At 39.2% G+C, this 51256-nt stretch overlaps 1 pseudogene; it reads right to left on the reverse strand.

The window, feature by feature from the left end:
* Window positions 1-5481: 5481 nt before the first annotated feature.
* Window positions 5482-25797, reverse strand: LOC110288318 (annotated as a pseudogene).
* Between the last annotated feature and the right edge of the window lie 25459 nt (window positions 25798-51256).

A 51256-nucleotide genomic window follows, 5' to 3' on the forward strand; every position in this document is an offset into this window, starting at 1 on the left:
CCAAGGTATTTTATATTATTTGTGACTACTGTGAAAGGTGTAGTTTGCCTAATTTCTTTGTCAGGCTGTTTATTCTTTGTGTAGAGAAAGGCCATTGACTTGTTTGAGTTAATTTTATATCCAGCTACTTCACTGAAGCTGTTTATCAGGTTTAGGTGTTCTTAAAATGTTTCATAAAATGAATATTCTCCATAAATATTGAGAACAACATAGAGATAGTACATAAAAAACAATGGTACTTGTAATATTGGTTTTTTTTTAAATCTAGATCAGTTGGAGGCAGTGGCATATTCACTTGTACAACCCAATTAAATTATTCTTTACATATTGCTAATTTTTCCATATGACACTTTCTGTGTAGTTCAATGAGGAGAGAGAGAGAGAAAGAGAGGGAGACAGACAGAGACAGAGACAAAGATAAACACACAGAGAGAAACATACAGAGAGACAGAGAGCATTTCTTAGGGACAGAGACACAGTTACATCCAAAGATAGACCCAGAGACAGATAAAGACACATTCTCAAGTGTGTATTCATGCTGTACAGACCCAGATTCATGCAACAAAGTGACAGAAACAATACAAGATATGGAGGGAGAGAAATAAAGAATTCAAATCTGGGATCACTGTCAGTTAAATTACACCAAGGAAAAAAACATTTACATTTATTTTCCATAATGTGTTACTGATGGGTTTTTATGCTCTGAGGTAATTATTACATTCAAACAATTGCATTTTGTTGTCCTATATGGGGATATTTTTGTCTTTTGTCTATTTTGTCTTTTGCTGTATTACCCAATGTTGTAAGAAGGTAGAACTGTTGAGCATTCCCAGGTTAAGCTATTTGAAAGCCAGATGTCAGTGCTTGATTTTTGAGAAGTAGGCCTTGAAAAAGCACACCTTTATCACTGGGATGTAAAGAATAATAATGTGATCCTGTGAATCAATAACGATAATATGGCAATTTTGAGTGACTGTGGCAGGAGATATGCCTCCAGGCTAAAAGAGTATCAAAGTAATGGGGATGCACATTGATAGAGGGGAGGAAATGTAAACTATTTACCAGACTCTCAGGAATACAGCATATAGGAATATTCAAGACGCCGATGTGTGGCTCTATATGATCTTTCTTAAGTTGTTCTTGGCTTAGCTGATGAGGAACTTTAAGTCTGTCCCCTTAATTGGTCACTAATGTGCTAGTGTTCTATTCAAGAGCATTGGCTAGGTGTTTTTTCCTTGAGAAGGAATATTCCAGGACAGAGATTCCATAACTCCATTGAGATAGGAATTTCTACCCCAAAGAGCGAAAGGTAAGGGTGAAATATAGGGTTGAAAATGGCAACTGTGCTTTCAAATCTTGGATACAAATTTTCTGTTCTTTGCCATGAACCCCTTGACTGTCTAAAGTTGGATATGGTATGCAAATTAGAAACAGTATCTACTATGTCTATAATGTCCTTTTTTGAGAATATGTTTGATGGAAACTCTAATTTAAGGTTTATAAAGAAAAGTCAACTGAGCCCATTATCTGTGGAATCAGGATTTTTATTTTGGCACTTAAATCAAGGATATGTGTGAAGGAGTCACCATATTTGTTGGGAGCCTCTATCCTTTCAATTATGTGTAGTTTTATAACTGGGGTTACAGATAAGACAGATCATGAACTTCGTTTAGTAGTAGTTATCAAATTTCTTACAATTTTAGGGCAAGGGATGAAGTTGGGTTCCATTGCGCTTATTATACAGGTTGCAAATTCTGTTCCTTTAGCAACATGCCCTTCTGCTGAGTCAACCCTAGGGGCATAGAACTGGGAAATAAGAGACATTTTCAGAATAATGCATTGTTGCAGACTAACCCCTTTTTTGTGTCTCCTATCTGTGAGGAACAGGTGTCTGGTTGCAGGTGGGCAAAGGAGTCAGTGAATGAATGACAAACAGTAAACAAGAGAGCATGTTGAATCTGAGTGTGTTTGTCAAATTGAGCATCAAACTTTTTATACAGAAGAATAACAAGAAACCAGGTGAGACACATCCACCGAGTTACAGTGACACAAAACAAAAGGAATGTATACATCAAAAGATAGTGGGGACCAGGCTGCTGTTTACCACTAAGAAGGGAGCCAGGTGTAATGCTAGTCTATTGTTAAGCCCACCACCAGGGGTTCTTAGTAAATGCCTGATTATGCTGTTCCTTTGGGCCTAGTGAAGAAACCTGTCTCAGGGGGATTCCTTAACTCTTTCATGGTAAACCCACCTATTTGATAGGCCATTGTGTATTCCCTTGCTTGGGTGAGACTTGGCTACTGTCCTAAGTCCTAAGTAATCACTCTGCAGACTAGCCCTAAGGTATTCTATCTCTGTTCTTTGTAATGCCTAATTAGTTTCTCTGTCTCTGCTAGAAGTAAATTTGAATGTCACTGAATAAGTAACCTTCTCACTGAATTCCTACTGAATTCCAAGCTCATTGGCTTCAATGATTTTCTCGGATGTTGGAACACTGGTGGAGGCTCACCTATGTTAAAATTCAGTCTTTAAAGGTACTTATAATAAAACAATACTGAAAGAGAGCATATACCATATTAAGACAGGGATAGGGTTTGAGTATATGGGCTATGGGAATGCCAAGGTTCCAGGAGGCTGAGTTTCCTTGAAACTCTTTGCCTCGTGAGTGCTTCCAGGGCTCTCGGCCTGTCAAGCAGACTTCACTGGAGTGGGTGTAACAATGTATTACCACACACTACATGATTCTTCTACTGAACAAAACACCCAAACATTTTACCTTCCAGACTCAATGTTTGCTATTCCAGTATCCTGACCACATCTGGCTAGATATGAGCCTCTGAGAATGAATCAGTTTTGGAAACAAAGATCCCTTTGGGTCTCCATTTCCACTGTACTTTTTACTTGTGGAAAATAATTTTTGCTCAGAGGACAGAAACCATATTATATAATGGGGGATAGGGTAGTGGGGGAAGAAGTTGTAAGGGTGGGACTGGGAGGAGAGGAGGGAGGAGGCCTGTAATTTGCATGTAAAGTGAATAAATGAAAAAGTAAGCTTTGAATTGGGTGGTGCTGCCATACATCTTTAATCCCATATGGAACCATATCCCTTTCTGGAAGAGAGATCAGAACCCTCAGATTCAAAAACATGAACACTGTACCAAGTGGTAAATCAGGTCCTCTTACTATGCAGTGGAAATACTACCACTTGGGCATTGGTGCAGTATTCTCAGCTGTCAACTTGATTCCTCAAATGCAGGGTGATGCCCAAGGTGGCCAGACCTTTCCAGGATGCGCTAACACTCTGGATCCATACCATACCCTAATGGCTAGAGGTGATAGAGCATAAAAAGGTGGGCTGCTGCCATGTGGGACACAAGTACCTATGTCAACTGGTTACTAAGCTCCCAAATAGATTCAAACCTAGATAAGAGATGACTTATTTCATATTTCCTGGGAAAGGAAAAATGGTGTGGTTACATTACAACCTCAACAAAGGAAAGAATAATAGTATTTGCTAAACAATCTGTGTGCTCTTCCTTACAGCAGATATTGCTTCTACTCTCATCATTCCATAATTCCCTGTAGTTTTTTTGTGTATGGCTGAGGCCTCATGGAGTGTCTCTGTCTGCTTTGCCGTGTATCCTGCCTTTGTTCATCACAAGTTTAAACATTTATAATGGTGAGAACTGATTAGTGTAGAAAGAGAAAGGAGGGATATATGGGCCTGAAGAGAGAAAAGAGAAGGGAGAAACAATATAATTATATCATAATCTCAAAAATTGAAGGAAATCCCCTTCCTCTGGTTTGACTGCTTTGTTGGGCCTCAATGGGAGAGGATGTGCTTAGTCTTGCTGGGACTAGCTGTTCCAGGTCAGGGGGAGACCCAAAGTAGCCTGCCCTACTCTGAAGAGTAGGGGATAGGATAGTGGGGGAAGAAGTTGTAAGGGTGGGACTGGGAGGAGAGGAGAGGAGGGAGGAGGCCTGTAATTTGCATGTAAAGTGAATAAATGAAAAGGTAAGCTTTGAATTGGGTGGTGGTGGCATACATCTTTAATCTCAACACCCAGGTGGCCAAGACAGTAGGATCTCTGAGTTGTAGGCCAGCCTTGGATACAGAGCAAATTCCAGGACAGCCAAGGCTATACAGTCCAATGCTGTCTCAAAAACAAAAAGAAAGGAAGAAAGAAAGAAAGAAAGAAAAAAAGAAAGAAAGAAAGAAAGAAAGAAAGAAAGAGAGGGAGGGAGGGAGAGAGAGAGAGAGAGAGAGAGAGAGAGAGAGAGAGAGAGAGAGAGAGAGAAACAAATAAAAATTTCAGGGAGCAGAGGATCTCCCTATAGCTACAGCCTGACTGTTGTATGAAGTCCTCAACATGGTTGCCTTGTCTGGCTTCAGTGTTAAAGTATCTGAATTTCCTAGATGGCTTCAGATAGACTGGTTATGCTGAACATATAAAGGGGCTTATCTTACCTCAAGCAAGGTCTGAAGCTGAGATGTAACAAGGTGGAGTGGGACCCCTGATTTTTTAATTACAGCAGAGAGGAAGGACTTTACATTGTTAACAGCATAGTAACTGTCATTGAATAAGTTAAGGGGGGATTGGTACCAACAAGCAGCATCAGTATGGCCAAGAGTTAACCCAGGTGGAAGTATCTCAGCAAGGTAGAAACTTTGGTGCTTCCAGGGCACTCAAGACCTTGGTGACATAGCCATATTTAGCATATAGAATTATATATGCTAAAATATATAGTAATTTATATAAAATTATATACCCTAATTCATAGGAGGGCCAATATATTCTAAATATAGTCAAAGAGGCAGTAAATGCTGATGCACCCTGGATAAAGGGCTCAGATATAAGGTGCCTGTAATGGCAGTTAGCCATCACTGCCTAGGATAGAGTTTTGCTTATATGGGAGTGCACAAGCCAAGAAGACAGCAAGCTCAGAGATAGCAAACAAACGTCTCTATAAGGTAACACTGTAAATCATGTAACAGAATTGAGTCAAAGCATGGAAGACAGGTAACATTAGCAGAAGTTATAATTCCCTTTGTACAAAAACTATACATATTCTTTGGATTTTAAAAACCTAAATTAATTGGTTTCTTTTATGTTTTGAACAAAAAGAAAATCTAAGCAAAGTGCACATGTTGTCTCAGCCACATAGGTATGAAATATCCAATGCAACAGATGGAGGTCACTAGACTACAAAAGAAAAAAGCAGAGGTAAAGTAAATAGAGAGAGATGGAGTGAGAAAGTGACATCTGCTTCAATCAGGGGATGCAAAGGCTTAAACATTGGAATACCTATTAGGTGCAATGGTATCTGCCATATGAGCTGACATTATTTTCTTTAAATCATGCAATTAAAGCATTCATTTAAATTTAAGACACACAAAATTCTTAAAGTTAAAAAAAAGAAAAAATATTGGACACAATCTTCTGATTTGCAATGTAGTTTGTTTTTTCTTTTATTTCAAATTGAACTTTATCATGAAATGCAGGCCACTGTGGAGAGCTATGGCTCCATCCTGCTTGATACACTCCTCTTAGGACATCATATTCTTACACTCCACAGAACAGAAAACCATCCCTTCTACAGGAATGAACTTCTGCCTCATAAGACACTTGCTGCAGCAGGAGCATAAAAAGCACTCTGTAGACTCATGCCAGCTGAAGTTATTGTAGATCACTCTCTGTTCTTCTGGGTCGATGGCATTGTGGCATCCTTGACACACCACAGCATGGTTCTTCATGTAGCAGGGCTTGCACACAGACTTGTCACTGACAATAACATATATTTTTCCTGCTAAGATGTTGTTGCACTCAAAGCAGCAGAAGTGATTCAGATGCCAATTTTGGTTTTCTGCTTGGGTGTATTCATCACTGAATATCAGCTCATCACAGTCAGCACAGCGGGGCTTCTCACTTTCACAGTAATGTCTGCCACAGTATAGCTTCTCATTCTTCCAGAAATAAATCATGTGGACCAGGATTTCACCACAGGTGCTGCAGATAAAACAAGCTGGGTGCCAGAGTTTATCATAGCCAGCCCTTTCAGCAAAGATGGTTGCATCTCCTTCCTTCATGGATTGTTTGCAGCAGTAACAGGAATATTGGGTCTTCTTGAACTCCATAGACTTGTCATTAGAACACACTGCTTTTGGGGTGTTACTGTCTCCATCAGTGTTTTGCACCTTGTCACCTTGAGCATTCATCTCAGAGAGAAGCTTCACATCACCCACCCCCAGAGCCTCACTCTTATATTTCTTCACAAACTTCTCCATCTCCTTCACCTCTTTGGGAGACAATGCATGGCACTTAGAAGGATCCTGATCATGTTCAGGGAGCTGCTTCACCAGCTGCTTCTTCAGGTACTTTGCCCCCTCTGAACCTGACACTGGCTGCTTTTCCTTAGGCAGCATCTCCATGTACTTCCTGATCAATTCCTGGCTCTGGACAGGAGGAGCCCACTCAAAGGTAATAGTATCGATAGAGGGGTTCTTCTTGGCATCAGTTGGATTGCTCATTATAATAACATTGTGTTTGTCTGAGAAAGCTGCACCTAATTTCAGCTTGGCAATCAGGTTGATGTACTTGGTGTCTTCAAGTAGTCTTCCCACTTTCCGTTCCTCCTCATTTCTTAGAATTATGTCATGCTCTTCTTGCCCACATTTGCAGTTACAACATATTTTCTTCCAATAGTGTAGTTCAAACCCTGAACATTTTTCTTTGCATTTTAGACATGGGGCTCCAAGTCCTTGTTTGTGACCTAAATCCATCTCTTAAGAGGGGAAGGAAACAAAAGGAAATCTGTTATGAATTTCTAGCATGTTTAAAACTTCGATAGATCACACTTCTAATTCCACTTAATGCTCTTGTTGATGTAACTCTCAAATAAATCTCTTATTAGTTTCTAATTGTTTAGCCTATTATGACACCAAGTATATAAATGGAAGCTGCAAGTATGTATATAGCACACTTTATATTCTCATTGCTTTTATCATGAAAGGAAAAGAAGCAAAATACAACTTTATAGAAGACTACAAATATTGAAAGTCCCAAAGCTCATGAAAATATGACTTTAGTAGGAAATAGCCTTGAATGCATTGGCATGGGACACAGTAAACAGAATACCTATGCCACAGACACTAAGATTGACGATTAACAAATAGGACCTCACGAAGCTTAAAAGCTTCTGTAAGGCAAACGGCATTGTCAATAGAACAAAAATGGCAGCCTACAGAATGGGAAAAGATTTTCTTCAAGTCTACATTCAATAGAGGGCTAATATTCCAAAGATATGAGAACTCAAGAAATTAGAAACAATCTAATTAAAAATGGGGTATTGACATAAACAGAGAATTCTCATTAGAACAATCTCAGATGTCTGAGAAACAAAGAAATGTGCAACATCCTTAGTCATCAGGTAAACACAAATCAAGACTACTTTAAGTTTCCATCTTATATATGTCATACTGACTAAGGTCAATCAAACAAATGACAGTTTATGCTGGTAAGAATGTAGAGCAAGGAGAACACTCCACTATTGCTGATGGAATTGCAAAATCATAAAGCCTCTATGGAAATTCATATGGAGGCTCCTCATAACTCTGTAATTCTGTCTATCAAAATCCAGCTATATAACTCTTGCGTATATTTCCAAAGGAAGCCCTATCCTACCACAAGGACACTTGCTCAGTTTTGTTCATAGCAGCTTTACTAATCATGGGTAATAACTGGGATCAATCTAGACAGAAAATATGGTATATCTACACAATGGAGTATTCCTCAGCTTTTATTAAAATTGACACCATAAAATTGCATACAAATATATGGGACTATAAGAAAATAATTGGTAATGAGGCAACCTAGACCCAAAAATAATATATGTTCACTTATAAGTGGATATTAGTTGTTAAGTAAAGGATAATCACACTACAAATCAAAATCCCAGTGAAGTTGAATGAAGAGGAGAGGTCTATGGTGGACCCATGTACCTCTCTGAGAAGAGAAAATAGAATACATTTTATGGTGGACTATAACCAGTCATAGATGGGAACAGGAAGGATTAGGTTGGGGAGTGAATGTGGGAGAGAAAGAATTTGGGGAGAGACAGTGGCATAAATGGGTATTTAGGGAACTGTTTGAACATCTAGAGTAGTGGAATCTTTCTGAAACATATGATGGTAATGCTAGCTTAGACTCCAAATAATGGAGGATATGGATCCTGAACCAGGTATCTTCTCTAGGCTGCCAATGGTGGGATTGGTATACCAACCCACAAAATCTATGACTCACATAGTGTGCTGCCTTCAAATTATTTGGGGACAATGGTAGCATAGAAAGTGTGGGAGTGGTCACCCAATGACTAGTCTAAATTCAAGCCCAAGATACAAGAGTGAGCCCATGTCCAACACTGCCTAGATGGGCAAGATCAGGATGCATAATGTGTCAGAGAAAATATTCACCCTCCACACCAGCTGTACTCCATCTACTTCACAGGCCTTAGGGCACTTGCAATTTTACATGCCTTCTAAATAGTATCTGTATTTGCCTTTAGCAAGGACTCTTGAAATGTCACCATTGGCACAAGGGACCAAAAAACATTTAGTATCAGCTCAAGGGAAAGGGACAAAATCTCAATTAGAATAAGACAGTCTGGAATAGTCTACATCATAACAGGGCATTGTAGTACCATCAACATGACATACAGAGTCTCTACGACCATCTTCATATGCTCAAAGGAATTCAGGAATATTGCCATCTAACAAAGGGGCTGAGAAATATTGTCTGTCTCTGGGGGGGGGGGTATGGAGACTGCCCATTGATGAAACTAGGACTCTGGATATCTTACCAAGTGAACAAGGACCCATGAAATGTTTCAGTTCTTTTCAGAAGGCCTCTAGACATTATCTATTCAAGATACTCTGAAACGTTTAGCATCTCCTAAAGAGGCTATGAGATCTTCTTCATCTACTCATGGGATTAAAAAAAAAAACAACAACATTGTTATCACTTGGGATGAATTGTAGTATCTCAGGATACTTCTCCATCTGTCCAAGGAAGTACAGCCCTTTTCCATTTCCCTTGGGGCTACAGATATTCACTATATGAAAGAGGATCTCTGGAATCTTCATTGTTAGTCTCAAGCCTCTAGAGTATTTGCAATCTACAAAACTTTGCATATCTGCTCAGGGAACTCAGGGCCCTTCAGCATATTCTCAACAACCTATACAACATGCATCATCTTCCCAAAATATTCTAGGTCCATCCAAGTATGCCCAGGGCATAGACTGTTATTTGTTTTCTGTCTCAGATTTAGATATGTCTTCCTGTGTGACAAGGACTACAGGAATGCTGCCACATGCCCCAAAGCATCTTGGACTTTCCTTACCAGCACAGCAAATTCAGTCCCTTTCACATCTTTGTGAAAATCTGTGGAAACTTGCCTGTATTAATAAGCATTTCTGGAAATGAACACATAGGAACAAGATCCTCTATTATACTCACATCTACTAGGGTGTCTGGATAATGTTACCTTTATTCAGAAGAGACTTTGGTACAGCCCATAACTTCACAGGAAACTGAAGAACATTTGACTTCTAACTCAGGGACTCTAAATTACAAGAAAATGACCAGTAGGATCTAGGAATTTTTCCATCTGTCCAAGTTCCTCTTGAAATTTCCTTGTTGCACAAGGAATTTTAGGATTTTTGTCAACTGAACAAGGGCTTCTGGTAACTTTCCTATCTCCTAAAAGCTCTCTGAAACTGTCTACATCCAAACAAATAACTGTATGAACTACACCATCTGCTCAAGTCTTTGAAATACCTAATTCCTCAGTAAGCTCTGAAATTTTCTCAGTCTGTTCAACTTACTGTATAACATTAATCATCCTCCCCAAGGACTACTGGATATTTTTTATCTAGGCATGATACTAAGGGATCTTTTTGGTCTTCACCAGGGTGTGCAAAACATTACCCAACTGCACTAGGTGCTCAAGTATTTCCTCTATCTACTCCAGCAGTTTTATCACTTGCCTTCTCAAGGGCCCAAGAAATGTTTCCAAATCTACAAAGGGAACATTGTCTGTGCAAAGGTCTTTGTCAACCACCCAACTTTATCAAGAACGTTCAGTATATAACACAGGGGTGTTAAGAAAAAAACCACCCAGAGTGCCTTGGGGAACTTTCCATGTGAATGGTGAGATGTTAAAACTTCTCAAATTCCTTCAGGAGTTAAAGAATCTTTAATATTAACACCTCTAGGTGAATATCTGGGTCTTTCTGCATCTCAACATCTCATTCTGATGAAAGGGCCGTTGGACATTGCCTATCAGAAAAAGGGACTCTGAAAGTGTCAAAATCTATACAAGGGAATTTAGGATCTTTCTCATATGCTCATGGCATTGGGGGGACGAGCTTTTCTTATCAGTAAAAGTCATACTTGGACAGTCCATGTGTCCATGTATGCGAAATGGACAGTAAGACATTTGCTATAAACACAAAAAATACCCAGATTCTCCCATGATTTTGACATCTGACCAAAGGTCTATCAGAATTTCCTTCCCTACAAGGAACTTGAGGATCTTAATCATCAGAAGGGGCTTTGGGATATTAACAACCTGCACAAGGATCTCTAAAATTGTCTGTATTGTAACAATGTACTGTAGAAATGGTTTCATCTGATCAAATGACTTTGAAACATCTGGCTTTTTGCCAAGCAGCTCTGAGATTTTATCCATCTGCCCAATGTACTATATGACCTTCACTACCTTTATCAAAAGATAATGGACCATTCCTATCTATGCAGGAAACTCAAGGGTCATTGAGGTTTATTGCAGGGTATGCAGAATATGCTGCAGCTACAGAAAGTGCCCAATGACATCCTTTTTATACTTCAGGAGATCCATGACTTCTGATATTCTTCCAAGTGCCTAAAGAACTTGCCAGATCTTATATTGAACACTGTCTGTTTAAAATTCTTTCTTATCTAAGCAAAGGACTTTAGAAGCGTCATCATATTCTACTGTATTTAAGGAACAATACAAATATACCTAGAGTACCTTGAGGCATTTTCAATCTCTGAGGAATATTGTGGAATGTTCTCAATCTCATCCTGGGACTACAAAAGTTCTGCCATCAACATCTCCAGAATATGGGAGACATTTTTCTTCTCCCCAACGTGGTGCAGCAACTTTCCCATCTGTCCAAGTTTACCTAGTACCTTTGCAATCTTCCCAAGAGGCCTCTGAAACATTCTATCTCAGCCCAGGCAGTGATGCATACACCAGAATCTGCTGAGGGGTCTCTGCTTCATACAGCACATTCCCCAGAAGTTTCAGAATCAGGAAAATTCTCCATCTGCCTGAGGGAATTCAGGCCATTCTCAATTTCCTGCAGGGCATTTGGGTATTTCTGTTTAACAGTTGACTCCATCATCTTCTCCCTCTGATCAATAAGTTCTGGGACCTTCCCTATCAGAAGAAGGAACCATAAAAATGCCTATATCTGAACAAGAGACTCTAGGATCTTCCCTATATGCTCAGAGCCATGGAGGGTTGCATTTCATTTCTAAACAAGCCGTGTTGTTACACACTATGTCTGATTAACAAACTGTAGGAAGTTTGCCTCCAATGCAGGACATCAAGATCTTCCCCAAATAATCAAATACTTTTAGCAATTTTCCCATATGACCAGGAGCCTCTGGGATTTTCCTTATCAACACAGGCACTCCAGGATCATGGTCATAATCCCAAGGAGATTTGGGACATTCTCAATCTGCCCACGAGTCTCTAAAACTGCCCAGCTCTGAACAAGAGACTGGAGAAACTGAATCATCTGGTCAGCAGACTTAAAAATATCAAACTTATTCCCAGGCAGCTATGAGATGTTTATCATTTGATCAACATGCTGTACAATGTTCAGTCTTCCCAAAGAGCTACTAGATCTTTCTTACCTAGTCAGAAATATCAAGAATCCTTTTAGTCTTCAACAGGAGATTGAGGACATTACACATCTGCACTAGGTGCTCAGTAGCATGCTCTACTAATGCTCATGCCTCCATTTAAGGGTTCTAGGACCTTCATAATACTCTAAAAAGCCCAAGGAACTTTCCTGAGTTGCAGAGAAAACTTTGCCTGTGCATACTTCTTCATCCTCCAACCAAACAGTTCAACAGCTTTCAGCATATTCCATATGGATTTGGGGCAACACAAGAATTCCCAGAGTATCATGGGGCATTTGGGATATGTGAAGGATGATGTGGAATCTTCTCAATATGCTTCATCCATAATGGAAGCTATACCAATATCACATTCTGAATCTGGAAGAAACTCATCCTTAATCCAAGGAGGTGAAGCAATTTTCCTATCTGGCCAAAGGTATCTAGCACCTTTGCCATCAGCACAAGGGTCTCTGAAATTTTCTATCAAAGCCCATTGGATGATGTATTAACCATAAACTTCTGAAGGTGTTCCTGGTCCTATGAGGCTGTTCTCCTCAGAAGGTATTTGTACTGGCTAGTTTTGTGTCAACTTGACACAGCTGGATTTATCACAGAGAAAGGAGGTTCAGTTGAAGAAATACCTCCATGAGATCCAACTCTAAGGCATTTTCTCAATTAGTGATCAAGGGGGAAAGGCCCCTTGGGGGTGGGAACATCTCTGGGCTGGTAGTCTTGGTGTTATAAGAGAGCAGGCTGAGCAAGCCAGGGGAAGCAAGCCAGTAAAGAACATACTTCCATGGCCTCTGCATCAGCTCCTGCTTTTTGACCTGCTTGAGTTCCAGTCCTGACTTTCTTTAGTGATGAACAGCAATTTGGAAATGTAAACTGAATAAACCCTTTCCTCCCTAACTTGTTTCTTGGGCATGATGTTTGTGCAGGAATAGAAACCCCGACTAAGACAGTATTCAAACACCTCATTCTGCTCAAGGAGATATGGGTACCTGCCTACCTACATAAGGGAACATATGTCTTCCCACATCTATACAAAGATCTCTAGGAGATTCTCCATCTCCCTAAGGGTTTTCTACTCCTTAACTACATGCACAAGGTAGAAGAACACAGTCCACTTCTACACAGTGCACAGTAGCATATTCACCATCTACCCCAGTGTTTCAAGGACATGTATATCTTGCTCAAAAACTGGCAGGAAATTTGAAATATGCCCATGGGTCTCTGAGAAGTTAAATAACTGCATCAGGCTCGGTAGACCCCTTGCCACCTCCTCATGGGGCTCCAGGATATTTAGCATCTGCAACAGGTGCCCCCAAAAACATAAACAGGTTCAACAGGATATGTGGTGTCCACTCATGCCATATTAGAAATTTCAGTATTTGCCAAGTTGCTCTCTTACTTTCTTCCTAAACCCTTTTTATTCCTCCCTTTCAATAGAAAGGATTTTTGATCTACCTACAATTACAAAAGATACATCAGGACCTTCTGCTTCCTACAAAGGAACACTTGAAACTCTGAAGTCTGTCCAAAGGGTCCAACAAAAAGATCCATGCTCTTCAGTCTTTTCAGCATCTATGCCTTCTTCCAAAATTCACATGGTATTTTCTTTATCTGGACAATGGACTCTAGGATCTGTATGATATAACCTGAGGCCATTTGCAATTCCATTGTCTGATCAAGTGAGGACTGGGCCTTTGTTTGCTTTTCTTTTTTTTTTTTTTCTTTTAAAAATATTTTTTATTCAGTATTTTCCTCATTTACATTTCCAATGCTATCCCAAAAGTACCCCATACCCTCCCCCCCCCATTCCCCTACCCACCTACTCCCACTTTTTGGCCCTGGCATTCCCCTGTACTGGGGCATATAAAGTTTGCATGACCAATGGGTCTCCCTTTCCAGTGATGGCCCTTTGTTTTCTTTCTAAGACTCTGGAGTATATTGCCTGCCTTTACTCGACAATCTGGAAGACTTCACCTATGCACATGACAAGATAGGGAATTCTAATGCTTCAACTGCAGATTTACATACTTTACCATCTACAACAGTGAGGCTCAGATCTTCTCCATATGTCTAAATTAATTTAGGAGTGTTTCAACCTGTCTCATTGCTTCTGAGACCTGCTCTGTCTGCCCAAAATGTTCTAGGAACATCTATATCTGCCCAAGATGTGAGAATATGCCCAGAGAGAACCACATGCCCAGGATAATATAGGACTCAGGACTTATTGCCTGGGATCTCAGAAACCTTCTCAATTTTCCAAAATTAAAAGTATTACTATCTGCCTAGGGGGATTTTCAAATCTTTTCTGTCTACCTCAGTGTCTGTAGCACAATTGCTATCTGCCTCAGGCACTCCATATATTTTTAGTTTTTCCCTCAAAGACACTGGAGAGCTTTCCCTACCCCCAAAATAATTTGGGACTCTCCACCTATTCACAAAATTTTCTAGTATCTTCACCCACACTGAAAATTTCCCAGAAATAGTCTCCAACATCCCACTATTCTCTGGGGCCTATGTTATCTGCATCAGGTTCTCTGGAATATTCCCTAGAACACCAAATTGGACAAAAAAATGACTTGATATGAAGAAGTGACTCTAGAATAGTCACCACCTCAGGAAAAGTACAAAGAAAATCTTCCTCTATGGTATTCCTCTATGCAATGACACATGGGACAGTCACCATCAACACAAGTGTAATTAGAACTTTCTCCATTCACTTTTGGGGCTCTAGAAACTTTTCACATCTTCCCAAGAAGAGCCAGGCCTTTCTTATAATCAAGTTGGGTCAATAATATAGTTCCCATCTGTCCCAAAAGTTGTAAGTTGCCACCCATCTCTCTATCCAAGCTATACTTAAAATTTTGCCATCTTCAAAAGTTACTCTACAAATATTATCAACTGCCCAGTGAACTCTTGAAAATTTGTCAGTGTGTGAGGTTGTCTACAACTTCAGCCTCATTCTCCCGGGTATCTGGGAGATCATTTCCAGTGAACCCCAGAGACTTCAGAAATTTTGCTTTCTCCCCAAGAAATATTCAGAATATTCATCATGGACTCTAGGAACATTTCCATTTTTCTCAGGAACTCTGGATATTTCAGTATCTGCCAATGATGTGCATCCTTGTGATTCTGACTCCAAGATTCCAGGATCATCAACATCTTGCCAGATAGCTCTCCAATCTTCTTCTTTTTTCAAATTCATTGAGACACATTTAATACTTTCTAGGGTCTTGGACTAATTATCATCAGGCCAGTTGTTTCCAAAATTGTCTATATCTGACCAAGTGTCTCTACGATCTTCCCCACCTCAGAGAGGACATGTAGGAAATTCATTATCTACACAAGGGATCATAGGAATTTCCATATCAACACAAGAATATCTAGGATATCCAAAACATGATCCAGAAATATCCATATCTTCTTGATTGTATGTAGAAGCCTAAGAGGCTTTTCCATAGACATCATCTGCTTCAGAAAACCTTGAAAATTTTTTATTTTCAGAAGTAATTATAGGAACATGAGGTACTATCCAAGGTGCTCTAGAAACACTGTCATCTGAGAAGGGACTTGACAATCTTTACCATGTGCTGTGTATATTCTACGAATTCAGGCTCTTATGAAGGGGGATCTATAATTCCTTACCAATTTACCCTAGAGACATCAGAAACATTGTCCAAGGTGTTTACAAAACTTCTGAATCTGTTGCAAGTACTCTAGAAATTTTGGCATGTGTCACAGAGATACTCAGGATTTTAACATTTGACCAAGTTGCTGTGGGCCCTTCCACATCTGAACAATGATACTGGAACAACTAACATTATTCCAGGAGACTCTGAAATATTTTATATCTGTCCAATAGTCTGTGAAATTTGCATCATCTAAAGTAAGTCCATTAAAATCATCCCTCACACATAAAGTGTTTCTGAATTTTCTTCAGATGAAAAGGTGATGACTACTTTCACAGATTCAGGAAATTCATTAAGAAATAAGAGATTAATTTAAATAGATTTAAATATATATGAATCTCTTTATTGTCCCCAAAAGAACCTGCCCATATAATCAGAAGAATCTCTTGGACATTCTCTATTTGGTCAAAGTCTCAAGACACTCCCCTTTTATCCTAAGAGACCCCAGATCTTGTTTGTAAAAGGAGGCTTTAGGGTATTCACCATCTGATTCAGAATTTCCAGGACTTTCTGCATCTGCCCAGGTGCCACAAGGAACAATGCTATGGACCCAAAGCAATCTAGAACTATCATCTGTCTCTCAAGAAATTACAGAACTTTCATCACCCGCACAAGAATGTCTTGGATTTCTATGTCCTTCACCAGTTAGTCTAGAGGTAGGAGAAACTACCACATGCTAAGAATCTGTTTCAGGGACTCTAGAATCTTTGATACCTGTGCCAGGGTCTCTGCAAGTTTTGAACCCTAATGAAAGTATTCTGGGTCTTTCAGGACCTAAACATGGGGATTCGGGAACACCACCATCTCTCCAGGAAACTGGAACTTTCTTAACCAGCCCAAGCGTTGCTAGAATCTATGCCATCTACTTAAGAGACTATGAGAGCTTCCTTTTCACCAATTTCTGGGAATCTCCATTTGTTCACATGACAAATTTATTCCTATCCATTCTCATGAACAATGTCCAAGACATTCCCCCTTATCCCAAGAAGAGCCCTAGACTTTTCAATTCTTCAAAAGGATAGTGAGACATGTCCCATTTCCTGAAGGGGATATCAGATATTCTCTTTCAGAATTTCTTGGCTTAGAAGTTGTCCCTTCTGCCCAAAGTAAGCTCATATCTTCCATGTATGCAAAAAAAAAAAAAGAACTCAAATCTTATTCTCTTGCTCCAAGGAGCATCTCACCCCCAAATCATCAAAATTGGGCTTCTGGTCTAGTAAATAAGTTCTCAGATAATTCCGTATCTCCACCATGTGGCACCAGATGTTCTAAATTGAAGAAAACAAAATCAAGACATGCCTTTTCAGACCAAGAAGGTGTCAATACTCTGCCATAAGAAGATGATTTCACAAAACTTTGCCATTATTACAAAAGGTAGTGGGGAGAGATTCCAAATCTGACAAAAGTAGTACATTGCTTAAATCAGAGACCAAGAGAAGCCATAAAACACCATCTGCCAAAGGAGACAACCGATCCTCATGATCTCATAAGGAGGGGCACATATTTCTCCCATGCCCCAAGATGTCACTACATGGTCCAAGTCTAATAAAATCAAATAAGAAAAGACTATTCTGACCAATCAGACACTCAAGATTCCCATTCAGAACATGGAGGTTACAAAGGCTCCTCTTTTTAAAAAAGAGAACAGAGAAATTCTTCATCTTTCAAAAATAAGATCACAATGCTACTCCCCAAGAGGACATAGCATCTTCCATCTCTGTAAAAGAGAACAGAGGAGGTATTTCCTTTCATGAAGTGAGACTCAGGCATTCCACCTCTTCTCATGGGAAGCCCAGATAAAAGACGTCTATCAGGAGGAAACTGAGGAGTGCACTGAAACCGAGAAGCCATCAAAACTTCTGCTAACAAGAAGGCATTGAGACATCTCAGATGGAAACAGTACCCATCGGAGTATCAAACCTTCATCATCAGGCTAAGAGGATGTCTGCATCCATGTTTGTACTGAGGAGCACTTAAAATACCCTCTTTCTGTCCAAGAGGAAGAAACCCCTTCCTTTAATGCTACAGGGGGCCAGGGCTTTGCTTCCTATCACCTGTGAAGTCTAATGTGTTCCAATTCACAAAGAGTGTATCAAGTCCTTCCCTGTTGATTAAGGAAAATTAAGAAATATGATATACCACCTAGGAGACCTGAGATCTTCCCTCTTTAACCAAGGGAGAGTCACAGACTTCCAATAGGAATAAAGGTCAGCTATTGTAACCCTACTGTCATAGGAAGCCACAAATATTCAAATTAAATCCCATAAAGTCTCCAAAGGACCCCACCGCCAAAGGGGATGTTTGCTTCTACCCTCATCCCTAAAGGAGTTATCAGACATTCTCAGTCTGACCAATGGACCTCATACTATGCTAGTCTCACCATAAGGACATGAGATTTTTCCCCCTTGTTTCATACTACCTCAGAATATTTCAGGAAAATAAAACAGAGGTCCTCTTAAATATCTATCTTACAAACTTGGCTTCAGAGATGCTCCTTGTGAAAAAGGATAGTCCAGAAAAATTCCCTCATCAAGCCTCTTACTTAAAATTTCTTCTCAGTGAGGCACAAGAGCTTCCCAGCCTGCCAAATGGAACTGATAAAGCAGCCTATCTCAGTAGAGGACCCTGGGTCATATATTTTCTTACCATGGTATCTTCAGTTCTTCTTTATATGCAAGCCAATGACATGTCTCCCATCTAGTGCCCCATATGAACAATGGGAGTTTAGAACATTTTCTTTTCATCAATCATCTGTCAATGATATGACTTCCATTCCTAGTTGCCTCAGATGCACATCTGAGACATCAGATAGGCCCTTCTGACTAAAAGCATGGCTGGTATTCCCTTTTTCTTTAAGAAGAGCTCACAATTTATAGCTAGATGGACATGCTGTACAATATCTTCCATGGAGGAGAATGTGTTCATCTTCTGACTAGTGTGGACCTAGAACTACTACATCTGACCTAATGGATAACAAATCATCTTCTTCTATCTAAGGTGTACAGAGTTCTTATTATTCTTATCTACTAATCTCACAATCTCTGTCCAAAGAACAGGAACCTAGCACCTGAGTCCCTATGGAGTAAGAGTAGCCATAAAATCTGTAAACCCAGGAAATATGCCTTAAATTGGTCAGTAGAAATTAAGAAGCCATGTCCTTCATGTTCAGTAGGAGGCAGCTGATTTATCAGGAGTCCTAGCTGTGAACCTCCTCCTGGCATATTGGAGTTTGATTACTCTGCTGGATGGCTGGCATGATACAGATGTTCTAGGTTCCCATGAAGAAGAGATAAGGAAAGACTCAGGCCTAGTGTGTTCCTCATATTGACTCTTGATCTTTCTCTGTTATGCATGAGATGCTTTGACCTTTCTGCTTTCTCCAACATAATATTAATTAGTCTTTATGACTATAAGGAAGGGTTCTTATTAATTTATGCTTGTGGATAACTTTATAAAAGGATTCTCTAAATTGTGTTTCTGACAATCTGGCCTCATATTTATTCCTTCAGAACCAGGAAGACTCTTACTTTCCCAATACCTGAAATTGAGCTCAAACCATTCTCAACTGCTCAACTGATCCTCCCCCAGGCATACTCTGTCTAAAGTATGAAGCCAAATGCATTCTAGTCATTCTCCACTTGGTTTCAGACCTACTGCTTCAGATCAATGAATTTTCAAAACTACTGTATGGAACAAGGGGGCTTCTGATCTGTCTATTCAGAAACAGGAATCCTCAGATCTCCTTTAGTAGCCTAACTGGCTGCAATATTATCTGTCTAGAAGCAGTGTGCTTCAAAAATTTCTCCAAGAACTGAAGAGGGTTTCATTTCAGATGTACCCCCTCAAAATCAAATATATCATATACTCCCTAGGTTTCAATGAAGCATAGGCACACCACTCCTTTGAGCACCAGGAAACCTCAGACATTCACTAATTGCCCAAATGGACTTCACACTTACCACTTCAGAACACACATACCCTCAGTGTCTGAAAGATCCTGAGATATATGATTGATAAGCAAAGTAATTCAGGCCTCCTCTGGATCCAAAGAAGGCCACAAATTCAGTCCTTTAAAAATCAATGTGCAATAGAATTTCTGAAGTCTCAGTGGGGGTGCAGACATATCTTTCTAGAACCAGAACAGTTGCTGCCTTCAGCTAATACCTCCATCAAGTCTTACTTATGTCTCCATAAAAATAAACTAACCCACAACTGCAAGGGGCCTGACAACCTGATTGAATATATTCTGAAGAGATCCATAGAATTGTTTTTTCTAACCACAGTAGCCTATTATTTAATGGTATGCAAAAGAGAGTGTGTTACTCTAATGTAATGACTTTGAATAAAAATAATTTAGTTTATTATGTTTGCTGGAGAAGTAAGAATCATGCCTTTCTGATGAAGCAAGATGTAGAAGTGACCCTGTGTCCCAAGTTTGTATCTCTAAAACTCATGCTCTGCTAATGCATACTCAAGATTGAAACCCTGTGACCTGGAACACATAGGGGATTCTCTATCTCTTCATGGCTGACTCAGATCTTCCACCCCACTGTGAAACACAAGAGCTTATCCCTCAGACTGTATTGATTAGAAATACATTTTAATAACCCCTTCAGAATGAAAGGAAGAGAGAGAGAGAAATAGGGACAGAGGGAGGGAGATAGGAAAGGGAAGACAGAAGAAAGAAAGAAAGAAAGAAAGAAAGAAAGAAAGAAAGAAAGAAAGAAAGAAAGAAAGAAAGGAAGGAAGGAAGGAAGGAAGGAAGAGGGGAGAGAGTGAGAAAAAGAAAGAAAATAATGAATGAAGAAACAAAGGAAGGATGGAGTAAGAATGAGAAGAGAACTCTGGATTCAAATTCATGGTCAATTAAAATGCCTCAGCCTGGACCCAAGATCCAAGGCCATCTACCTTTAAGATTCTCACAGGAATATCCATGTGGCTACCTATACATTTTAGTAGGGAACAGATCCAAGGACTTCGACCAACCTTTCAGAAGAAATCAGATTACTGTTAAGTCCCAGTGGAGTATTCAAACTTAAAACTTGTATAGAGTTCTATGATGAAATAGAGGTGTGAATTGCCTGGACCATCCTCCTTTACAGAAAGTAAACAGAAATATTCTCCTTAAGTCCAACAGGGTCTAGGATATTTCTCCTTTCCAAAACTTTGGTAGTTTTCCTCCTCTTATTACTGAGGCCTAAAGAGTTACCTATTTGATTCAATTGGCTCTCAGAACAACCTGTTCTGTGTATGGACCCATGGAATATTTCACCTTTGACCAAAGAGTATTGCTCCCTTTGCTTAGGGTTCACAGAAATCAAGAAGATCAAGAAAAATCCTGGAAGATCACTTTTCTTGAGTAAAGTCCCCGGACATACTGTGATATCATCAATCCCAGTTCTGGTGGTTGTTTGAACATATGATTATTTTGAGGAAATCACTCTGGAGAAACCCACTCTATCAGTTCAAATATCCTGCAATTGACAACTGGTCTCTTGCAGATTCAGCTAAAGATATGGGTCCACCAGACAGTGAACAATAATTTGAAGATGAAGCAATTTTAGGATCTTGTGAGCTATGGTAGTCAGTATAATTTTTGCTCTGAGTATCATGGGATTTTTCACACTCTGATTATCTCTCCTGTACCTCACACATCAGAATCTCCTCCTTTTCCTAGAGTACTCACTCTTTCCATGTTTGATTAGGGAGGCATCAGAATTTCCCATTGAAGCCCAGGGAGATGCATATTATTCCAGTTTGTCCAAAGGTGGTTAGACATTCATTTAATATGGTGAGACCCACAAAACTTCCTGTTATTGTAGAGTGCACCTCAAACAATTATTGTAAATAAAGTCACTGATATTTTTTATTCTAATGTAAACTGTAGGTCAAAAGAATGAAGAACTCCTGACATAAATACTCTGACAAGGAAGATGGATAAATTCTCATTTCTTTGAACAAAGCAGCTTTAGACATACACTTTCATTTCAAGGGTGTTTCAGAAAAAATCTGATTAAGGAGGCTGCAGACCAAGCTACTGACATGAAAACTCATTCAGCTTTAAAATATTTTTCTCAAGGGAATTTTAAATCCATGTACTCTGCAAACAGTTTCACAAGGAATCAATTTCTAACTACATCGTCCTCAGGTCTACTACTCTAATATGTTTTAATAGTTCCCTTATGTCCTGAGAGGCCAGGCATGCTCAGATGACCAAAGTGATTGCAGACCACTCTAGCCTGATGTCCTGGGACATGACAGTAGAAATCTGAGCGATGATCTAACAATGTCAAACATTGGGACTGTCACCAGAAATGGAGAAGTCCCATCTTCATTGCCCATATCCATGTGCTTCTGCTGAAATGCTTATGGAAATCACAAGGCCATGGATTACCAAATAACCTATATGAAAAATAAAATACTCTAAATATTGGAATGCACATTTTAGCATCCCAAAACACCTGTGTGTTCTGGTCTTAGAGGAAATTTGTACCTGATAAGATATTTCCTGCACCATCTTCCAATTACCAATGTAACTTTTTGTCAAAGGGATCATTTCTACTCTTCCCTACACTGCCAACACATTCTGCCTCTCAAAGCCGATCCCACTATTTATGTACGTATTGTCAAATAAGTCTATCACCTAACTGATCAAATATTGATCCACAGGCAATTCCCTCCAAAAACCAAGGACCTTTAAATAAGTTCACAGATGTTCTTTATCTCCACAATGTGGTACCAGATGGTCTAAATAAAAGAAAACAAAGTCAAGATGTGCCTTTTCAGATGAAGCAGGCACCAATATTCTGCCATAAAAAGATGAGTCTCAAAACATTGCCATTCTTACAAAAGAGGGGTGGGGAGAATTTACAAATCTGACAAAAGTGGTACATGGCTTAATTAAGAGAACAAGAGACGCCTTATTACTTCTTCTTCTGCCAATGGAGACCACTGATCCTTAGGATCTCATAAGGAGGAGCACAGATTTCTCCCATACCCCTAAGATATTAATAGATGGTCCAAATCTATGACAATCAAGTCAAGCAGACACTCAAGGTTTCCATTCAGAACATGGGGGTTACAAAGGATCCTCTTTCTTAAAAAGAGAACAGAGAACATTTTCATCTTTCAAAAAAAAAATCAAAAGCATCTTCCATTTCTACAAAAGAGGACAGTGGAATGATTTCCTCACATGAAGAGAGGCTCAGGCATTCCACCTTTCCTCAAGGGAAGCCCAGAGGCACGACTTGTATCAGGGGGAGACTGAGGAATGCCCCTGAAATCAAGGAGCCATCAAACATTTTCTGCAAGTGAGACAGCATTGAGACATCTTTAGATGGAATCAGTAGCAAATGGAGTATCAAACTTTCATCAGCAAGGTTAAAAGTATGTCTGCCTCCCTGTTTGTAGTGAGGAGCACTTAAAACATGTTCTTTCTATCCAGGAGTAAGAAAAGCCTTCCTTTAGTGCTACAGGGGCCCAAGGCTCTGCTCCTGAACACCAGGGAAATCAAATGTGTCCAATTTCAATAGGGGGTATTAAGTCCTTCCCTGATAGCTAGGGAAAATTGAGACATATCATATCCCAAATAGGAGAACTGAGTTCTTCCCTCTTTTCCAAAGGGAGAGAAACAGCACATTGTATCTCTTCTGTCATATGATGCCACAAATATTCACAATAATTCCCATGCAGTATCCATAGGACCCCACTGCCAAAGCGGTCTGTCTATCTATTGTCTTCCCTAAAGGAGATATCAGACATTCCCAGTCTGAACAAAGTGGCCTCAGGCTCTGCTAGTCTCACCATAAGGATATTAGAATTGCCGCCCCCCCCCCCCCATTTCACACAACCTCAGAATGTGTTAGGCTTAAAGAGAGGTCGTCTTAAATATCACATCTAACAAACTGGTCTTCAGAGATGTTCCTTTTGAGAAAAGAGAGTCCAGGTATTTTTCCTCTAATCAAGGCTCTTAATTACCCTTTCTTCCGATGGAGGTGCAAGATCTTCACAGCCTGCCAAATGGAACCAATGAAGCAGGCTATTTCTGTAGAGGAGCCTGGGCCATAAACTCTCTTACCTTGGTATCTTCAGTTCTTCTTATCTTCAAGAAACCCTCACATTTTCCAACTTGTGCCCATACGAAAAAGGAAGTCAAGACTTTTTTCTTCTAATCAATCTTCTGTCAAGGATATGACTTGCATTCCTTGTTGCTTCAAATGCACATCTGAGGTATCATATAGGCCCCTCTGAATTAAAGCATGGCAGGTATTCCCTTCCTCATGAAGAAGATATCACAATTTATTGCTAGGAGGACATGCTATACAATATTCCCCGTGGAGGAGAATATATGTTCCTCTGATTAGTGTGGAACTAGACCTACTTCTTCTGACCTAATGTGTATTATCTTCTTCTATTTAAGGTGCACTGAGTTCTACTTATTCTGATCCACTAAACTCAGAAAACCTTTTCAACAAACAGGATCATGGCACCTGAATTCCTAGAGCCTAAGAGTAGTCAGAAAAGCCCTAAACCCAGGAAATCTGCCTTAAATTGGTCAACAGAAATAAAGAAACCATGTCCTTCATATTTAGTAGGCACCTGATTTATCAGGTAACCTAGCTATGAACTTCCTCCTACCATGTTAGAGATTTATTACTCTGTTGGTTCTCCTGCATGATATAGATCATCTACGTTCTGAGGAAGATGGGATAAGGAAATGTTGACACCTTTTGTATTCATCTTATTGACTCTTGATCTTCCCCTACTATGTTTGAGATGCTTTGATATTTCTGCATCCTCCAACATAACATTGGACTGTCTGCCTATAAGGAATTGTTATTAAAATTTTATGGTTGTTAATTCCTCAAAAATTATCATTTTATCTAATGATTATATATATTATAACTATGACAATCTTTTCTCAGATTTATTCCTTCAGGACAGGGAAGATTCTTACTTTAGCAATACCTGAAGTAGAGTTCAAATCATTCTCAAGGGCCCAAGGTTTCCTCCCTCAGGCATACCTTGTCAAAAGCAGGAAGCCAAATGCATTCTAGTCATTATCGAATTAAGTTCAGTCCTACTGCTTCAGAACCATGTATTTTCCAATCTACTGAATGGAACAAGGGCCTTCTGAGGTTTCTATTCAGAACTAGGAATCTTCAGATCTTCCTTTTTCATTAGATATTTTCTTTAGCTACATTTCAACTGTTAGCTACTTTCCTCATATCCCCTCTTAAAACGTCCCTATTCCATCCCCCATCCTCCTGCTCAAACCCACCCACTGTAGCTTCCCTCTCAAGGCATTCACCTACATTGGGGCCTCGAGCCTTCACAGGACCAATGGCCTCTCCTCTTATTGATGTCCCACAAAGCAATACTCCTCTACATATGCTGTTGGAGCCATGAGTCTCTCCATGTGTACTCTGTGGTTGTTAGCTTAGTCCCTGAGAGATCTAGGGGTACTGGTTGGTGTATATTGTTTTTCCTTCTATGGGGCTGCAAAGCCCTTTATCTTCCTGTGTGTTTTCTCTAGCTCCTCTTTTGGGGACCCTGTGCTCTGTCCAATGGATGGCTCTGAATATCCACTTATCTATCTGTGAGGCATTGGAGGAGCTTCTCAGGAGACACCAATATCAGACCCTTGTTAGCAAAAACTTGTTGGCATCAACAATAGAGTCTGGGTGTGGTAACTAAACATGGGATGGATCTTCACGTGGGACAGTCACTGGATGGCCTTTCCTTCAGTTTCTGCTCTACATTTTGCCTCATTATCTCCTTCCTAGGGCATTATGATGCCCCTTCTGAGAAGGACCTAAGTATCCAGACCTTTCTTAATGGCCTAACTGGCCTCCCTCTTATCTTTCTAGAAACAATGTACCTTATGAATTTCCCCAAGAACTAAAGAGGTTTTCATTTCAGATATACCTGCTCAACATCTAAGATGTCAGATACTCACCAGTGNTCAATGAATCATAGGCACACCATTTCATTGAGAAACAGGAAACCTCAGATATTCACAAATTGCCCAAATGGACTTCACACTTACCACATCAGAAGAAGGGTGTCACACACACCCTCAATGACTGAAAGGATCCTGAGATATATGATTGATAAGCAAAGGAATTAAGACCTCCTGAAGGAGCCAGGAGGCCACAAATACAGTACTTTCAGAATCAATGTGCAATAGAATTTCTGAAGTCACAATGTGCACACAGACCTATCCTTCTAGAACCAGAGTAATTGCTGCTGCCTCCAGCTAATAACTCCATCAAGTCTTTCATATTCCCCTCTTAGAAGTAAATTAACCCACAATTGCAAGGGGTATGACACCCTGATTGAATACACTCTGAAGAGATCCTTAGATACATTTTCTCTAACCATAGTAGCCTCTGATTTAATGGAAAGCCAAAGGCATGGGGATTCTCTAACATACTGGTTTTGAATAAAAATACCTTAGTCTTATATCTGCAAGAGGACTATCAGATGTGCCTTTCTGATGAAGCAAGCTGTAGAAGTGACCCTGTGTCCTCTGAGTGTACCTGTAAAACTCATGCTCTGCTGAAGCATGCTTGAGAATGAATCACTGTGACCAAGAACACATTAGATATTCTCTTTCTATTCATGGCTGACTAAGATCTACCATCCAACTAAGAAACACAAGAGCTTATTACTGAGATTGTATTAGTTAGAAATATACTTTAATATTCATTCCCAGAAATAAACAAAAAAAGAAACAAAGAAAGAAACAAAGAACCAAAGAAACAACAAAGAAAGAAGAACACAAAGAAAGAAAAAGAAAAAAGAGAGAAAGAAAGAAAGAACGAAAGAAAGAAAGAAAGAAAGAAAGAAAGAAAGAAAGAAAGAGAGAAAGAAAGGGAAGGAGGGAGAGAGAGGGGAAGGGAGAAAGAAAGGGAGGGAGGGAGAGAGAGGGGAAGGGAGAGAATGAGGTAGAACAGAAGGAAGAAATGAATGAATAATGCAAGGATATAAGGGAGGAATGGAGAACAGGGAATTTTTGACTCAAATTCATGGTCAGTTAAAACCTTCATCCTGGATCAAGGCCATGTATCTTAATGATTCTCACAGGAAAGCAACTTGTCCCCCAATGTTACCTCCTTCCAGCCTAGCAAGGCTGGCTGTGACCAGCCACTTGAGCAGAGCCACCTGCTGAGCTGCTCTTTTTGAAGTGCCACTACCTGCCTGAGGCCCAACCTGCCAGAGACTTAACCAGTTCTCTTCCAAGAATCTTCCAGAGTTAACACCAAACTGCGATCTTTGCAAGTTCCCACTAAAAGGCTGACCTATCTACTTCAAAGGAACTTTGCTTGGCCAGGAACTTTGCTTGGCTTCCCCTTTTCTTTATAAAGCATGTTTGCTGACATTAAAATTGAACCTTGAGCAGAAAGCTTGTCTTGGTTCCTTCCTTATCTCACGCAGCCCAGCCCTTCTTCTCTTCCAGGTTTCCAAAATGCCTTTCCAGGCTAGAACCCAAACCTGTGATCTGCTGGCCAGACACAACACCCAAGTACCATATTTGTGTGGTTCTCTACAAATTTTAGTAGGGGACAGATCCAAGGACTTTGACCAACCTGTCAGAAAAATTTTCAGATTGCTTTTAAATCCCAGTGGAATACTCAAAAGTAAAAATTTTATAGAGTTCTATGAAGAAGTAGAGGTGTGGAGTGCCTGGACCATACTCCTCTACAGAAAGTAAACAGAGATACTCTCCTGTCCAACCAGGTCTAGGATCTATCACCTTTCCAAAACTTTGGTAGTTTAGCTCCTCTTGTTACTGAGGCCTTAAGACTTATCTATTTGATCCAAATGGCTCTCACAACACCCTTTCTGGGCATGGACCCATGGGATATTTCACCTTTGACCAAAGAGTATTGTTCCCTTTAGTTATGGTTCACAGAAATCAAGAAGATCAAGAAAAATCCTGGAAGATCACTTTTCTTGAGTAAAGTTCCCTGACATATTGTGATATCATTAATCCCAGTTCTGGTTGTTTGAAGATGATTATTTGGAGGAAAATCCTCTGGAGAAACCCACTCTATCAGTTCACATATCCTGCAATTGACAACTGGTCTCTTGCAGATTCAGCTAAAGATATGGGTCCACCAGACAGTGAACAATAATTTGAAGATGAAGCAATTTTAGGATCTTGTGAGCTATGGTAGTCAGTATAATTTTTGCTCTAAATATTATGGGATTTTTCACACTCTGATTATCTCTCCTGACCCTCACACATCAGAATCTCCTCCTTTTCCTAGAGTACTCACTCTTTCCATGTTTGATTAAGGAGGCATCAGAATTTCCCACTGAAGCCCAGTGAGATGCAGATTATTCCAGTTTGTACAAAGGATGCTTCGACATTCATTTAATGTGAGATGGCATACAAAACTTTCTGATATTTTAGAGTGAGCCTCAGGCAATTATTTTAAATAAATGGTCATTGTTTTTTGTTTTTGTTTTTGTTTTTTTTTTTTTTGTATTCTAAGGTAAAGTGTATGTTCAAAAGCAATGCAATGAAGAACTCCTTTACATACATACTCTGCAAATGAATATGTCTGCATTCCTTTTTCTTTGAACAAAGGAACTTTAGACACATACTTTCATTTGAAGGAGGCTTCATGCCAATTCTTCTGATAAAGAACACTGCAGACTAAGCCACTACCATGAAAACTCATTCAGATTTTAATATTTTTCTCAAGGAAACTTTAAATCCACAAACCCTAAAAATAGTTCCACTGAGATTCCATTTATATTCATAAACTCCTCAGTTATAACTCTCTAATATGTTTTAATATTTCTCTTATGATCTACCAGACCAGGCATACCCAAACGACCAAAAGGATTGCAGACCACTCTATTCTGATGTCCTGGGACCTGACAACAAATATCTGATCCATAATCTAATTCCTTCAACATTTAGGACTCTCAACAGAAATGGAGAATTCTCATCTTTATTGCCCATACACATCTACTTCTGCTGAAATTCTTATGGAAAACACAGAGTCATGGATTACCAACCAACCTGTAAGAAAAAATACTCTGATTCCTGGCATTCACACCTCAGAGTCCTGGAATACATGGGTATTCTGGACAGTGAGGACATTTGTACCGGATACAATATTCTTTGCACCATTTTCCAATTCCCAAGGTAATATTTTTGTCATAGGGTTTATTCCTATTCTTCCATATGCACCTAATATATTATCTTTCTCAAAATGGAGCTCAGCATCTTTCCACTTATGGTCAAAGTACTCTAACACCCAACAGATCAAGAATAGATCCACAATAAATTCCCTCTATAAACAAAGGACTACAGTACTCTATGGATTGAGATACACTAGTCCAAGTTTATCAATCAGAGAATAGGACCTGTGCCATCAGCCTTCATGCAAGTCAATAGAAATGGAATGACTTCCACAAGTCTGCTCAGATTCAGACAGCTAAACACAACTAGGGGAACTAACCTAGTTATCAAAAGTTATCCAGGCCTTTGGAAGATGGAATAAGTTGCTGCCTTATCTTTCCCAGAATGACCACAAACTGAGAAGATACAAAACTTTTAATAGACTTCTGATCTTCCATCTACAGCTGCAAGCTGAGGTTGCCCACACATGCTGTGCATGGGTCCTGCCAGGAGAGACCTGTTCTCCCAGGAGTGTTTTCACTCCCAGGCTCAAAGGTGTGATAGTGGAAGCTGGGGAGTAAAGAGCACATGGGGTTCAAAAACAGTGGAGCAGCTGGGACAGGATCCTTCCAGTCAGCATCTGCACCCAGAACTTGGGTTATTCAAGAGCCTTCTGTACACAAGTACTGCTAGGCCAGAGTTTGTCTCCAAAAAGTGCTGACACAGGCTGACAGTCCCACAGGAGGAACAAGCTCCAGCCAAAGACAGCAAGAACTTCAAACACCAGAGATAACCATATGGTGAAAGGCAATTGCAAGAGTCTTACTAAAAGAAACCACGACTACTAGGCATAATCAGAACCTAGTTCTCCCACCAGCATAAGTCCTGGATTCTCCACCACACTGGAAAAGCAGTCTCATGATGCTATTAGAGGACTTTAAGAAGGACATAAATACCTCCCTTAAAGAAATACAGGAAAACAGGTAGAGGCCCTTAAAGATGAAAAACAAAAATCCCTTAAAGAAATACAGGAAAAGACCACTAAACAGGAGAAGGAATTGAACAAAACCATCCAGGATCTAAAAATGGAAGAGGAAACAACAAAAGAAGTAGAAAACTCCAACAGCTCTGGAGATATAAAACCTAAGAAAGGAATCAGGAATCATAGATGCAAGCATCACCAACAGAATATAAGAAAGAGAATAGAGAACTTCAGGTGCAGAAAATACCATATAAAACATTGACACAACAAAAAAGAAAATGCAAAATACAAGAAGATCCTATCTCAAAACATCCAGGAAGTCCAGGATGCAATGAAAAGACCAAACCTAAGAATAGTTGGTATAGAAGAGAGTGAAGATTCCCAAATTAAAGGGCCAGTAAATATCTTCAACAAAATTAAAGAAGAAAACTTCCCTAACCTAAAGAAAGAGCTTACACAACACCAAATAGATTGAATCAGAAAATATATGCTTCCTGTCACATAATAATCAAAGCAGGAAAAGCACAAAACAAAGAAACAATATTAAAGCAGTACGGGATAATGGTCAAGTCACATATAAAGGCAGACCTATTAGAATTACACCAGACTTCTCACAAAAACTATTAAAGCCAGAAGCTCCTGGGTTGACATCATACAGACACTAAGAGAACACAAATGCCAGCCCAGGCTACTATACCAAGCAAAAATCTCAATTACCATAGATGTAATAACCAAGATATTCCATGATAAAAACAAATTTACACAATATCGCTCCACCAATCCAGGACTTCCAGGGACATTAAATGGAAAACTCCAACACAAGGAGAGAAACTACACCCTAGAAAAACAAGGAAATTCTCTTCTTTTAACAATATATAAAAAAAGATAACCACAAAAACCATAATTCTGCCTCTAGCAACATAAATAATAGGAAGCAACAATCGTTTTTTCCCTTAATATCTCTTAATATCAATGGACTCAATTCCCCAATAAAATGATTGATTAACAGACTGGATAAAGAAATAGGACTGAACATTTTGCTGCATACAGGAAACCTACCTCAGGGACAAAGACAGACACTATCTCAGAATAAAAGGCTGGAAAAAATTCTCTTATCAAATGGTCCGAAGAAACAGGCTGAAGTAACCATTCCAATACAGAAGAAAATTGACTTTCAACTTAAAGTTATCAAAAAAGATAAGGAAGGATGCTTCAAACTCATCAAATTGAAAATTTACCAGGAAGAACTCTCTATTCTGAGTATCTATGCTCTTAATGCAAGGACAACCACATTCATAAAAGAAACTTTAGTAAAGCTCAAAGCACAAATTGCACTGCACAAAATAATAGTGGGAGACTTCAACACCCTATTCTCAGCAATGGACAGATCATGGAAACAAAATGTAAATAGAGATATAGTGAAACAAACAGAAGTTATGAGCCAAATGGATTTAACAGATATCTATAGAACATTTTATTCTAACAAAAAGAATATACCTTCTTCAAAGCACCTCATGGTACCTTCTCCAGAATTGACCATATAATTGGTCATAAAACCAGCCTCAACAGATACAAGAAGATTGAAATAATCCCATGCATCCTATCAGATCATCACAGCCTAATACTGGTCTTCAAAAACAACATAAGCAATATAAAACCCACATATACATGGAAGCTGAACAATACTCAATGACAACTTTGTCAAGGAAGAAATAAAGAATGAAATTAAATCCTTTTTAGAGTTTAATGAAAATGAAGCCAAAATATACCCAAATTTATGGGACACAATGCAAGCAGCCTTAAGTCATAGTTCTGAATGCATCCAAAAAGAAACTGAAGAGAACAAATATTAACAGTTTGACAGCACATTTGAATGCTCTAGGATAAAAAGAAGCAAATTCTACCAAGAGGAGTAGATGGCAGGAAATAATCAAACTCAAGGGTGAAATCAACTAAGTAGAAACAAAAAGATCTATAGAAAGAATTAAACAAACCAGGAGCTGGTTCTTTGAGAAAAATCAACAAAAGATATAAAACCTAAGCCAAACTAACTAGTGGGCACAGAGACAATATCCTAACTAACAAAATCAGAAATGAAAAGGGAAACAAATACAGAAGCTGAGGAATTAAAAAAAAAAGAACATCAGATTCTACTATAATGCTTATGGATTGACAGAATTAATATAGTAAAAATGGCGATCTTGCTGAAAGCAATCTACAGATTCAATGCAATCCCTAACAAATTTCCAACTCAATTCTTCACAGAGTTTGAAAGAGCAATTTGCAAATTCATGTGGAATAACAAAAAACCTAGGATAGCATAAAACTGTTCTCAACAATAAAAGAACTTTTGGTGGAAACACCATCCCTGAACTCAAGCTGTACTACAGAGCAATTGTGATTTAAAAACAAAACAAAACAAAACAAACAAACAAACAAAAAACCCAACTTCATGGTATTGGTACAGTGACAACAGGTAGATCAGTGGAATAGAATTGAAGACCCAGACATGAACCTACACACCTTTGGTCACTTGATCTTTGACAACAGGGCTAAAACCATCCAGTGGAAAAAAGACAGCATTTTCAACACATGATGCTGGCTCAACTGGCAGTTAGCATGTAGAAGAATGTAAATCGATTCATTTTTATCTTCTTGTACAAAGCTCAAGTCCAAGTTGGTCATGGATCTCCACATAAAACCAGATACACTGAATCTAGTAGAATTGAAAGTGAGGAAAAAGCCTCAAAGTCATGGGCAAAGGGAGAAATTTCCTGAAAAGAACACCAATAGCTTATGCTCTAAGATCAAGAATTGACAGATGGGACCTCATAAAATTGCAAAAATTTTTGCAAGGCAAAGGACACTATCAATAGAACAAAAAGGCACACAACAGATTGGGAAAAGATCTTTACCAAACTTACATCACATAGAGGGATAAAATCCAATATATGTAAAGAACAAAAGAAATTAGACTCCAGAGAACCAAATAACACTATTAAAAATGGGTTAGAGAGCTAAACAAAGAATTCTAAACTGAGGAATACTGAATGGCTGAGAAGCACCTAAAGTGATGTTCATCATCCTTAGTCATCAGGGTAATGAAAATCAAAACAATCCTGAGATTCCACCTCAGAATGGCCAAATTCAAAACTCAGGTGACAGCAGATGCTGTCGAGGTTGTAGAGAAAGAGGAACATTCTGCCACTGCTGGTGGGATTGCAAGCTAGTACAACCATTCTGGAAATCAGTTTGGCAGTTCCTCGGAAAACTGATAAGTGTATATTAGCCCAGAAGCTTGGAATACCCAAGATACAATTCACAAACCACATGAGACTCATGAAGAACAAAGACCAAAGTGTGGATAATTCTATCCTTCTTAGAAGGGGGAACAAAATACTCTTGGAAGGAGTTACAGAGAAAAAGTGTGGAGCAGAAGCTAAAGGAATGACTTTACAGACACTGCCCAATCTGGGGACCCATCCCTTATACAATCACCAAACTCTAGACAATTTTGTGGATGCCAACAATTGCTTACTGACAGAAGACTGTTATATCTGTCTCCTGAGAGGATCCACCAGTGCCTGACAAATACAGAGGAGGATGCTCACAGCCTACAATTGAACTGAGCACAGGATCCCCAATGTCCCAATGTGTCACCAGAAGTTCTAAACAAAAGAAAACAATATCAAGACATGCCTTTTCAGACCAAGCAGGCTTCAATATTCAGCCATTAGATGAGTTCTGAGAACAATGCAATCCTTACAAAAGGTGCAGGGGAGTTTTCAGATCTAACAACCGGTATCAAGACTTAAATCAGAGGCCAAAAAGAGCTTTTCTACTTCTGCCTCTGCCAAAGGAGACCACCAATCCTCATGATCTCATAAGGATGGACTCAGATTTCTCCCATGCCCCCAAGACATCAATAGATGGTCCAAATCTACTAAAACCAAAAAAAAAAAAAAAAATGCCACTTCTGACCAAGCTGACACTCAAGATTCCCATTCAGAACATGGGAGTAACAAATGATGCTCTTTCCTAAAAAGAGGACAGAGAAATTCTTAATTTTTCAAAAAATAAGAAACCAAAAACTACTCCCCAGGAGCACATAACATCTTCCATATGTGCAAAACAGGGCAGTGGAATGACTTCCTCTCAAAAATAGTCTCAGGCATTCTACCTCTCCTCATGGAAGCCCAGGCACATGACCTCTATCAGGAGAAGACAGTGGAATGCAGTGAAACCAAGGATCCATCAAAACTTCTCCTACAAACAAGAAAGCATTGAGAAATCTCCAGATGGAAACAGTTCCAATGGAAGTGTCAAGTCTTCATCATCAGGCTAAGAGGATGTCTGCTTCCCTGTTTGTACTGAGGAGCACTTAAAACATGCTCTTTCTGTCCAAGGGGAAGAAAAAACTTCCTTTAGTACCAGAGGGGGCCAGGATTTTGCAATCACATGGGAAATCAAATATGTTCCAATTCCAAAAATGAGTATCAAGTTCTTCCCTGTTAATTAAGGAAAATTTAGACATATCATATCACATCTAGGAGACCTGAGATCTCCCTCTTTTGCCAAGGGAGAGACACAGCCTGCCATTATGAATATGGGTACACAATTGTAACCCTTCTGTCATAAGAAGCCACACATATTCACAATAATTCCCATACAGTCTCCAAAGTACCCCACTGCCAAGGGGAGCTTTAATTCTATCCTCTTCCCCAAAGGAGATATCAGACATTCTCAGTCTGACCAATGTGGCCTCAGGCTCTGCTAGTCTCACCATAAGGTCATTAGATATGCCCCCTTGTTTCAGACATCCTAAGAATTTTTCAGGATAAAGCAGAGGTCCTCTTAAATTTCCCATCAAAGAAACTGGACTTCAGAGATGCTCCTTGTGACAATACAGAATCTAAAATTTTTCCTCTAACCAAGGTTAGAATTTACCCTTTCTTCCCAAGTTGGCTCAAGAGAGTCCCAACCTGCCAAATAAAACCAATAAAGCAGCCTATGTCAGTAGATGAGCCTGGGCCATATATTCACTTTCTATGGTTTCTTTACTTATTCTTTATATAGAAGCCACCCTCATGTTTCCCATCTTGTGCCCCATATGAAAAACAGGAGTTTAGAACTTCTTCTCATCAACCATCTGTCAAAGGTATGACTTCCATTCATAGTTGCCTCAGATAAACATCTGAGGTATCATAAAGGCCCCTCTGACTTAAAGCATGGCAGGCATTCCCTTTCTCATGAGGAAGAGCTCACAATTTATAGCTAGAAAGATATTATATACAATATTTTCCATGGAGAAGAATATGTTCTTGTGACTAATGTGGACATAGACATACATCATCTGACATAATTGGTAACAAATCAACTTCCACTATCTAAAGTGTACAGAATTCTTCTTCTGTTCCACTAAACTCAGAAGCTGTGTCCAAAGAACAGAAATCTGGCACCTGAGTTCTTATAGCCTAAGAATAGCCAGAAAAGCTCTAAACCCAGAAAATATGCCTTAAGCTGGTCAACAGAAATGAAGAAGCCATGTACTTCGTGTTCAGAAGTAGTGAGCTGATTTATCAGGAGACCTAGCTGTGAACCTCCTTCTAGCATGTTGGGGATTGATTACCCTGATGCCTGGCCTACATGATATAGATATTCTAGGTTCCCATAAAGATGAGATAAGGAAATGTTCAGGCCTTTTGTATTCCTCAAATTGACTCTTGATCTTCCCCTACTATGCATGATATGCTTGATCATTCTGCTTTCTTCAACATTATAAGTCTTTCTGACTGTAGGTGTTGTTTCTCAATAATTTCTGGTTATGAATACTTCCAACATTCTCATTTTATCCAAGGATCCTCTAAACCGTGTTTCTAAAAATCTGTCCTCAGATTTATGTTATCAGAATCAGGAAGACTCATACTTTCCCAAAACCAGAAATATAGCTCAAATCATACTCAAGGGCTCATCTGGTCATATTTTTTAGGCCTACTCTTCTAAAGGAGAAAGCCAATTGAATTCCAGTCATTCTCAAGTTGGCTTCTGACCTACTGCTTCAGAACTGGACATTTTCAAATTGCTGCATGAACAATGGGGCTTCTGATCTGTCTATTCAGAAACAGGAATCCTCATATCTTTCTTAATAGCCTAACTGGCCTCAATCTTATCTGTCTAGAAACAGTTTGCCTCACAAATTTCTCCAAGAATAAGAGAGATTTGTTTCAGATGTACTCACTCAATATCAAACGTGTAAGATACTCCTCAGTGTTCATGAAACACAGGCACACAATTTCTTTGAGGACCAGGAAACCCCAGACATTCATTAATTACCCAAATGATCTTCAAGCTTATCACTTCAGAACAAGGGTGTCATACACACCCTAACTGTCTGAAAGGATCATGCGATATGTGATTGATAAGCACAGGAAGTAAGACCACCAAATGGCCCCAAGAAGGTAAAAATGCAGTCCTTTAAGAATCAATGTGTAACAGAATTTCTGAAGTCACAATTGTAACCTCCTTCCAGCCTAGCCAGGCTGGTTCAGACCATTTGCCACTGAGGCAGAGCCACCTGTTGTGCTGCTTCTCATCACTCTCCTTCGATGTTACACTGCCTGCTACCTGCCTGATCCAAGATCTTCCGGAGTTAAAACTGAACTGTGATTTTTTGCGAGTTCCTGCTAAAAGCCAATTCTGACAACTTCACAAGGAACTGGGCGTGCCTGGGGATGTGCTTCCCTCTTTATAAAGTACAGATTGTTATTAAACATTTGAGTCTTGATCAGAATACTATCTGGGCTCCATTTCACTCTCTACCCGCCTACATTCCCTCTTTTCTTTCAGTTCCAAGATGCCCCCCAGGCTCAAACCCAGACATGAGAGCTGCAGGTTGGCCCCAAAAATTGGTGCTCAACTTGGGGCCTGGGAAAGGCAGAGGACACTGCTGGTTTGGCACTCCATGGAAGAAGAAAAGAATTACAGAAAATTCGTACCGGAACATGAGAAGCAACAGGCAAAAGGTTGCCAGGTGTGGTACAGGCTAAGCTAGAACAGTGCTAAACCCAAGTGCTGGGTTCACTTAGGTTCAGCAGTGAGATATCAGAATCTAGGAACATAACAGGCAGTTGGCCGCAGTTTCAAGAAGCTGCTTCTTAGGTCAGAGAGATAAAAGGGTTTGGATTTAATAATCAGGCAGATTGGGCGCAGTCAGAAACTGCATCAGGTGGGAGGAAAATGTCCAGAAGCAGAGAGAGATTTTAGGTGACACCCTGCTTTGTACTCTCTGGGCCCTACAGCAGTTCTCTGCCCTCTTTGTGTTTTTGTCTAAGGTCTTGTCTAATGTCTGGTGCACTGGTCTGTTCACATGTTCAATTCATGTATGTCCATGTCTAGTTGAATGAATGAATGTTCTCTGTTTTCATATTTGAAAATAAAAGATGACTAAAACTTTCTCTTCTGGTATAGCAAAGCTAAGAGTAGCCATATGCTTTAGCCAGGATCAGGCACAGCAGGAGGGCCCCTGCTAGAAAAACTGTTTTGTTTTTTGTTTGTTTGTTTGTTTGTTTTTTAAATCGAGTCTGCAGCCTCATGGTTTTGGGGCGAAATAGCTGACAGATGGTTTTGTCCTAAGAAAATTCTCTGCATTCCTGATTATTGCGTTTAGCTAATGACAAAGTGCTTTTTATTTTATAATTATAGCTAGAAAAATTAATATTCTCTGATTGGTCTAAGTGTAGCTGATTCATTTGGTTTTTTTACTGGTAATGTGCTCTGTGTGTCTTCACAATTAGCTCATAGTTATTGGTTAGGATTAAATAATTGTCACATTGGTAACAGAAGGTTAGCCTTAAATTGGCAATTCAGGAGTCTTTTCTAACACATGGCATAAAAAGGCCAAAAAACTGGGCCTCCTATGATACTTCTAGCTGAGATAATATTTATTGTGATTCTTATCCTAAAAATTAAATTTAATGATAAGATTTAAAGCAATGTCTCTTTAATGAATCATGAAAGCTTGCACTGTCATGTATTCATAAGTATAAATTGGCAGCCAAACTTCATAGTATAATAGTAGTGCTTCTAATATTGATTCTAAAGATGATAAATTGTTTCGAAATTGGGTTTTGCTTTCCCAAGGTTGTAGTTATGGTCTAATATTGCAAAAGAAACTTAGTAGTTCTAAAATCTGTCCTCATGGCAGGAGAAACTAAGCTCTGAGCAGCCTCTGCAAGGTTTGTGTGACTTTCTTTTGTTTTGCAAATGGTGTGCCTAAAGAAGTTCTTGAAACTTGCCTTCCTTTGTCTCCAGGAGAATTTTCTTTTACCTAAGGAGCACCTTTGCAGATCTAGCCAGATGCTGTTTTAATCAAGGTCATATTCAAAGTTTATAAAGGATCAGACTGTAGAATTTATAAAGGCATTACAATCTGGCTTGCCTACTTCATATAAGGTTATGATAGATTTAAAGGTTTGTTTTTCCTTTGCATTCTGATAATTGTAAAGAGTTTTGCTTCTTGTGAGCTATAATCAAGAAGCCAAGAGTTTGAATCTTTCAGTGTATATTGTTTTCTAAGTGGAAAGTATTTTATTAGCTAATGCCTCTCAAGGGAAGTTTAATTAAAACCTTAGCTGTCATTAAGCTGACCCTAAGCAGAGCCACTTTATCCTTACTGTAAACATTTATCTGGTTCCTGTTAATCCTTTTGAAATCATTACTTTGTTTTGAATCAGGTAACTTCTAAGTATTTTGCCTGCTGTGACTTCCTATCCCCTTATTTTCTGTATTCTTTGGCAAGAAAAAACATTATTCTTATCCTCCAGGCCAGTGGCTGCTGACTACTATGGGGCAGGGCCTTTGGGCACACAGTTTCCTTTTTGAGGCCCTGTAATTGGAATGAGCCCACTTTAAATCCTTTAATGAGGATCCATTGGAGGGCAAGTCTGGTGCCAGCAGCTGTGGTAATTCCAGCTCCAATAGTGTATATTAAAGTTGCTACAGTTAAAAAGCTTGTAGTTGGATCTTGGTAGCGGTCAGGCGGTCACTGCAAGGCGAGTCACTGCCCGTCCCTGCTCCTTGCCTCTCAGCGCCCCCTTGATGCTCTTAGCTGAGTGTCCCTCAGGACCCAAAGCATTTACTTTGAAAAAAAATGAGAGTGTTCAAAGCAGGCCCAAGCCACCTGGATACCGCAGCTAAGAATAATGGAATAGGACCGTGGTTCCATTTTATTGGTTTTTGGAACTGAGGCCATGATTAAGAGGAAGGCCAAGGTGGTGGCAGTGACAGCAGCCGAAGGCAGCACCGAAAAAGACATGCACCGCCTTTGCTTCGGAGATGAGGGTCTCAGCAGCAGGTTGAAATCCAGAGTCCTTTTCAGAGTGGCTCTGCACACCATGGTGGCAGGCTGCAGAGGTTTGGCTCGGGTGGGGCCAAAAAGAAAGAAAGCAAATGAACTCTCTGAGGTGCCCAGCGAGTGTTAGGCCCAAGACAGGTGGGCAGGGCCGAGGTAGTGCTCACCTCAAGCACAGTTTCAAAAACCTATTAAAACTACTGTGGTGCTAATAAAGAATTGCAGGATATATTCGTGTATTTTGGAAAACTTATAACAAAAATTGTGTCTTAGGAACCTGAAAAAGTGTCTGTTCCTTTTTACAAACAGCAATTAATTTAGTTATTACAGAATATTAATAATTGATCTATTGCATACCATTATTTTAAATAAAATTGACAATCGATATTATAAGATAAGTTAAAATTTGTTTTTTCTTGCATGCTTCTGTATCTTCTATAAATTCATACATGCATGCATCCCAATTATTGTGTTAAAAAGCAACCCCTCTATGGGAAATGAGTAGATGTGCTTATTCTTTTGAGCTTCCCCCTGCTTTAGCACAGATAATTAAGTTGTGTGCTGTGGATGGTGTTTTAAAATGCTGAACAATCAAACCTTAATTTGTATATTAATAGTCAATATTATATCTCAGAGCTCACAATTGCTTAAGATTGTTCGTCCCTCGGATGCTATTTATTCACAAATTTGCAATTGCTTATGCATATACAACTCATAAGATAAAATGCTGTCCTTTTAAGAAGGCTGTTTTTGAACACTTAATATATTGTTCTAGAGTGCGTAGACATCTTAAAGCAATGCCATGCTAGATTTATATCTCAGGCAGTCTATACGTCCTACATATAAGATAGATTGGATATATAATCTTGTTCTTTATATATTCAAAACAGTTATGGTTTAAGATTATATTTTAGTATTCTTAGAAATTGTGCATGTTGCCGGGCGTGGTGGCGCACACCTTTAATCCCAGCACTTGGGAGGCAGAGGCAGGCGGATTTCTGAGTTCGAGGCCAGCCTGGTCTACAAAGTGAGCTCCAGGACAGCCAGGGCTACACAGAGAAACCCTGTCTCGAAAAAAAAAAAAAAAAAAAAAAAAGAAAAAAAGAAAAAAAAGAAAAGAAATTGTGCATGTCAATTTCTTTACTATTAGTATCCTCAGTTACTACTTGTTTCCACATAATAGTCTTAATTCTTGAGGACTTATACTTAATAAATTGCTGCAAATAAATTCTATTTCTCAATAATGAATAAATAAATTATACTCATGTGACTATTAATAACTTTTCAAGCTTTTTAGTTACAACCGCTCTTCAAGAGAAACAATTGAAAGTGCTATTAGTCACTGCCCAGGTTACATGAAAACTGACAATAACAGTCAAGTATTTGAGATGTTTTGTCAACAAATTATCAATTCTCAAGGACAAAGTATTGTGGAACTTTAAATTCTTAAAAGACAGAGAAGGGGGAAATGATATCCCCGTGCATATTATTTAGTGCATTCCCGTGCACATTATTTAAATCATACTTTTATTTTAGAATTTTGAAATTTGGATGTCAAAGAATTTAATAAATGCCTTATAGTATCTTAAATGGATCTACTATTTGGCATATGGTTTGATCCTGAACCTTATTAGAGAAGGGAAAAACATAGGTTCTCTCCACAGAACTCTGCAGAAGCATGATGTCTAATTCGTGTGACAAGCTGGCAGGTGAGTTGGCACAGTGCCCTGACTTTAGTGACAAGGAAGCTAAATTGGGTACATATTTTCGACCCATCCTTGCTTGCCATTTTTCCAGTTTAGACAAGAGAAGCTGCCTTGCTTCAAGCTTTTTAACTTTATGGTAAAAAGAACATCAAAGACTGTGTAATCTGACTTAGAAAGATTAGTCATATAATAGAGTCAAAATGATTCTTCTCTTTTCTTCAATGTGGCCAGTTATTCTAACTCAATCTTAGACTGGTATAGTAATAATTCCAATATTAGAGATTCATATTAAAGATAGCTAAAATTCTTAATTACCTAGCAAAGTTAATTTGGAGCTCAGCCTCCACTTCCAGAGAATCTCTGACCTTTCTGCAAATTCTCAAAGCCAGCTCCCCCACACTGGGAGCTCAAAGCCTGAGCTTGTTCATTGCTAATTTGCAACCTGGACCTCTTCAAAGAAGCTTTTATCCTGTTGCTTTTCACTGTCCCACCTTTGTTTTTCAAGCAGGTCAGTTAATGCCGTTCATCCTGACTGCAGCAAGAGTAAAACCTTGCTTCCAACAATGTAGGTGGCAGTTATTATTATTCTCCATCAAGAAGCATTCTAATACATATTGTGGCTTTGGTCTGAATTGAGAGTATGGTGTGCTATAAGGGCCTGACAGTCAATGACAGACAACCAGATCATGGAATCATACCAATCTAAAACAGAAGTATATGCCAAAAGGCTGTGGCTGTTGATAATACATGACAGAGCCATGTTTGTGTGAAATACTACACAAACTAGCTGCAAGAAGCCTCCATGACGGAATTAGATGGTTTGGGTGGATCTGAGATCCTAAGACAGGCAGGGCCGCCAGCCACCATAACTCCCAGGCGGGACTACTGAGCATAAATAAATTTTAAGCCTCAGTCCAGTTTTGTTTAATATTATTTAAAGGGTGAAAAATGTTACCTCCTTCCAGCCTAGCCAGGCTGGTTCAGACCATCTGCCACTGAGGCAGAGCCACCTGCTGTGATGCTTCTCATCACTTTCCTTTGATGTTACACTGCCTGCTACCTGCCTGAGGCCGAACCGGTTATCCAAGATCTTCCGGAGTTAACACTGAACCTGTGATTTTCGCGAGTTCCTGCTAAAAGCCAATTCTGACAACTTCACAAGAACTCTGCATGACTGGGGATGTGCTTCCCTCTTTATAAAGTACAGATTATTATTAAACATTTGAGTCTTGATCAGAATACTGTATTGGCTCCATTTCTCTCTCTACCTGCCTACATTCCTTCTTTTCTTTCAGTTCCAAGATGCCCCCCAGGCTCAAACCCAGACATGAGAGGTGCAGGTCAGTCTCAACAACAATGGGGATACAGACCTCTCTTTCTAGAACCAGAACAATTTTTGCATACAGGTAATAACTCCACCAAGATTTACATATGCTGTTAGAAATTAAGAAGGTCACAACTGCAAGGAATGAAACCATGATTGAATATATTCTAAAGAGATCCTTACACTTACATCATCTCTCAAAAGCAGCATTTGATTCAGTGGTATGCCAAAGGCAGGAGTGGAGATGCTCTAACATAGTGAATTTTAATAAAAGTTATTTAATCTTGTTATATCTGCAAGAGGAGGATGAAATGTGCCTCTCTAATGAAGCAAGCTGTAGAACTGAACCTATGCTCTATGAGTTTATCTCTAACACACATGCTCTGCTGAAGCATAAACGAGACTATCTGTGACAAAGAACACATGGGGGACTCTGATATACCAGCCCATTACAAAACAAAAAAGCTTCTCCCTCAGACTGTATTGGTTAGAAATCCACTTGAATAACACCCTCTCATAATAAAATAAAGAAAGAAGGCAAGAAGAAAGAGAGAGAGAGAGAGAGAGAGAGAGAGANAGAGAGAGAGAGAGAGAGAGAGAGAGAGAAAGAAAGAAAGAAAGAAAGAAAGAAAGAAAGAAAGAAAGAAAGAAAGAAAGAAAGAAAGAAAGAGTGATGGAGGGAGAGAAAGGGAGAAAGGGAGGGAGAGAAAGGGAAAGAGGGAGGGAGAGAAAGGGAGAGAGGGAGGGAGGAAGAGGGGAGAGGAAGAAAGGAGAAAAGGAAGAAAGGAAGAAGGAAGAAAGGAAGGGAAGAATGAAGAACATGGAAAGATCACTGAATTAAATTCATAGTCAAATAAGACTTCAGCCTGGATCCAAGATCCAAGGCCATCTAACTTTATGATTCTAAAAGGAAAACAACTTGTACTCTACTTCCATATGTGTGTGGCTTACTATATATTTAAATTTAAGTAGGGAACCGATAGAGGGACTTTGACCAACCTGTCAGAAGAAACTTCAAAATCCTGTTAAGTCCCAGTGGAGTACTCCAAGATAAAAATTTTATAGAGTTCTATGAAGAAGTAGAGGTGTGCAGTGCATGGACCACCCTCCTCTACAGAAAGTAAACATGGATATTCTCCTTCTTTCCAACAGGGTCTAGGATATTTCTCCTTTCCAAAACTTTGGAAGTTTTCTTCCTCTTATTAAAGAGGCCTTAAGAGTTACCTATATAATCCAATTGGCTATCAGAACACCCCCTTATGGGCATGGTCCCATGGGATATTTCACTTTTGACCAAAGAGTATTGCTCCCTTTGGTTAGGGTTCACAGAAATCAAGAAGATCAAGAAAAATCCTGGAAGATAACTTTTCTTGAGTAAAGTCAACTGACATGCTGTGGTATCTACATTCTCATTTCTGCTTGTTTGAACATGATTATTTGGAGGAAATCACTCTGGGGAAACCCAATCATATATCCTGCAATTGACAATTGGTCACTTACATATTCAGCTAAACATATGGGTACCTTAGACTGTGAAGAATAGTTAAAAGATGTAGCAATATTAGGATATTATGAGCTATGGTAGTCTGAATAATATTTTTCTCTGAGTATTATGGGATTTTTTTTTTACACTCTGATTATCTCTCCTGTTTCTTGCACACCAAAAGCTCCTCAAAACTTCCTTATATTGTAGAGTGAACCTCAACCAATTATTTTGAATAAATGGTCACTGATGTTTTTTATTCTAAGGTAAACTGTAGGTTCAAAAGAATGAAGAACTCCTGACATAAATACTCTGGCATGGAAGATAGCTAAATTACCATTTTAGAAATACACTCTTATTTCAAGGGTTTCTTCAGAAAAATACTTCTGATTAAGGGGGCTGCAGATCCATCCACTGACATGAGAACTCATTCAGATTTTGATTTTTTTTCTCAAGGAAACTTTAAATCCACATACTCTGAAAATGGAATCATAGGGAATCAATTTCTAACCACAGACTCCTCAGTTATACTTCTCTAAGATGATTTAATACTTACCTTATGACCTGAGAGTCCAGGCATGCTCAAATGACCAAAGGGATTGCAGACCACTCTAACCCAGTGTCCTGGGACATGACAGTAAAAATCTGAGAGATGATCCAACAAGATCAACCTTCAGGACTGTCACCAGAAATGGAGAAATCCCATCTTTATTGTGCATACCCATGTGCCTCTGCTGAAATTCTTATGGAAATCAAAGAGCCCTAGATTACCAACTAACCTATAGGGGAAAAAAGTACTCTAAATACTGAGATCCACATTGCAGAGTCCCAGAACACCTGGGTATACTGAATTTAGAGAACATTTGTACCTGATAAGATACTTTCTGCACCTTCTTCCAATTTCCAATGTATCTTCTTGTCAGAGGGATTATTTCTACTTTTCCCTACACTCCCAACACATTATCCCTCTCAAAACGGAGCACACCAATAATCCACTTATGGTCAAAGTAGTCTATCACCTAACTGATCAAAAATTGATCCACAAGCGATTCCCTCCATAAACCAAGGACCTGTACATAAATTCTCAGATGTTTTATCTCCACGGTGTGGCATCAGATGTTCTAAATAGAAGAAACCAAAATCAAGACATGCCCTTTCAGAATAAGCAGGCATTAATACTCTCCTATAAGAAGACTAGTTCTCAAAACTTTGCCATTCTTACAAAATAGAATGGGGAGAGATTCCAAATCTGAAAGAAAAAAAAAGTGGTACATGGCTTAAATAAGAGACCTAGAGAAGCAATAATAAACCTGATTCTGCCAAAGGAGACAACCGATCCTCAGGATCTCATAAGAAAGAGCACATATTTCTTCCATGCCCCAAGACATCAATAGATGGTCCAAAGTTAGTAAAATCAAATCCAAAAAGACTGGTTCCGACCATGAAGACACTCGAGATTTCCATTCAGAACATAAGGGATAGAAATGATCCTATTTCTTAAAAAGGGAACAGAGAAATTCTTCATCTTTCAAAAAATAAGAAAGTAAAAGCTATTCCACAAGAGGACATAACATCTTCTATCTTTACATAAGTGGACAGTGAAATGACTTCCTCACAAGAAGGGAGCCTCAGGCATTGCAACTCTCCTCTTGAGAAGCCCAGACACAAGAATTCTCTCAGTAGGAGACCGAGGAATGCCCCTGAAATCAAGGAGCCATCAAAAATTTCCTGCAAGTGAGACAGCATTGAGATATATCCAGATGGAAACAGTACCCATTGGAGTATCAAGCCTTCATCATCAGGCTTAGAGGATGTCTGCCTCCTGTTTGTACTGAGGATCAATTAAAATAGCCTCTTTCTGTCCAGGAGGAAGAAAAGCCTTCCTTTAGTGCTATAGGGTATTTCTTCAGATCACCTGGGCAATCAAATGTGTTCTAATTCAAAGAGGGAGTATCAAGTCCTTCCCTGATATATAAGAAAAATTGTGACATATAATATCAAAACTAGAAGACCTGATTTCTTCCCTCATTTACCAAAGAAGAGACACAGCCTTCCATTATGAATATGGGGCCTCCATTGTATTTCTTTTTTCATAGGAAACCACATGCAGTATCCATAGGACCCCATTGACAAAAGGGATGTTTACTTCTATCCTGTTCCCTAAAGGAGATATCAGACATTCTCAGTCTGAACAATGTGACCTCTGGCTCTCCTAGACTAACCATAAGGATATTAGTCATGCCTCTTTTTTTTCAGACAGCCTAAAAATGTGTCAAGCTAAATGAGAGGTCATCATAAATATCCCATCTAACAAAGTGGTCTTCAAGGATGTTCCTTTTGATAAAAGAGAGTCCAGGAATTGTTCCTCTAATTAAGCCTCTTACTTACCCTTTCTTCCCATGGAGGCACAAGAGCTTCCCAGCCTGCTAAAGGAAACAAAAAACAGCCTATCTTTGTAGAGGAGCCTGAGTCATACACTCTATTACCATTATATCTTTATTTCTTCTTATCTTCAAGAAACCCTCATATTTCCCATCTTGTGCCCCATATGAAAAACAAGAGTTTAGAATTTTTTCTTCTCATCAACCATCTGTCAAAGATATGACTTGCATTCCTAGTTGCTTCAAATGCTCATCTGAGGTATCATATAGACCCTTATGATTTAAAGCATGGCAGCTATTCCCTTTCTCATGAAGAAGAGTTCACAATTTGTGGCGAGAAGGACATGCTATAAAATATTTCCCATGGAGGAGAATATGTTCTTCTGATTAGTGTGGACCTAGACCTACTTCCTCTGACTTAATTGTTAACAATTCAACTTCTTGTATCTAAGGTGCACTGAGTTCTCTTATTCTCATCAATTAAACTCAGAAATGCTTTCCAAAGAACAAGATAATGGCACCTGAATTCCTAGAGATTATGAGTAGCCAGGAAAATGCTAAACCCAGAAAATGTGCCTTAAATTGGTCAGCAGAAACGGAGAAAACATGCCCTTCATATTCAGAAGTAGGCAGCAAATTTATCAGGAGAACTAGCTGCTAACCTCCTCCTACTATGTTGGAGATTGATTAATCAGTTGCCTGCCTTGCATGATATAGATGTTCCAGGTTCCCAAGTAGATGGGATATGTAAATTTTCAGGCTTTTGTGCTCCTCATATTGACTCTTGATCATCCCATGCTATGCATGAGATGCATTGACATTTCTGCAATCTCCAACATAATATTGGACTTTATGACTGAAAGGAATGGTTCTTGAAATATTCTGGTTGTTAGTACCTCAAAATTTCTCATTTTATCCAAGGATTATATAAATAGTGTTTTTGACAGTCTGGCCTCAGATTTATTCCTTCACAAGAAAGACTCATACTTTGGCAATACCTGAAATAGAGTTCAAATNATTCTCAAGGGCTCAAGTTTTCCTCCCTCAGGAATACCCTGTCAAAACCAGGAAGCCAAATGCATTCTAGTCATTCTCAAATTGGGTTCAGTCCTACTGCTTCAGAACCAAACTACTGAACAGAACAAGGGCCTTCTGATTTGTCTATGCACAACCAGGAATCTTTAGATCTTCCTTTTTTATTAGATATTTAAGTTTAGCTACATTTCAAATGTTAGCCTCTTTCCTCATTTCTCCTCTGAAAACCTCCCTATCCTATCCCCCATCCTCCCGCTCCCTAACCCACACACTGCAGCTTCCCTGTAAAGCCTTCCTCTACATTGGGCCCTGGAGCCTTCACAGGAACAATGGACTCTCCCCTCATTGATGTCCCACAAGGCAATCCTTCTCTACATATGCTTCTGGAGCCATGAGTCTCTTCGTGTACTTTGTGGTTGTGGGAGTACCTGTGGGTACCTGGGAGATCTAGGGGTATTGGTTAGTGTATATTGTTTTTCCTTCTATGGGGCTGCAAAGCCCTTTATCTTCCTGCGTGTTTTCTCTAGATCCTCTTTTGGGGACCCTGTGCTCTGTCCAATGGATAGCTCTGAACATCCACTTATCTATCTGTGAGGCATTGGAGGAGCTTCTCAGAAGACACCAATATCAGTCCCTTGTCAGCAAAAACTTGTTGGCATCAACAATAGAGTCTGGGTGTGGTAACTAAACATGGGATGGATCTTCACGTGGGACAGTCACTGGATGGCCTTTCCTTCAGTTTCTGCTCTACATTTTGCCTCATTATCTCCTTCCTAGGGCATTATGATGCCCCTTCTGAGAAGGACCTAAGTATCCAGACCTTTCTTAATGGCCTAACTGGCCTCCCTCTTATCTTTCTAGAAACAATGTACCTTATGAATTTCCCCAAGAACTAAAGAGGTTTTCATTTCAGATATACCTGCTCAACATCTAAGATGTCAGATACTCACCAGTGTTCAATGAATCATAGGCACACCATTTCATTGAGAATCAGGAAACCTCAGATATTCACAAATTGCCCAAATGGACTTCACACTTACCACATCAGAAGAAGGGTGTCACACACACCCTCAATGACTGAAAGGATCCTGAGATATATGATTGATAAGCAAAGGAATTAAGACCTCCTGAAGGAGCCAGGAGGCCACAAATACAGTACTTTCAGAATCAATGTGCAATAGAATTTCTGAAGTCACAATGTGCACACAGACCTATCCTTCTAGAACCAGAGTAGTTGCTGCTGCCTCCAGCTAATAACTCCATCAAGTCTTACATATTCTACTCTTAGAAATAAACTAAGCCACAATTGCAAGGGGTATGACACCCTGATTGAATACCTTCTCAAGAGATCCTCAGACATATTTTCTCTAACCTGACTAGCCCCTGATTTAATGGAAAGCCACAAGCTTGTGGATTCTCTAACATACTGTCATTGAATAAAAATACCTTAGTCTTATATCTGCAGGGAGAGTATTATATTTGGCTCTATGATGAAGCAAGCTGTAGAAGTGACCCTGTGCCCTATGAGTGTACCTGTAAAACTCATGCTCTGCTGAATCATGCTTGAGACTGAATTCCTGTGACCAAGAACACATGAGATATTCGCTTTCTACTCATGGCTGGTTCAGATCTACCGTCCAACTAAGAAACACAAGAGCTTATTCCTGAGACTGTATTGGTTAGAAATACACTTTAATAATCCCCCTCAGAAACAAAAGAAGAAAGAATGAAAGACAGAAACAAACAAAAACACACAAAAAATGAGAGAGAAAAAAGAAATAGAGAAAGAAATATAAAGAGAGAAAGCAAGAAAACAAGCAAGCAAGCAAGCAAGAAAGAAAGGAAGGAAAGAAGGGAGGGAGAGAGAGGGGAATGGAGAGAATGAGATAGAACAGAAGGAAAAAATGAATGAATAATGCAAGGATATAAGGGAGGAATGGAGAACAGGGAATTTTTTACTCAAATTCATGGTCAGTTAAAATCTTCAGCCTGGTTGCTAGGTCCAAGGCCATTTATTTTTATGATTCTCACAGGAAAGCAACCTGTCCTCCAATTTCATATTTGTGTGGCTCTCTATAAGTTTTAGTAGGGGACAGATCCAGGGATTTTGACCAACCTGTCAGAAAAATTTCAGATTGCTTTTAAGTCCCAGTGGAATACTCAAAAGTAAAAATTTTATAGAGTTCTATGAAGAAGTAGAGGTGTGGAGTGCCTGGAACATACTCCTCTACAGAAAGTAAACAGAGATACTCTCCTGTCCAACCAGGTCTAGGATCTATCTGTTTTCCAAAACTTTGGTAGTTTCGCTCCTCTTATTAGTGAGGCCTTAAGACTTATCTATTTTATCCAAATGGCTCTCAGAACACCCCTTCTGGGCATGGGCCCATGGGATATTTCACCTTTGACCAAAGAGTATTGTTCCCTTTGTGTATGGTTCACAGAAATCAAGAAGACCATTAAAATCTTGGAAGATCACATTTCTTGAGTAAAGTCCCCTGACATATTGTGATATCATCAATCCCAGTTCTGATTGTTTGAAGATGATTATTTGGAGGAAAATCCTCTGGAGAAACCCACTCTATCAGTTCAAATATCCTGCAATTGACAGTTGGTTTCTTGCAGAATTAGCTAAAGATATGTGTCTTTACACTGTGAAGAGTAATTTGAAGATGATGCAATATTAGGATCTTGTGATCTATGGTAGTCAGCATAATTTTTGCTCTGAGTATTATGGGACTTTTCACACTCTGATTATCTCTCCTGTCCCTTGCCCATCAGAAGCTACTCCTTTTCCTAGAATACTCACTCTTTCTATGTTTGATTAAGGAGGCATCAGAATTTCCCACTGAAGCCCAGGGTGATGCAGATTATTCCAGTTTGTACAAAGGTGGTTTAGACATTCATTTAATATGGTGAGATGCACAAAATTTCCTGTTATTGCAGATTGAACCTCTACCAATTATTTTAAATAAATGGTCATGAATATTTTTTATTCTAACGTAAACTGTAGGTTCAAAAGAATGTATAACTCCTGACATAAATATTCTACCAAGAAAGATGGCTAAATTCCCATTTTTTTAGAAATTAAAGACTTGATAGAGTTTAATGAAACAGAATCCACAACATACTTAATTTTATGAGACACAATGAAGGCAGTCCTAAGGGGAATACTCATAGCCCCTAGTGCCTCCAAAAAGAAACTAGAGAGAGCATACACTAGCACCCTGACAGCACCCCTAGAATCTCTTGAATGGAAGGAAGCAAATTCACCAAAAATGAGTAGACGTCAGGAAATAATTACACTTATGGCTGAAATCAACCAAGTGGAAACAACAAAACTAGGAGCTGGTTCTTTGAAAAATTCAACAAGATAGATAAACCCTTAGACAGACTAACTGGAGGGCACAGGGACAGTATGCTAATTTACAAAATCAGAAATGAAAAAAGGAGACATAAATAACATGAGAACCTGAGGAAATCAAAAACATCATCACATTCTAATACAAAAGGCTATAATCAATAAAACTGGAAAACCTGGATGAAATGGGGAACTTCCTAGACAGATACTAGGTTCCAAAGTTAAATCAGGATCATATTAATGATCTAAACAGTCTCATTTGCCCTAAAAAAATAGAAGCAGTCATTAATAGTCTCACACACACACAAACACACACACACACACACACACACACACACACACACAAGCCAGATGGGTTTAGTGCAGAGTTCTTTCATACCTTCAAATAAGACCTAATTTTAGTTCTCCTCAAACTATTCCACAAAAAGGAAGCAGAAGGTACTCTACCTAATTCATTCTATGAAGCCACAATTACTCTGATACCTAATAACAAAAAGATCCAACAAAGAAAGAAGTCTTCAGACCAATTTCTTCATGAATATCGAAGCAAAAATACTCAATGAAATCCTTACAAAATGAATCCAAGAACACTTCAAAATGATCATCCAATATGACAAAGTAAGCTTCATCCCAGGGATGCAGGAATGGTTTAATATATGGAAATCCATCAACGTAATCCAGTATATAAACAAACTCAAAGACAAAAAAATCACATGTTCATCTCATTAGATGTTATAAAATCATTTGACATAATCCAACACCCCTTCATGATAAAAAGCTTGTAAAAGATCAGGAATTCCTAGCCAAATGGATGGACCTAGAGGGCATCATCTTGAGTGAGGTAACACAA

Source organism: Mus caroli, unplaced genomic scaffold (genome assembly GCF_900094665.2).
Source record: "Mus caroli unplaced genomic scaffold, CAROLI_EIJ_v1.1 scaffold_7801_1, whole genome shotgun sequence".
NCBI lineage: Eukaryota > Metazoa > Chordata > Mammalia > Rodentia > Muridae > Mus > Mus caroli.